Genomic DNA, 72,089 nt, shown 5'->3' on the forward strand with positions numbered 1-72,089 from the left:
GGAAGATGTCTGCATCAGGTAGGCCAAGGAGCCCTGAGGGCCTTCAGCGGGCATTTTGTGCTGCACATTTCTGTCCTCCAGCCGCTGAAGCCAATGCCTCAGCTGTGTAAGTGCTTCTGCACCAGCGCATCTTTCCGCTGCAATTCATTCTTTAGTTTTGAGACGTCTTCACTGATAACTTGCTCTGGTTTCTAGACAGACAACTGCATTTTTTTTTGTTAGAAAAAAAAATTGTCTTTCAATAATCAGAAACTTCTGGATACACTGACCAACAACAGTTCAAATTTCTTCCTGATCGGGGCCACTGACATAATCCTGACTCATAAGACTAGCAAAGCCTGGAATGACGATTCCAACTCGTCACCAAGGTGCTGCTAGAAGTTCTTGGCGCGCCAGGCGCTGCCAGAAGTAGTAAAATCTGACCCCAAGTCCTAGCTGTGGGGGTATGGGGATGGCATCCGAAGAACACACCATCCAGCAGAGCGTCCACATCTGGGATGTGGGGCCGCGGCCCATCCATCTTTGGCATCTTAGTGAGATCGTGTCTAAAAATAAATAAAAGGGCTGGGGATATAGCTTAATGGTAGAACCCCCTAGGTTCAATCCCTAGTACCAAAAAAATAAAAATAAAAAGCCAAGATCTGGATGCAGATACCTTCATTAATAATGAAATTCCATCATTCCCTCTCAGTAGATACAATTAAGATGTCTATCCATCTAATACAAAACCATGGAGTTCACTCTAGCTTTCACCTTATGTGTATTTTAACTTCCTTGTTAAGAAAGTGAAAGCCCTCTCCTATTTAACCATTCCCTCTCCCCTCATATGTAACCAATCTCTCATCTCCTGTGGGCTGTGTCAACCCACAATGGTTCATTCTTCTCCTTACTCATCTGACTCCAGTGCATCCAATCACAGACACCTAACTCATTCTAGGTGGGCTGAGCTAATCCACAAGGCTACTACTCCCCTTGGGGATGACTTGAGTGACCTGGCTCTACCAGGTTCCCTCTTCCATAAGTACACCCTCCTGTTGTTTGAGCCCTGAGAGACTATGTAAGGCTGCCCCCATGTGGGCAAGTCTTAGCTTAGACCCTAACACCATACTCTAGGCCAGTTTTCCTTATGGACTCCCACTTCACCCTTAAGAAATTGGTATTTCTTTCTTAAATGTTCGAAATAATTCACCTAATAATTTGTGTGAGAATTCCTTTAATAGAAGATTCTTCATTTTTTCCTTTTTCTTTTTTTGTATCAGGGATTGAACCCAGGAGCACTTAACTACAGAGCAACATTCCCAGCCCTTTTTATATTTTATTTAGAGACAGGGTCTTGCTAAGTGCTTAGGACCTTACTAAGTTGCTGAGGCTGGCTTTGAACTTGTAATCCTCTTGCTTCAGCCTTCCAAGCCATTGGGATTACAGGCCTGCACCCACTGCACCACATCTACATTTTTTTCTCTTTAGTTTTTGTAATTATTTTTTGCCCTAGGAATTTGTCCATTTCTTATAAATTTTCCAGTTTATTACTATAATTATTTGATAAACCCTCTTATCTTTTAAATTATGTAAAACTTTCATTAATTACTTTTTATTCCTTATACTGGTTAGTTTTACTTAAAGTTTGTCTTGTTAGGGGTTTAATTATCTTTTCTAAATACTAATTGTTGTCTATATTGAATCTGTTTAATATTCCACAAATTTCTTTTATCTTTGTAGTTGTATTCCTTCTATTTTTAAATTTTGTTGTTTTGTTACCTTATTGTGGCAGAACTTGTGGCAGAATTTGAGGGATCAGCAAAGTTTTTCAGTAAAGGATAAGATGTTGAATATTTTAGGCTTTGTGAGCCATGTAGTTTCTACTGCAACTATTTACTCTGCTGTTCGGAGTATCAAAGCAGCCACTGACAAAAATAAACAAATCAGTGTAGCTGTGTGCCCATAAACCTTTATTTATAAAAACAGGCGGTGGGCTGGATTTAGCCTATGGGTACATTGTTTGCTGACCCCTGACTCAGAACCTATTAGATTCCTTTTTAGTCTGTTTCCAATTCTTGTTTCTCTTGGCTTTTATCCATATCGTCTTCTAGTAAATTAGGTCATTTTCTAGTACCAGAATTGCACTTGAACAACTGTAGATAGTGTGGGACTTCTAAAAGGTACTCTTCCCCAGATAACTTTTGTTTAAGATAGGTAGGAGATTTACATTACTAATAGTTCCTCTTAATCCCTCTATTCCAAAGCAACATTGAGATAATGTAGAGCTGAGACTTTTGGGGTCTCAGATAAAAACCTGAGGTGTATACCTTCTCTCAGCAGCCCTCTCTACTTTTGTCCCTTCAGCCCTATGCATCACTGGCAGGGAGAGGGGGCTTCAAGAGCCAGATTCATGTCTCTTTTTTCCTTTCCTAGATCTGAATCCCACAATTCCTCTGGCATCACTTGCTTTCTGATGTTTTCAAAATGTTTTTAATGAGGCAAAGCCTAAACCATCTATTCTACCATTGCTGAAACAGAACTCTCATTGTGGCAACCATTTGGAGACACTATTTCCCAGCACATAATGTAGCTTTCAATATATATATATACATTGTTGTTTCTTTGGTATTCAGAAGATTTTGTTTGATATCCCATTTATCTATTTTTGTCCTTGTTACCTACGTTTTTGGTGTCATATTCAAGAAGTCATGACCAAATCCAATGTCCTAGAGACTTTTCCCAAATTTTCCTCAAGGAGTTTTGTAATTCTAGGTCTTATGGCTGGGTTTTAGCCAGGCACGGTGGTGCACACCTGTAATCCTAGAGAGGCTGGGGTTAGGAGAAACCCAAGTTTGTGGCTTGGGTTAATAAATAGGGCTGGAAATGCAGCTCAGTGATAGAAAGCTTACCTACCATGCATGAGGCTCTGAGTTCCATCCCTATACTAGGAAAAAAAATTATTGCCAAATTCAATGTCTTGAAGCTTTTTCCACGTATTTTCTTTGAAGAGTTTTATAATTGTAGGTCTTATGATTAGGTCTTGTTTTAGTTACCTTTCTATCACTATGACAAAATATCTGAGAAGACAACCTAAGAAAGATTTTTTTTTTTTTGGCTTATGCCTTCAGAAGTTTCAGTCCATGATAGTCTGGCTCCATTACAGTGGGCCAGTAAGGCAGAACATTAAGGTAGAAGGGTGTGGAAGAACAAGCTACTACCTTGTGGCTGTGGAGAGGCGGACAGGAAATGAGAGAAAGGGCCAAGGACAAGATATTGTTCCCAAGGACATATCCCCAAGAACCTACTCCCTTCAACTAGGTCCCATTTCCTGTTTTCAGAATCCCCCAATTGTCCACTCAGCTGTGATGGATTAATCCACTGATGAGGCTATCACCCTCATGATCCAATTACTTCCCAGAGCCCCACCTCTGAACATTACTGCATTGGGGATCAAGCCCTCAACCCATGAACCTTTGGGGGACATTCCAAATCCAAATCATAACAGGTCTTTAATCCATTTTGAATTTTTCTATGTAGTGTAAGGTAAGGGTACAACTTTATTCTTTTCCATGTATGTGGATATTCAGATTTCCCAACACCATTTATTAAAGACTGTTCTTTTCCCATTATGTGGTCTATGTACCCACCTTTGTTGAAGATCATTTGGTCATGTAAACAAGGGTTTGTTTCTGGCTCTTTTTGGTATTCTATTAGTCTGTGTGTCTTTATGCTAATATCACCGTTTTAATTACTATTGTTTTATCATATGACTTAAAATCAGGAAGTGTGAGGCCTTTGTCCTTTTTAAAGACTGTTTGGGTATTTGGGATCCTTTAAGATTCCATATGAATTTTAAGATTTTTTTTTCTGTTTCTGCAAAAAATGCATTGGGGCTTTTATGAAAATTACATTAAATCTCTAGATTGCTTTGAGTAGTGTTAAGAGTTTAACAATCTTTTGTTTGTTGAGCTGTGAGCATGGGATATCCTCCTTTTTATTTGTACATTTGATTTTTAAAAATTTTAATTTTTATTTTTGGTACTGGAAATTGAACTCAGGGGCACTTGCCACTGAGCCACATCCCCAGCCCTATTTTGTATTTTTAGAGACAGGGTCTCATTGAGTTGCTTAGCAGCTCAGTGTTGCTGAGGTTGGCTTTGAACCCGAGATCCTCCTGTCTCAGCCTCCCAAGCCACTGGGATTATAAGTGAGTGCCTGGCTCTTTTATTTTTTTAATGTAGGTTTATTTACTTAAAAAAATTTTAATAGTCAATGGACTTTTATTTATTTATATGAAGTAATGAGAATCCAACCCAGTGCCTCACACAGCTAAGCAAACACCCTACCACTGTACTACAATTCCAGCCTTGTACCTTTGATTTCCTTTAGCAATGTTTTATAGTGTTCAAGTTTTTCACCTCCTAAGTATTTTAACCTTTTTGATGCAAAGGTTAATGGCTGTTCTCATAATTTCCCTTTCTGATTAGGCATTGTTAGTGGAAAGAAACACAACTGAGCCAGGCAGGTGGTGCATACCTTAATTCAAGTAACTCATGAGTCTGAGGCAGGAGGATTATAAGTTCAAGACAAGCTTTGGTAAATTAGTAGGACCCTCAGCAACTTAGTGAGACCCTGCCTTAAAAAAAAAAAAAAAGGACTAGAGATAGTAAAGTGTCCCTATGTTTAATCCTAGTACCAAAAAAAATTAACTTTTGTGCATTGATGTAATATCCTTCGATTTTGTTAAAATTGCTTATTAGTTGTAATTTTTGTACAATCTTATAGTTTTCTAAATGTAAGATCATACTGTATACAAATAATTTTACTTCTTTTTCAATTTTGATGGCTTTTTTCTTTTTCTTGTCTAACTGCTCTAGCCAAAACTTCCCATGTTGATAGTGCTGAGAGTGTACATCCTTGTCTTATTCCTGATCTTAGAAGATTTCATTCTTGCAACATTAAATGTTAGGTTGTCATATATGACCTTTACTATGTTGAGGTAAATTCCTCATATGCCTAATTGTTGTAAATATATTCGTCAGTGATATTAGTCAATAGTTTTTTTCTACTGTTGTTTTTGGCTTTGATATGAGGGCAGTGCTGACCTTACAGAATGAATCTGGGTTTCCTCCTTTAAAATTCTTTAGAAGAGTCAAAGGAGGACGGTTGTAAATTCTTCAAATGTTACAATTCTCAGTGAAACTTCACGGTACTGGGCTTTTCTTTGTTGGAAGATTTTGATTACTACTTCAATCTCCTTACTTTTTGTCTATTCAGATTCTTCTCCATGATTGCCTTTATAGGTGGTTTGTTTCTAGGAATTTATCCATTTCTTTCAGATTATCCAATTTATTGGCATATCTGTTCACAGTAGTCTCACAACCCTCTTAATTCTGTGATTGATATCTCTTGTAATGTCTTCTCTTTTTTCCAGTTTTTGTTGTCTTTTTTCTTGGTCTAGCTAAGAGTTTATCAATTTTGTTATTAGAAAAAAAATTGGTTTCTCTTTTTTCTATTGTATTTCTATTTTGTTCATATCTCCTCTAATCTTGACTCCTTTTGTTGACTTTAGGTTTGTTCTTTTCTAGTGTGAGGTTAGGTTGTTGATTTCAAATCTCTTCTTTTTGAATGTAAGCATTTAACATGGTAACAATCCTCTTAGTATTACTTTCATTGCATTCTGTAAGTTTGGTAATGTTGTATATTTGTTTCCAGATATTTTCTAAATGCCCCCTGATATCTTTTTTGCCTCATTTGTGGGCATATCTAATGGTAATGACTTCTGTTTTTGTGCATCTGAGAAAGCCTTCATTTTTTATGACGTTTCGCTGGATATAGTGGTCTTGGTTGGCAGTTTTTTTCTTCCAGTTCTTTGACTATATTGTATCACTCCTGATCTGCAAGGTTTCTGATAATCTAATAGAAGTGTTCTTGTAAATAATGAGTTGCCTTTCTCTTGATACAAGATGCTCTCCTTCTGACTTTTTTTTAGTTTAATGATGATGTGTCTTGCTGTGGTCTCCTTAGATTTATCCTAGTTGTAGAGTTATTTGAACTATTTCTCTCAGATTTAAACCATTAGTTTTTCAAGATGTTCCTGTTTTTCCTTTTCCTTCTGGAACTCTCATATGTACATTGTTCTGCTTGATGGCATCCCATAAGCTCCTTTTTATCTTTTCTCTCTTCTGCCTTAATAGTTTCAAAAGTCCTGTCTTTTGAGTTCATTCACTGGTTCTTTCTTCTACCTTGTTGTGGTTTGGATGAATGTCCATATGTTAAAGCCTTGATATCAAGTGTGGTGCTATTGAGAGGTGGTAGAGTCTGTGAGAAATGGGGCCTTGGGGAGGTCCTTAGGCCACTGGGAGTGTATCCCTAAAGGGGATTATAGGATCCCAGTTGGTCTTCTCTGCTTCCTGGCTCATGATGTAAACAGTTTGCTTTGACAGGCACTCCCTGCTATTGCCATTCAGTACCCTCTACAGAGGAATAAAGCAAAAGTGAATTTTCAATTCAGGTATTGTATTCTTCAGTTACAGAATTTGTTTGGTTCTTTTTTACAGTTTCTTTTTTTTTTTTATTGCTAAGGCCCTTATTTATCGATATTCTTATTTATTTATCATTTTCCAGATTTTATTTAGTTGTCTGAGCTTTAAATCAGTAAGCATGATGTATGTTTGAATTCCTTGGCAAGTCACGGTTTCCATTTCTTTCAGGTTGGTTTCTAGAGATTTGTTTGTGCCATGTTTCCACTCTTTTGTATGACTTCTTAATTTTTTCTGGATTTCAGCATTGAAGAATGAGCCACCTCTTCCAGATATTGTGGTCTGGTTTTATACAGTGAAGACTTTCTTAACCCAGTCTGGCTAGAGACCTTGGAAACATCTCAGGCCTTTTCTGACAGCATTCTTTCTTGGCTTGGGTATATCATTCTAATTGAAGAGGTTTTCTGGTCAACTCAGAAGCTCCTGGTGTCTGTGATAAAGTGGCCCCTCTGGTGCTAGGGTAATCATGATACTTGATCTCCACCTAGCATCTATGTTTGGTACTTCAAATTTCCTTTGTTCTCAGAAACTCCAACCTCACTCATCAGTGATTGGATTCAGGCACAACAGAACCAATCCCTCTGACAGAAGAACATTTGACATATGTTCTATACCTTTCTCTCCCCCAAGGAAAAGACATGTTGAAGTTTTTCTAATTGTGCCATGCTGTGCAGGGAGAGGGGGTTGTGTTGGGATACTCTGGCAAGAGATACCACCCTTAAATTTCCTATCCTGGCCTCATTGAAGTTGATTTCAGCCTCACCTGTAGTACAAGAACCTTTAACTGGTTTCTGCATTTCTCCAGAGACATCTGGTTTGTACATCATTGTTAAATTCGTTTGTTTTGGGGAGGGCCTATGGTTTCCTGTTCTACAATCTTGCTGATGTCCTACAACAGTTTTTGAAAGACTATTTCTTCCTCCCCTCTCATTCCTTCTTAAATTCACTTGACTGATCTTTTTGTCCTTACCAGTCCACAGGTACTACTCGGCCATTAGTGAGTAGTACTAACCATCAAGCCAAAGCTTCATCTTAGTCAATCTCTCGGTTTCAGGTAACACTACATTGCTCCCTCTGAGGTGAAACCTGGCTTCTGTGACACTGTCTTCCTCTCTCTCTACCATCTCATCTTTCTTTCCAGCCCTCTTTTTCCCCCCTTTTCTTATCTCACAGGTTATCCCCTTTCAGTCAGTCTTTAATGAATCATTCTTAGTTTCTCTATTTAAATACAGGAGCATCCCATGATTCAGCCTTTCTTTGGTCCATCATCATTTTCTCAGTGATTTTATCTAGTCCCACTGCATAAATACCATATATACAACCATACTTCCCACAATTGGTCTCCAGGGCTGACACTGACTCTGAATTTCAGATATGTATATTCAGATGTCTAGATATTTCCATTTGATGGGTTAATAGTTTTCTCAAATTCAACATGAAACATTTTATTCCTACCCTCTCAAAAAAGGCCCTTCGTGGGCTGGGGTTGTGGATCACTGGTAGAACACTCACCTAGCACGTGTGAGGCCCTGGGTTCGATGCTCAGCACCACATATAAATAAATAAACACACTGTGACCAGCTACAACTAAAAAATAAATTTTAAAAAGTCCCCACCCCATTTCCCAGTCTTCTTGACCTCAGTTAAAGGCATTTCCATTTTTTTTTTTTTGGTCAGAAACATTGAAAATATTCTTGATTTATTTCTTTTACAGCTGCTTGACAACAAACGAAGTTGGCTTTATCTTTAAAATACTCAGCCAGATACAGTGGTGCACACCTGTAGTCCCAGCAACTTGGGAGGCTGAGGCAGGAGGATCAAAAGTTGGCCAACCTTGGTAACTTAAAAAAAAAAGACTCTGTCTCAAATTTAAAAAATAAAAAATAAAAGGGGCTGGGGATGTAGATCAGTGGCACAGCATCCTTGGGTTCAATTCCTAGTACTGATAACACACACACACACACATACAGAAAATCTTAACTGTGCTGTGACTCCACTGTAGTTACCATAATTTAAACCACTATAATGTTTTACCTATATTAATGCAAAATTATTCCCTGGAATGCCTATTTCAACCATCCCTTATGTTTCAAATAGCAACCGATAATAAAATGTTAGATTACATAACTTATTTGCACATACCTTTCCAAGTTTCCTTTTATACCATCATACCACACCACCATAAGGGCAGAAATTGTTTTGCACAGATGTTTTTACTATGGGGTACAAAGATATTAAGCATGGATACTGGTCCAAGATGGATAAAATTCCAAAGCAGTCTGATTCATGAGAGAAGATAATGGTTATTGCCTATTCAGATACATTACTTGTATCGATTTGTTATCCCATCTAAGACAATACAAGCACTTTGTGTAGCATTATGTGTAGTCAATGTTTAAGATTGTTTACCTTGTTACGGACCTATAAAAACTGCACTCTTCCCAACCTTCAGTCCAGTACCTGGGACACTGGTTGACCAGAAACTTCCTATACCCAGTGATGTGTGTAGACTAATAAGGTCACTTAAAATATATATATATATATATATTTTATTAGTTGTCGGTGGACCTTTATTTATTTATATGTAGTGCTAAGAAACAAACCCAGTGCCTCACACATGCTAGGCAAGCGCTCTACCATTGAGCCACAATCCCAGACCACTTCTAATAATTTCCTTATGCTTACCAAAAGAAAGGAATTTTAAGGTTTTTCAAGTCATACATGTCTCTTTTATGTTGTGATTCTCTAATACAGCAGATTATTGCCCAGGCTGGCCTTGAACTTATGATCTTCCTGCCTCAGCCTCCCAAGTAGCTACAATTATAGGCATGCACCTTTGTACCCATTTGAAATACTTTTAATGATCATTTTCTAGGTATGATAGTAACTTAAATGGTTTAGAATCCAGGTAGATTTCTAACTGTATCTACTATTTTTATTGTATCTATTGTAAAATACATCATACATGTGCATTAAAATGTATATTTACAGAGTAAAAACATATGGGCATCAACATTGTGGCCAACAGCTAAACTAGGGGACATAAGGAGCCCCCAATGGAATCTCAATTGTATTCTTCTGCTTCCAGAACAATGCTGAATTATGTTAATAATTTCCTTGTATTTTATTTTCTATTATTTTCCCAACATAGAAATCTCTAATGTACAAGTCTCAATTTTGCCTGTTGTAAAATTTTACATAAGTGGAATACCATATTAACTCTTCAGTGATTTGCTTTCTTCCAGTCAACATAATTTAAAAACTCATTGTTTTCAGGCTACATAGTATTTCACTTATGAATGTCCTACTAAAATCTACTGACATATACATAAGTATTTTGGGGAGTATGTGTGTGGGTACGGGAGATTAAATCTAGGGGCCTTATCAAACTACAACTCCCTTTTAAAGACAGGGTCTATATTGCCAAGAGCCTTGCTGAGTTGCTGAGGCTGGCCTCAAATTTGTGAACATCTCAGCCTTGTGAGTTACTAGGTTAACTAGCGTGTTCGATGCCTGGCTAGGGGTGCATCTATTTTTCTTTTTTTGCTATTAGAAGTAAATGATCCTATTCACAATCTTGTAAATGTCTCTTAAAGATCCAAGTTTCTGTAGGAAATACATGCATATTTACTCTACAAAGAAATACTAATTCGTGTTCCAAAGTGGTTGTACAAACTTACACTTCCTCCAGCAGTGCTAATGTACCATATACCAGCCAGTATTTAGAACAAGTCAAAAACTTTTTGCCAGTCTTGCAGGTGTAAAATAGCACCAGTGACTTTCATATGAATTTTCCAGATTACTAATAAACTTTCATTACTTATGGACGGTTTCTTCTGTGAAATGTTAGTTCTTATTGGTTGCTCACTTTTATACCAGTTCTCTTTTTCTTATAGATTTGTAATTTATCTATTATTGCTACTAGTTCTTTGTTGGTTATATGCATTTCAAGTATATTCTCAGTTTCGGACTTCTCTTTTTACTTTCAATGATTGTTAGTTCTTAATGTATTCAAACCTATCTTCATTTACATAGCTTCTATTGTCTCCTTATGTCCCCTGATCTGTCTATTCACACCCAAAATCTGTACTACCTTACTCATTACAAGTCATTGGTATCCATTAGGAAAGTTTTATCCCATCTCATTCTTATTTGCCTCTGAACCTCCATAAGATATAGAACCAGATTGCCACATCAATAACAAAAACACCATCTTTTGGATTTTAACTCTATTTGAGGTGATGCTATGGGTCAACTTGGAACTGTCATACGTACAATGCTAATTCTTTTTAAAAAATTTCATTTATTTATTTAATTTTTAAAAGAAAGAGAGAGAGGGAAAGAGTGGGAGAGAGAGAGAGAATTTTAATATTTATTTTTTAGTATTTGGCGGACCCAACATCTTAGTTTGTATGTGGTGCTGAGGATCGAACCCGGGCCGCACACATGCTAGGAAAACACGCTACCGCTTGAGCCACATCCCCAGCCCCCAATGCTAATTCTTCCTGTCAATTAATGTCCATTAATTTGGATCTATGTTAATATCTTTGATAAAGGTTCAAGATTTTCTACAATGAGAAATGTATTTATTTATTTTTGTGCCTGGGATTGAAGTTGGGTGCTTAACACTGGCCTACATTCCCAGCCCTTGCTTAAGGCCTAAGTTGTTGAGGCTGGCTTTGAAACAGCAATCCTCCTAGCTCAGCCTCCGGAGTTACTGGGACTACAGGTGTGTAACACCATGCCCAACAATTTTTTAAACTTAACACTAGAAATATCAAACTTCTAAATTGATTTAGCATTCACCGAGTTTGCTCAACTTTTCCACATGGTATCTTCACACATTTCTGCAGGATAACTACTAAGAAATTTAGTCCTGCTGTTACATTCTATAGATGGCTACTCTAACTCGATGGACCACTGCTTAACTACTATAACTTTGTTACCTTACTGGTATGATGAAGAACTCCAATGGGACTGTTTTGATGCTTATATAAAATTGCAAATGGGAAAGTGACCAATACTTTTTAATTCCTTTCTTTCAGACAGCCAATTGTTTTATGTGCTCAAGGTATTTTGCTTGATGCAATAATTTTGAGTATTTATTGGGTGGAAACCATTTTATGCCCTGGATCCCAGAAGACAGAAAGCATGTTGCTTGGCTTTGTATCCCTCTTCTGAATCCTACATGCACAGAATGGACACCTAAATACTATTCACTTAGCATTAAAACCAAAATCAGTGCTGGGTGTGGTGGCACACGGCTGTAATTCCAAAGACTTGGGAAGCTGAGGAAGGAGGACAAATGTGAGGTTCTAAGCAACTCAGTAAGACCCCATCTCAAGTACAAAACAGGGCTGGGTGGGGGTGGGGGTTTGGGGTTGTGGCTCAGTGGTACAGTGCCTGCCTAGCACGTGCAAGGCCCTGGGTTCAATCCTCAGCAGCACATAAAAATAAATAAAGGTATTGTGTCCAACTACAACTAAAAAAAAAAAGAGAGAGAGAGATGTGGCTCAATGATTGAGTACCCCTGAATTAAATCCTCAGTACTCCTCCCTGCCAAAATCAGCATCACAGAACTATGTACAACTAATTCCAGTCTAAAGCACCTACTATAAGACTACGATTTAGGGGGTTGGGGTTGTGGCTCAGCGGCAGGGCACTCACCTAGCACGTGCAAGGCCCTGGGTTCAATCCTCAGCACACATAAAAATAAATAAAATAAAGATATGTTTTTTTTTTTTAAATACAATTCAGCAAATCGGGACACTAAAAATTCCTTTTAAAAAACGTTAAACATGTTCTCTAAGCAATGACCTATGTATTTAAGTATAGACTCCTTTTAAATGACTCATTATATGCATCTTAACAAATTTAGAAATACTTTCAATATAAGGATGAATACAAAAAAGGATTGTGGGGCTGGGGATATAGCTCATTTGCTAGAGTGCTTGCCTCGAATGCACAAGGCCCTGGGTTCATTCCCTAGCACCAAACACACAAAAAAGGGACTGTGATTAGCTGATTTCACCACAGCAGACAGCATATTATCATACTCACCAGGATTTGAGTGTATTGCTTTTGCATAATGGGGATTCTGGATTAGAAAACAACCTTTCAGTTCTTGGTTCTTTCAATTTTTGAGTTACCTTTTATTGGTTGTATAACTTGGGTCCTGAATACATTCACTGAACTATTTCCTATTATAAAATGGAAATACCAAACTGAGTCTTACTTTCATTTTTTTAACACCAACTTACCACTAGATGACAGCATAGCACTAATATTTAAAAACTGGGGCAGGCATATTGCTCAGGCTTATTGCTCAGTGGTAAAGTAGTTGTCTCTCATGTGCAAGGACCTGGGTTCAATCCCCAGCAGCACAAACAAACCACTATAAAAAGCACAAAATATGTAAAACTAATATATCAGTTTTAATCTCCAAAACTGACATTTAAAAAAATTACTCTATTTAAGAAATGCAGAGAAATGGGTATTTTTACCTACAGCTATGGTAAAGGTAGGGCAATTCAATGTGTCACAAACCTCAAGTGTTCACATTTTGAATGAAGCAGTCCGTAAGAAATTAATTTTTGGAAAAAAGATGTGCACTAATATTTCTTAAAATTACATCCATTGCAGTACCCTTTATCCTACCAAAATTTTAGTGAAATAATTTGAATACCTAAAGACAAAAACTAGTTAAATTAGTCAAAATATTATGTTTTAGACAAAAGTCTTAAAACTCAACTGGCCAACCTTTCATGTGCATACAAATCACCTGGTCTTATTCAATTGCAAATTCTGATACCAGTTCCAAGGTCAGAACTGATACCTATGTTTCTGGTTTGTAGACCAAACTTTTAGTGCCAAGTTTTTTGGACCAGTTAATAAATGTTGCTATTTAAGTCCTCAAGTCCCCCACACAAGCTACCCATACATTCTCTCTATAAAATGGACATTCATGCAGCATTGGAATCCAACATAATCCTACCAATTGAGCTAAAATAAATAGAATAAAATAAATATTAAACAGAGTAGGCTGCATCTGTTTCTAAACTATGTCAATAGTATACCTGTGGTCTCATAAAGCAATATATATAATACATAAACCAACAGAACATGAATGCAAAGAGAATTGGTTCCATGAGAACAAAGTTAAATACTTTGGAAAGACTCAATTAAGATGAGTCACTGGGCTGGGGATGTGGCTCAAGCGGTAGCACGCTTGCGTGCGGCCCAGGTTCGATCCTCAGCACCACAAAGATATTATGTCCACTGAAAACTAAAAAATAAATATTAAAAAATTCTCTCTCAAAAAAAAAGTCACTGAAAACTACTGTTGACAATGAGATACCATTTCACACCAATTAAGACAGTTATTATAAAACAAAACAACAACAATAACAAAAAGGGAGGTGAGGATATTGGAGAAACAGACATCTTCATGCACTTCTGATCAAAATGTAAAATGGTACAACTGCTAGTTAAAAAAAGTTTCATAATTCCTTCAAGTTTCTTATAATTATATCCATTGCAGGACCCAGAAAACACAGACACACCATTATGATTCAGCAATTCCCCTCCTAAGTATATGCCCAGAAGTATCAAGAATGGACTTTAAAACGTAGTTATACATCCAGGTTGACACCAGCATTACTCACAACAGCTGGAAGATGGAATCAACCCAAATGCTTATTGATAAATGGATAAACAAAAGTGGTATATACAATAAGATATTATTCAGCCATAAAAGAGATTAAATTCTATATTTACATACTACAAGAACTTTGAAAACGCTATGCAAAGTCAAATAGGCCAGACATCAAAAGATAATTACTATATGGTTGCATTTGGAGAAGTATAATCTAGGTTGCCAGGGCTGGGGCTATAGTAGAAATGGGTAGTTACTTCTGGAAAATGGGGGGGGGGGTGATGGTTATACATCATTATGAATAAGCTTGGTACCATTGAATTGTACACTTAAAACAGTTAAAAACTTGCAAAGCATGGTAGTACATACCTATAATCCCAGCTACTTGAGAAGCTCAGGCAGGAAGATCAGAAATTAGAGGCCGCCCTGGGCAACTTAGTGAGACCTGAAGCTAAAATGTGATATATTTTTAAATTTTTATTAGCTGTTTGAAATTTTTATGTGGTGATGAGAATCAAACCCAGTGCCTCACACATGCTAGGCAAGCGCTCTACCACTGAGCCACAATCCCAGCACCAAATGTGATATTTTTTTACAATTTAAAATGAGGTGGCTAACTAAGGGTGTGGCTCTGTTGTACAGTGCTTGCCTAGCATGTGCCCTGGGTTTGATTTCCAGCAACACCAAACAAAACCCCAAACTAACAGCTGTTAAAACTGCAGTAAGTTTAAGCTAACAAAATATGGTACAACTAAAAGGGCATTCTTTTGAAATATTTGCTGAGTATTTATGTCACACACTGATAGACACTGTAATTTAACAAGATCCTTGCTTTCATGAGATTTATATTCAAACGGAAAAAACCCAAGATATGGTCAGAAAAGTGAATAAAGCAGAAAAAAGGGAAGACTAAGTAGGTTCTATATTTCAATAGAAAGGTGAAAATAAATCTCATTTAGATACTTATCACATGCAAATATCCACAACATTGCAGGTAGGTGAAATAATGTCTCCTTCAAAGGCTTTGAGGGAGGAGTATGCCTGGCTTGTTTAAAAAAAAAAAAAGTCACAGTGGCTGGGATGAACTGAGTACAGAAGAACTTGATAGGGATTTTACTCTGAAATGGGGAAAGCTGATTAAAGCAGATTAAAAAGTCTTGACAACTATTTTGAGAACAGATTGTATATGGTGGCAAAGGGAGAAAACAGTGGGGATAGTATTAAGTGATGGCATGTCCAAGACTTCTATGTGAGATGTGAGGAATCAAGAGCAACCTTCAGTTTTGAGCCTAAGCCACTGAAATAAAGGTACTGATGTTAGCTATAGGAGAAGGCATTGGGCTAAGGGGGTGAGAGGGTAAAAGATTTAAGAATTTAGGGGCTGGGGATGTGGCTCAAGCGGTAGCGGGCTTGCCTGGCATGAGTGGGGAGCTGGGCTTGATCCTCAACAACACATAATAAAGATGTTGTGTCCACTGAAATCTAAAAAATGAATATTAAAAAATTATCTCTTTAAAAAAAATTCAGCCTTGGCATTTAAAATGCTAGTTTGGAAGAAAGGTCTGAATTGGAAAATATATATGTGGAAACTGACATTAAGACTTAACTGAATAAGAACACCAAAGAATGCCCAAAATATTTAAAAAATATCAGGGAAAAGAAACAACAAAGCATATCAAAGGTGTAAGAAATGAATTTCAACTTGCACTTATGACTCCTTGCTTTAACTGTCCCCACTAACTGATGAAGCACCAGACTGGCTGAGTTTGATAAGAGGGCATATTCTCCGTCCTTCGTATGTAAACAGGGGAAATAACTCTTAGAAGCCAACTTTAGGTAATAAGAGGTTAGACCATTCATGCTCCTCTTCCTTTTAGTGTCCACTCATGTAATTAGATCATTTATTGAAAACAATGTAAAATGGGTCACTATGGAACTTTGTAGATAGGCAATCTCCTTGTGTGCAAATACATATATTCATAAATTATTTGAGCTCATTCACTTGGAGTAGAATGGCTGCCAGCATTCCTGGATCAATTTTAGAGTTGTATATAAATGATTTCAAAGATTGGTGTTCATAATGAATAAACTAAGATATGCTATTAATTCTGAAAATCTAGTCATAACTAGCTTTTTATTGTTCCAGTTTGTGCAAATTGCTTGCTAATTCTTAGGATGAAAGATGCTTTACTACAAGGCCCAAGTTTCTATACAATACTGGGATGATATTCAGCGTTTACATGTAGGGCCCAAAAATAAAATAAAAGTATGATGGTGCCTGGTGCCTGCCTATCAATCCTAGCAAACCAGGAGGCTGAGGCAGGGGAGTCCCAAGTTTGAGGCCAGCCTGGGCAACTTAGCAAGACCCTGTCTTGAAATGTAGATTACTTGGTAGAATGGCCCTGTGTGGAGGACAGGAATGTATATATCTTATCTAGCATTGACAACAGCTGATCAGAACTGATGTGCCATTTAAAAACCCAAGAACTCTGTTAAAGAAATATAAAAGGGAGACAAAGACCCAGGATAGCAATGGAAAACACTTACTATTAAGAATTCTTGTTTCATGTATTTGTTGAGAAACAAAACTAGGAGACTGGGGAAACTATCAATCCTCTATTTTAAAAAAATCTCCTTGTAAAACTTAAAAAGAATAATAATTTTTTAGTATCTCCTTGTTATACTGTATCAGGCCTTGACTGACTCCTGGAGTGTCGGGTGGCATTTGATCAAAATTGCTCTCAGCCATCTTTTATTGTGGTTAAATGTTCCCTGCCTCTGTAGGCTACAGACAAAATCTCAATTTAATCCAAGTGGGATTAATGAACACCGTCTTCTTCAATAACAACATAGAAAACAATCAGGGGGAGAATAAAGTAACAGAACCTAACAAAACCTGACCCACAACTTTAATGTAAGCACTGAAAGAGACTCCACTAATGGTAACTCCCTTTCTCAAATGATAATTTTGATTGCTCAGAACTAATCTTCAACATACTCTAAAGCCTGCAGGTGACTCATCTGGACCCTGATTCAACTCCCCCCTACCCCCACCCCGCACGTATTCTTTCTCTCATTGAAATAACAAATATGTCACTGTTTGAAAGCATTTTTAAGGGGCTGGGATTGTGGCTCAGTGGTAGAGCTCTCGCCTCACACGGGTGAGACCCGGGTTCGATCCTCAGCACCACATAAAAATAAAGATGTTGTGTCCACTGAAAACTAAAATAAATAATAAATATAAAAGCATATTTAGTCAATTTAATAATCCCCTAAAACTGGGCAAATCTGAATCTTTGATTTACAAATAAAACAGTTTACAGTCTTTCTGAATTCCTTCATCTTAATTCTAACCAGATACCATCTACTTGAAAGAGCATCAAAATGCCAGCAAAGAATTTAAAAAGTCTCCAAGAAGGCTGCCTTAAAGACAAAATGTAAAGTCCAATTATATTACCCTTCATATTACCCAATAGTACTCAAAACTACACACAATGATAGCTAGATATGGTGGTACACACCTGATTCCAGAGGCTGAAGCAGGAGAATCATAAGGTAGAGGATAGTCCAGTAACTTAGTGAGAAACCTTGTCTCAAAGTAAAAATAAGGGAGAAGGAATGGGGATGTAGCTTAGGGTTAACGCACCCCTGGGTTCCATCCCAGTACCGAAACCAAACCAAAACAAACAGAAATACTCCATACACAATGTTTAACAAATTATAAATCAAACAGGACAAACTGCAAGTATTATCAAAATTTTGTTTTATTTTCAATACAAGATAAATACCATGCTTGTTACTAGTGCAGTTTAAGGCCAACAATGGCCATATAGCAAACTGCTGAACAGTCACCTAAATGCTAAAGAAAAGAAAAGACAAAAATAAACATTAAACACAAAATTGCAATTACAAACATTTTAATAAAATGTGAAAAAGCTTTTTAATAGAAGCTAATATGGAAGTGTAGTTCTCATGGACATCAAAAAGATGTCTATTTGATCAAAAATCACCTTACCTTTTGCACAGAAATCTTATTGTGAAGTCACCATAGTCAATAGCTAAAATTTTAAGACTTTCTTTGGCCTTCTGATATTAGACAAATTATTTACAAACTGTGATTCAGTAATCCACGGATACTGGTAATATGATACATTTTTTTTTTTGTCTGTTTGTTTTTTAAGGACTTTCCATTAAAAATTGTAAAACAACTTTGTAAGGCTGTACCGGGCTGTAAACTACTTTGCTAATACACCATGGGATGCAGAGGAAGAAGGAATAATAGACCTTTTTTTAAGGCTAAAGTCATCAATATTATAGATGCATTCCTTAGAATACATTATGATTTACCTCAAAGGATCATTTCCCATTAAATACCACCTGAGTACTACATTTTCAAAGTAAAAAAATAAACAAACATGAATTTACCATTATATTTTGAAATAATTTAACTTACAGAATGCTGAGAAGTGTTACGCAGTAACAGTGTGACAAAAAACACACCTTCAAAATGAATTTTTTTTTAACTAAATGCAGGGTCTGTCCAATTATGAAATTAATGTAAAACATTTACACCCATGGTGGAGTTTTAGGATACTCCCACATGAAAAACTGGTAGTGTTCACTATCCACAAATATCATATCAAGATTTGTTATGACTTCAATTAAATTTTACCTAATATTTTTAAAGCCTCCCATACAATGTTAATTAATGCAGCAGGAAGTCTTTACACATTGAAATCTATCTGTAGGTAACCAAGTGTTTATTTATACATCCCATACAAAAATCATATACCTATATACTCAGATAGTGAATGCCAACAACCTGAAATTTTAAAGAAACATTGGTTAAGACAAATCTAAATCAATCTGACAATACAATTGCCTGAATATTTTGAATATTCATAAAAATTCATATTGCTTCTTTCTAATGCCAAGAAAGAAGATTATAAGAACTTCCTCCCAGAAGCCTAGACATTTTAACACATTTTCCATTTCAACTTAAGACGAAACTTTAATCCTGAATCTTGATTTCTCTAAATAAAACATCTCATATTATAATACAAAGAATGCCATATGTAAGGCCACATCTTAATAAATTTATAATTTTTGGTTGAATATATATTTAAAAACTAGTCTAAGGCTTCTAAGAGTCAAGTTGCTAAAAAATAAGTACAACAATGTTTAAACTGAAGGTTAATGTTAAAAAAACAAACAAACAAAAAAACAAACAAAAAACCACCACACACGCACACACACTTTAAGAACAGAAAAATAGAACGCTTTGCTACAAAAATCCCACTTATATATTACCACAAAAAATGACTAATATGTACAATGGATAAGCGTGCATTTAAGTACATACAACAGGGGAAAACATTTACAGACTATGGGATGCAAATGAACTTAATGAATAAAATTTAAAAAACAATTACCCATAAAACAGTGAGAATCTCAATACTATATTCTCAATAAAGAATTAGAACATAAACTTCCTCTTAAAATAAATTAAGCTGAAGCTTGAAACACAAAATCGGAGCCACCTTGTAAGATACAGAAAATGCAATGACCATTTAGAAAACCAAAATGTTGAGCACTCCAACAGAAAAGTTTTATAGTAGCATGTCATTATATAAAACAGTGTGTAGTTAGGTTATTGGCACATTTAAATACATTAAGGGAAAGATAAAGTCTTTACCCTTTCAACAATTTTCCCCTTCACTATAAAATATTATACAACATTCATTAAAACCTCCATGTTTATTTTTAGAATTGACCTTAAACTAGTAAAAAAGTAAAGCAACATTCTCCATAGGAGAATCAAATGAAAATAATACCTTAAGCTACAAGTAATTTGTGAACTTCAAATTGTATTTAACTGCTTAAGAATATTCTGGTAAAGGGGTCATTAAATTGGTTAACCTATGATCAACAGCCATGGCAAGTTATTTCAAATCTTAATAAAACAAAATAAAATACATGTAGATTCACATTGGAATATCCTTTCCACAACCTATTTCCTTTAACCAAAAGCAAACACATTCAATTCAAAGTGTTGCTTCAGAATCAACACCATTCAGGTGCTGTTATCACTCGTCCATAATTTTACCACTAGCTGAAAAGGAATGTGACTGCATAGCATAAACAAATGCTATGGCTCAAAATTCAACTCAAGTTTTGTTTTCATGTCCACTAGTTATTATAAATTAAGAAAAAAAAAGGTCTCTGAGACACTCACTTTTTTTTTTTGGCGTCTTTGTAAAGATTTCTCTCTTTGGATTGTTTTTAACATTAAAAAAAAGCTTTCAAATAACATCAATTCATAAACAACAGAAGGGGTATGACAAATAAAACAAGGTTTGCAATTTTTAGCTTTACTGCTATACATTCATATGTTACCAGGTGGAGAAAGACTTTGCAAAAAACTACTTGGTCAAACCAAAAGTCCTCCTGACAACACTTAAAACAATAGACTAGATAGAAGCAAACAAATCTAGTACACTCACACTGTCTGCAACAAAAGTCATGTAATGAAGTAAGCCAAGCAGGGAGAAGAATAATATAGAAGGAACAATTAAAAGGTTCCACTGATAAAAAAATGAAAAGGTAGATGAAGGATTAAATTAGTACAAAACTTCCAGTTTCACTTCAAGTAGAGATTTTTGTGATTTCATTTTAAAACTGTTCATAGAAAATTTTATTCTCATGGACATTTTACTTACCTTTTAATCTTACTATAAACTAATTTCCCTTGTAATATATGTAAGTCCAAACTTCTTCACATTAGGGCATTGTAATTAAAATATAAAAAAGCTTAAGAAATGACAAAAACTTACAACACCTATACATAAAACAAGAAAACATATTTTGATACAACTTTCAAATAATGTTAAAAAGGCAACTGCATTTTCAACAAGACAAAATATTTTAAAAATCATTTTTGAGAGCAAACAGTTCTGGTAAACACCAATGATCCCTTACACAAATACTCCACTCACAAAATATAAAACTAGTAATAATATAATTTGAAACAGCTAATTTTGTGAGTAGTTTGAAAGCAGACAAGACAAAACTGAAGAAAGGCAATGCAAATTTCTAGAGGGCTTGTATGGTTGCACATTAGGTAATAGCTATGGTACCAAAATATGTTTAAGCATTGTCCTAAAATTTGGCCATACTTTAAAAACCAATGTGTACTATCCAAAGGTCTCTCAAAGATTATCAGATCTTAAAAATATATTTTAAAAAAACAAATTAGCCTGTTTAAGAATTTTAACTCAAATTTCTGAAATAGTGATTCAGAATTATCTTTCCATAAAAATATCCAGTTGATGATCTGGTCTCTGCTAATTTTACAATTAAGAACACATGTAAGCCAGATGCTTTTCATGTAGGCCTTCATGTAAGGCAGGTTTTTTTTGAGGGGATGGGGAGAATCTTTGATTAACTCTAGCATGAAATCAACAGGCTGCACAAAAATATATAGAATTTCTCAACTGTAGAGACAGGTACATCTATAATCTCCCATTACACTGGAAAAAACAACCCTATGTTAATACAACTTCACATCCTTCAGAAACTGGTACCAACTGGAAAATAAAACCAAGGCTCTTCCTACATTTATCTGCCGCATGACTGTATTTACACTGCCTATGGCTTCAAAGTTAAACCATAAGCATCATCAATAAAAATCAGTAAATCACTATAGCATCAAATCAGAATTCAAAATCTCACTTCAATGCTAGCAGTTCACAATTAAGTGTTTCAGTACACCTGTGTTGTAATTAAACTGCACTACTGTAGCAAATATGTGTGAGACTTTTCTAAAATGTTAAAACCTCAACATTCTTTGACCCCTAGTGCATCGATGGGATTTGCTGTGTCTGTCAAATTTCAGTTTTTACAAGTTTACATACCATTCAGCAAAGTCACAAGCTAACTAGGTAAAAACAGCTAGAAAAGCAGAATATAGAAATATTAAATATCCATGTAATCACCTATTCTAATATCAAAATCAAGGGCAAGAGACACTTAATTAGTTATGTTTAATTCACTGAACGCAAGATTAGATTGATGCATATCCAAAACCGCTATTGCAATGCTTTTTTTTTTAAAGGACAGTAAAAATGTTGTCATAGTAACATTATCTTTAGATATTGCTGAACACAAGACTTTCCCTGAGGTGTAAACATCAAATAACTTGAACAGCTTTACACATCAGCCCCATTAAACAGTTTATTACAACACTACATCTATTGTAATCAAAGTGGTGCTGTTTACAGACATTATCATATGAACATTTTTAACAAGAACAAACTACTATAAAAACAAGCATATACTTGACTTTTTTTTTCCAATTGCTTGCACATTATAATGGCCAAATGTATATAACCAGTAATAAAGTTGCAAAAGCTATTAACTTTTTAAATCACACAGGTTTCCTTCAAATAAAACAGTTAAGCAACATAAAAAATAAAAGTAGAGCTACTGGTTACCATTTATGCAGATTTGCTTTATTCAGATCTATTCCTGTTCAGTTTATCCATGAATCCTTACAGGTTCAGTTCAATCACAAGAAGCAAACTGCTGGACAAGCGTCATTTTCCCCCATGAAGACTGTTTTGTCTTGGAAGTTGTTCCTCTTCCTTCAGCTGTAATGTGTCAAAATTTGTGATGTAGATTTTGCTATTCCCCATCATACACAGAAAAACGCTGGCTTAACTATACATACACAAGTCGTGCATCTACTTCACTGTTATGTATTCTAGCACAAAATAAGAATTAAATGAAACAGTAGCTGCCTGTGTGGTGGAGAAATGCTCCCAATTTATTTGATAATTAAAAAATGATACATTAATTACATTCTTCTTAGATAATTGCCTTTGAAATTTAATGACTAAGACAAATTAAAATATAGCAGCTACTGTTTCTATGATGATGGAAAACAGTCATAAGTCATTTTCTAAAATATGTATACTACAAAAATAAATGGAAAAATGTTTGGATGATTTTAATGTAGATTTCATTCACCCACATATCAATTCTATATTAATTAATTTAACAATGCTAAACTGAATATAAAATGCAATAAATTTTACAAATCAACTATTTGACAGCATACAGGAACTTCTGTAATTGTTATAAATCAAATGGTGTTCCATGTTACAAAATTTATAAATAGTTCAATATGGACATTAAATAAATATGACATCCACATACAAATCTTTTAGACATAATACAAACTTGACACATTTACTTTACTTTCACTCTATTCCACCTATTTCGAAATATCTAATATAGAAGCATAAACTAACCAAAAACAAGCTAAATAGGAATCGGAATCTACAATGATAAATTTCATTGTAAACCCACATAAAGAAAAAAAAAAAAAACCAATAAAATTGATAAACCAAAGTCTCAAGAATACATATGTAAGCAAACTGCATGTAGAGTTCACAAAAGAAACATTCATTTAATTTGGAAGTGTTCCCAGAAACAACGAAGTTTTAAGTGATTTAAGCATCCAAAGGGCACAATGTTCAGTACTAAGTAAAAGTAATTTTAAAATACTTTTGCTCTACAATTAATTTCTGTCACAACTATAAATTTATCTTTATGTCTTTATCTTTTATGTTCTTTTTCCCCCTAACTAGGAAGTATCTTAAGAACATCAACACACATATGTATGTATTCATACTGTCCAGCAATAATAACTAATTTTAAAACTAAAAGGAAAAACCAGATGTTATATAACTGTGGTCTTTTTCTCCTAAATAGTGTCTATATGCCTATATTTTTTTAGATACACGTAAGTAATTTCCAATGTTACCATTTTAATGTTCCTTCATCTTATGCTGATGAAGCTTATTTAGTGGAATTATTTCATAGAAAAAAATATAAAATGTCTACTATCAAAAGTTTTATTTTTATTACTTGTAAAGTATTGGGGGTGGGATGGGGTGGAGATTGAACCCAAGACCTCATGCATGCTAAGCATGCACCTTACCAATGAGCAATACCCCCAGGCCTGCAATGTATATGTATTAAAAAAAAAAAAAGTATTATTAGGAAATTCAAAAATCTTACTGCAAAAGTATACTATCTCCCTATTTTAATTTTTTTGTTAGTTGTCAATGGACCTTTATTTTATTTATTTATATGCAGTACTGAGAATTGAACCCAGTGCCTCACACAGGCTAAGCAAGTGCTTTGCCACTGAGCCACAAACCCAGCCACCGTATTTTTTAAAAAATTTTGCTGAAAAAGGTGAAGAAGAAAAACAACAATAAAACTAAGCCCACAGCAGGTCATTAAGAGGAAAAAATATTTTGAAATCACAGTGAGCAAAACAAAAATATTCAACCCTTCTATGACAGGTGTAGTATAAGGCCAGCCTGGGCAACTTGGTGAAACCCTATCTCAAGAGTGAAAAATAAAAAGGGAAGGGGATGTAGCTCAGTGGTAGAGTACCTCTAGATTCACTCCCAAGTACTCAGAAGTGGGAGGAGGCATGTACTGCAATTTTATATCAATCAGTATTACTCCAAATGGAAATTTTATTACTTTTAATATAGAGAATCCATTTAAGTTACAATACACATTTTTATCCAGAATTAATGCGCTCATCTTTTGCATGATTATACTTTATAGATTTAAGTCTTTACTATTAATAAATCTCTAATTTTCACCATACGCACATAAAATTTGGGGGATAATTTAAGTATTTGTTTCTATTCCTAAACACTTTTACATTTATCCACTTGGAAATACAAATTTTACAATCTCAAAAGAAGGCAAATTTGAAGGCAACGTAACCCATTTCCAATAATCCAATTTCATATTATAGTCTCAAATATCTAAGTAAACATCTACATAAACAAAGATATCAAAAAGAAGCTTCAAAGTGAAAAATACATCCAATGCCCATGTTTTCAGAATAGTATCTGGTCAAATCTGCATTGTCAAAGCCACACAATTACTTGCTTTAGCTAAAAGACAAATGAAATCTACCACTCTACAGACTAAAGTGACCACTAAGTAAAATCTTAATACACAGAGAAGTACCTGCATTTTTAGATAATATAAAATCAACCCATTATTAACAGCTCAAATTATGAGTGTTTCTGTTAGAAACTTAGATATCTAAGCAAATTTGTTAGCATTAGTATATTAAACCCACGGTAAATTCAACTGTTAAGTAAAATGCTCTAAGGTGTATTTGTTAGAGCACTTTTATAGGTTTCCATGTTAATATATTTAATTAAAAAGATCTGAGGTGGGCAAGAAAAGTGTTTAAAAACGTGTTAACAGATATTTAGTTTCTTCTTATAGTGACTAGAACATCATACAAAAACCATTCTGTTTATTGTAGATGTTTACAAAAAGTTCCTTGCTACCACATCTCCTATTTTTACCTTTCTACCTCTGGACATGGTACTTACCTCATTTCAACTATAACATATTTACTACTCTATAATTAAACACGTATACAATTGCTGCTCTAGGCAACTTACTGAATATTAGAAATAAACCCCATCACAAAGAAAAATCAACTTTGTTCCAAGGATTCACAAAATAGACATTTCCAAACAAGCTGCTTGTTATTTAGAATTCACTGTGAGTCAAAACATGCTACCACGGACGGCAAATTCATAAATTTGGATAGCATCAATGGCATCCTTACCCCAATTGGTTATCAGGTTTTCTTTAAAACAATGCTAACTAAATAGTCATTCAACACATTATTTATTCAAAACAATCTAATTTACAAACTAAAACAATGGTAGTAAATTTCACACTGAGATGAGGGTGAGAGCAAGGTGACTCACATTGGCATTGAATTTTTTTTTAACAAGTAACATTATTCATTTATAAACAAAAGTATATTCTTAAACCACAGTGAGCAAAACACACTATACATCCATTAAAGGGATCACTTCCTGGCCTCTCGTCACTTTTGAGTAAGATAGCTGTGTAGTCAGACAGGTTTTGCAAATAACACTAAAAGCAAGAGAAATTAGAACTAACGAAATTAGAACTAGCATATCCAAATGAAGCAGAGCAGTTAAGCTATTTGAGAAGGCACAAGGAAACACAGGGCTGGGAAATATTTAGGCAGATCTCAGATGATCTAAGAATTTCAGAAATAATTTTTACATCTTATTACAACCAGTTATCATTCATCAGGCAACCAAGAGAATAATTTTCACAAATGGCTCACTTTAACACTAATTTCTAAGCAGATTAAAACACCTTAACATAAGAACTTTTTATTCTTTAGGCTTTTTCTTTTTCCCCCAATTATCAACAAAACTATAATAAGCAGAATAAGCAATGCAAAGCACCCTACTTCCTGTGCAGTAATAAAACTAAAGACATGTTATTTGTGGTAGAAGTAATCTCATAGTCAAGGAAAAGTATAGTTACTAATCCAGACCTGATACACAAATGTTAAAAACTTTTATCAAGGAAATGGATAATTATTTGAGAATATATAAAACCTCATAACTTAAGAGAGCAGGAAAGTGAAATAAAGAAAATTTAAAAATACAATTTGCTTTCATTACTCTTCAGCATGCAAAAACTGAATTACAAACAGAAATTTGATGAGTAGGCCTGTTTCAAACAAGTAATAAGGAATAAAACCTAAAATAAAATAACTAATGAATGTAAAATTATTTTTGTAATAAGTGTACAATCTTAAATCACTTTTATTTTGCTCAGAGTGGTCTGAGAATAGAGGCAAAAATTACAGAATATGAAACACAATTTACATACTGAAATTTACAATATTGATATTTTCCTCATTGAAATATTATCTACTCAAACTTAATATTAAATGCTTTTAGAAAAACTAATACATTTTAAAAATGAGAATGTAATTAACATTACCCAACAGTTCAAACACAAAAAAACCAAGATGGGACAGACATTAACAGCTTGCCAACATCACTGTTTCCAGTTAAATTAAGAACTTGCCCGTTTAGCCATTCATCATCTCTTTAATAATAGATTACATTATTACTTATTTGTATACAGACTTACTACTGACATTCACTTTAGCTTTCAAGTCACTTTATTCATTTTATTCCATTTAAGATTTACATGAAAGCTCAAAAGGACTCATATTTAAAAACTTCTAAACAGGTCACAATAGACCTTATAATAGTAACGAAATTTGTAAATCTTTTTTAAAGAAGTTTTTCACTTGAATATAATCCCAGTCCCCATTCCCTTTATTCATGTCTACTTCCATAATAAATAATGTTTGGTATAGCAAAGGTATTACAATAATCCAGAATAACAGAATTATTTTTTGCAATGGAAATGCTTATGTAAAGTTTTGCTTGGATGAAGCAACTGAAGCATTACAATATTACAACTCAATTCTGATTAATGTACAAACAACATGGGAATTCTGGCATAGTACATCAGGGATTAAGAAAAATGTCAACAATAGTTTTCACGTTAGGAATTCATAGTTAATGTCTGAATGTTATGAAACTCAAATCATGATCTGTTTTGGTGCACTCATTACTAAAATATAAATCCAAAGTATTTAAAATCAATGGACTTTTTAGGAGGAATTTACTTGCTTGACTTCACTAGCTTTACTAAAACTGGTATGAAAACTATCCCTAATTAACTTTGGGTATAAACTGGTTTAGAGACCCCTTTGATGGGCACATCCAGTTTTGAAAATGTTCTCAAGTTTCATTATCATGCCTTTGGTAACCAGAAAACTGGTGGCAACTTATAAAGTCTTATGGAAAGAAAAAAAAAAAGATTCAAGTTGTAGAATTTAAACGTTTCTATAAATGAAAAGGATAATACAGTTAAACATTGCAAGTTATGCCCTGGCAACAATTCACTTTAATCACTGCTAGATAATAAGAATTTTTCATAGGACAGGATCAGAGGTATTCAACTTGTGTGTGTGTATGTGTGTGGGGGGGGGCCTACATCTTTAAAATTTACTGTTTAGACTTACAAGGCACAACATTCAATTTTCACATCCAAAACAAATATCAATTTCAATAAGCTTAGTTTTAAAATAAAAGATGTTTTGTTTCATATTAAAGGAATGCTTTGAGAATGGCATGTTAAATTTTGTAATACAATACATAGAACTATATAAAAAAATAAAATTTTGAAAAATATCCAAGCTGCATATTCAAAATGCAAGGAAAAAAAGTATTAAAATGGGCCTTCTCATTTTAAAAGTCCCTAAAATTGCAAACAGTGTAATAGCTTATCTGTGTTCCATAAAAATGTTTTAAATACTTATTTCCTATAAGTATTATTCAAAAATGATTGTTTGCTAATATATGTGTTATGGTTAAAGAAATTTCTCTGTTACAGAATTACATACACTTGATAAAATTTCTGATATATGCCTATTACAATTTAAATACTAACAATTACCATTGCTGAATTTTCAGTAAGTTTCCCATGAATTGCACTTATTTACTTAGGGGTTTGTTTTAAGCCTAATTTAATTTGTATATGCCACCAACATATGAAGAAAAAATATCTTGTTTACAGAATAACCTTCATGTCTTAAGCACAAGACTTATAGTGACCTCCCCACACTCTTCACATGGATAAAATGCTATTCACAAATATAAAAATAAAATTACATGTGAAAATGAAGCATAAACAGACAATTCTCACTTTATGAAAAATGTACAAGAAATAGTTTAAAATACAGAAAAAAAAGACAATGATTATGGTTTATGAATGAAACATCAAAGGAAATTATTATAAGATTATTCTAACCTGGGATGTATGGCATGACACAATTAAAAATTTTGGTGTATGTACCCTGAACCCCATTTTAATTAAATAACTTTTTCATCTTCTTTGCAAATTAAAGGATAATGTTTTTCTTTTAAAAACAAAAACCAGATGCCAGAAAAAGTGTCTTTAAAAAAAAAAAATTAAAGAAAAAAGCTCCTTCCATGACGAGAAAACATCCTTTTATAAATATAGTGTTAGACTTTCTTTAAAAGTTTTAGGGACAAATGAAGTTAGTTCAAGGAAATACAGAAATCTTATTTTTAAAAATCCAAGCACATAATATTTATATCTGAAATGACTCCCTGATAGATATTTTTAATACTTTAAATCACATGCAAACTATGTATGTGATTACAAAAATCCCGATTTTTAGATTTTAGAAGTACACAATGAGTCCTCTTGATTATTTTTCTTGCTTTAATACCATTAGTGATCTGAAATCTAAAAACAATTAATACAACATTCAAGGACAAAAGTCAAAAAGTTTTACCTGTGATCACTTACCTGTTTTCTCAGATGTTTCCAGAATTTTAAATTCAGAACAAGTACTTGGACCATTTATATGTAGATATATACTGTATAAACAATAGCCTTGGAGTTATAATGACTGTTAATAATGCACATGCTAAATATAATAGGAACAAGGAATACCCACCTTCTAACGATGACGATACTCTCGCTCTCGGTCACGTTCTCGGTCTCGGTCTCGATCACGATCCCGGTGTCTCTCTCGTTCTCTGCTTCTCTCTCTATAATAATCATCATGGCGATCTCTACTACGGGATTTATGACGCCGACTCTTTTCTCGTGATCTACTATGGTCCCTCTCTCTTGATCGTTCACGTCTTCTAAAAGAAATTACTGGATTAATGCTCTCCATAACTGAAAAATATAGTACAGTTGTCCTCCCCCAACCCTTATATGTGGTTCCACTTTCTGTGGTTTTAGTTACTCACATCAACCACAGTCAGGATTACAGTTTTAAACTGCACACCATTCTGAAGTATATGATGAAATCTTACATTGTCCTGATAAATCCTACCTGGGATGTGAATCATCCCCTTCTGCAGAACATGAAGACTGTACATACTTCCTGTCCATTTAGTAGCTATCTTAAGTTATCACACCAAGTGTCATGGTATTACAGCACTGAGTTAATTAAGCAACTTTTATTTAATAATAGCTCCAAGTGAAATTCAGATATGGTTAAGTGAAAAGGTGAAAGTTACTGACTTAATAAGGAAAGAAAAATCATGCTGAGATTGCTAAGCTCCACAGTAAGAGCCTGTGAAATTGTGAAGGTATTTGTGTTTTAGTATCACATCTCAAAATGCAAAAGTTACACACAGTGTTTGGTATGTGCTTAATTAAGACAGAAAAGAAACATGATGAAATATTACTCAGCAATAAGAGAGAATAAAATCATGGCATCTGCAGGTGAATGGAGTTAGAGAAGATAATGCTAAGTTAGCCAATTCCAAAAACCCAAATGCCGAATGTTTTATTTTTATTTTATTTTATTTTTTTTAGAAAGAGTGAGAGAGGAGAGAGAATTTTTAATATTTATTTTTCAGTTCTCGGTGGACATAACATCTTTGTTGGTATGTGGTGCTGAGAATCGAACCCGGGCCGCACGCATGCCAGGCGAGCGCCCTACCGCTTGAGCCACATCCCCAGCCCCTGAATGTTTTATCTGATATAAGGAGGCTGATTTATAGTGGGGTAGGGAGTGGGAACATGAGAGGAATACACAAAGTCTAGATAGGGAAGAGGGGTGGGAAGGGAAGGGAGGGGCTATGGTGTTAGAAATGATGGTGGAACACGATGGTCATCATTATCCAAAGTACATGTATGAAGATATGAATTGGTGTGAATATACTTTGTATACAACAAGATATGAAAAACTTGTGCTCTATATATGTGATTTGAATTGTAATGTATTCCACTGTCATACATAAATTAAAAAATTAATTAAAAAAGACAGAAAAGACATTATCATAGAGTTCAATAAAATCTGGAGTTTCAGTCATACACTAGGGTCTTGAAAAATATTCTTTGTGGGTAAGTGGGGAACTACTATATTTGGTGTTTAAAAAAAATTCTAAGGCAAAAAATTCTTTGTAAACATAGTTTAGACTTACTATACTGACCTCTCAATAATTTACTAACTCATGAATAAATATGAACCAAAATTTAATTTCCTAAAACTATTCACCAAAAAATTGTGAAGCCAAAATACAGAATATATCACACCTGTATTAGTAGCTTAAAACACATAGCAATTACGGAATAAGCAAACTGGTAAAGGACAGAAAATATCAAAGCACTTATGTTTCAAGCTAAAGAACATCTTGAATATAATTATTTAGATAAAAAATTTACAAAATGACTTAATATACAGTGGGGCTTAAAAACAAATACCACCTACGAACACATTCTTAAACCTATATAGTTGGTTTTCCATATCCAATAAAAAAATTGCAGCTGTATTGAACACAGACTTTTTCTTGTCACTATCCCCTAAACAATACAATATAACACAACTATTTACACAGGATTTACACCGTATTGTATATTGGAAGTAAAGTTAGGATGTTTTTTAAAGTACACAGGAGTAAACGGTAGGAGAGAGGGGAAAAAAGTACAAGAAAGGATGATGAGTGTGGGCCATACATAAATATTCTGTTTTATGTAAGGAATCCAAACAACTACAGATTCTGGTATTTTCAGGGGTCCTGACACAACCTCCCACAGATGCCAAGAGATCAATGTATATAAATATCAATTTTACATTTTTAGCTAGCCAAAATATGACTTAGCAGGAGTACTATACCTCATTAAGAAACTTTTTTTTTTTTGGTACCAGGGATTAAACTCAGGGGCACCTGACCACTGAGCCACATCCCCAGCCCTATTTTGTATTTTATTTATAGAGAAAGGGTCTCACTTAGGTTAGCACCTCGCTTTTTCTGAGGCTGGGTTTGAACTCACAATCCTCCTGCCTCAGCCTCCCAAACTGCTGGGATTACAGTGTGCGTGACCACGCCCAGCAAGAAACTTTCCTGTGTTTATCTGGAGGAGGAGGGAAGGCAGAGGAGAAGCTCACAATTAGGACTTGTAGAAAGAATTGGTATACTATTCACACTGTATATTATAAGTAGAAATATTTTCATGAGCTGCCTTTAAAAACAACAATGACAAAAAAAAAAGTCCACAAAAAAAACCAGACTTTTAACCAGAGTATAAAGCCTAAAAAGACCATTAGATCTTCAAAATTTAAAATAAGAAAATAATAATTGTTGGCTGAGCAGGTTGGTACATGCCTGTAATCCCAGCTAATTGGGAGACTGACACAGGGCGGTCTCAAGTGCAGGGCCAGCCTGGGCAACTTAGCGAAAAGCCCTATTGCAAAATAAATAAAAAAGGGTGAAGACATAGCTCAGTGGTAGAGCACCCTGGGTTCAACTCCCAATACTGCTAAAAAAAATAAATAACCACCATCTATTAGTTTGAATAAGAATACCTTTTATCATGCATTTCTGAACCAAACAGCTAGATTTAAACATTATTAGGTGCTAAGCCTTGATCAAAGTGCAAGTTCTTACTTTGTATTAAAACAAAAGAAAATGCATGATATGGCCTTTAGTTATGAAATTTCTGTTTGGATATAAAGATCCTTACACTGGGTCAGAAAGATAATAATAATACATTTGGAGACCATGCCAAAGACAAATTCCTTTCCTTCAACTTAACGAAGACTATCTCCAGATAAAGTCCACTTGTCAAAAATATACAGTATTTCAAGATTGCCTAATTCAAAAAGACTTCAAAAATCTTGTCTATTAAATCATAACTCCCTCATTCAAAAACATTTATTCCATACCAGGCAATGTTCAGACATGAGAAACACTATACTATAGTAAACAGAATAGCTAAAGCCCTTCTCTTCATTCATTATGAGTTGTATTCAGAAAAAAGGGGAAATAACAAACAAGAAAAGGTTACAGTAAGTACAATGAAAGAAACAGAATGATATGACGGACTAACCTGGGATAAAAGGCCTCCCCTTAGAAATCAAATTAAGTTGAGATGTGAAGGAATACGGATCCAAAGATATAGACAGGGAAAAGGGTTCCCAACAGAAGGAATATCAAATACACAATTAGAGAGATGGCCAAATATTTGATGTGTCCCAAAGAAGGGATTCCAATTTGGCTAGAGAATAGTGACTAAGGGGAGAGGTACAAAACAAGGCTAAAAAGAGACTACATCATATAGTGCCTCAATTTTTACAGGTAAGAGTGAACAGGAGGCATATAGTGCTTCAATGCTTACAAATTTATTTTAAATAAAAGCCTTCTAAAGGATTTTAAGCAAATACCTGATTTGATATAGTTTAAAAATTCACTCTGACGGAGTAAAAAGTAAGTAAAATCGAAGTCATCCTTTAAAGTCCCAAACACAGTAGTACTTTCTCCTTTTGCTAACTAGCAGCTTTAAAAAGACGTGGGACAGGAAAGTTTTACCTTGATCCAGAACCATATGACTTGGATTCAATTCCATGAAGGCAATCTTGCAAAGAGCTAATAAGAACTTTGCAACGATCATCTGCAGATACTTTGGATTGTTTAATTAAAGAAATTGCAGTTACCAATGTCTCAATAGCACTCCCATAATCACCTATAGGGGAAAGGAAAACAGATGATGTCAAACAAATTTTGTTTTCAAAATGCCATTAAAGCACTTGGGGATAAAAGTGATAAAGCATTTTACCAAATTATGTGCTTTTAAATGATAGTATCTTTTTCTGTGTGCTTCAAAATTTGCAACAGGCTTTTACGTTCATGAAATCAACAAAATTTATTGTTACAGCTCTGTGAAACAAGTTATTTTGCAAATATGAGAAAAAAATGAGTTGTCATAGGTCCCTAAAACATTAACAGTGAAGGTTAGAACTTATATCTAAACCTAATAAAATTAGGGGTCTTTCCACTATATTGTGACATACAGCTTCTTTCAATGCTTTAAAAATAGATAGCTAACGACATCAGAATATAAAAAGACTAAATTTTTAAGACTGCACTTAAGTTTTTAGATAATTCTTAATAACATAAATAAGAAATACTAATACTGGGAGAAATATACAAACCAGCACTGGCATCAGACACAGCTCTTGAAATAGCACTGCTTGAGATTGCCCTATTTCTATTCATGATTTCTTCAAACTCAGCTTCACTCAGTGGTGTTCTTGCAGTATCCATTTCCCTATAAAAGAAAAAAAAATCATAAATTGCTATTTAATAGATTTTAGTTAGTCAAAACAGTGTAAGCCAATTCATATTAGCAGTTTTTAACATGCGCATGAAAGATAATAGTTACTTGTCCATATGGAAGATGTTATTTTTCCTACACAAAGAACAAGTCTAAGCAAAATTATCTTATACTAGTGTCTTTCAGGTGAAATAAAGGACTTAGAATCCTCATCTCTTTGGAGGGCAGAAATGATATATTTACATTTTATACAATAGAATAGATTTCACAGAATCACTGTTCTTATCATTAATCAAATACTTTAACTGCTATATGCAAACTTACCTTCCAGGAGGGCCATAGTCACCCCTATCATATGGTGGAGGTCGGCCATATGGGTCTGTTGGTGGCGGACCTCTACTATCTGATGTAGGCATGCCACTGTTAGTTGGTGGAGGAAAGAAAGCCGGATTCACATGTGGAGCTGGCGGCGGGGCACCTGGAGGTGGTCCCGGAAGATGCGGAGGAGGAGCAAGTGTAAGGGGTGGCCCAAGTGGACCAGGTGGGCGAGGTGGAAAGGGGCCTGGAGGTGGAGGTGGTCCCTGTTGTGGAGGTGGTGGCCCAGGAGGGGGGCCATAACCTGGAACTGGAGGTGGAGGCCCAGGAGGAAGTGGACCCAATGGAGGCTGACCAAAAGGTTGTCCAGGAAAAAGAACTGGTGGTGGAGGGCGATCTCCTCGATTAGGAGGCCCAGCTAGAGGAGGAGGCAGAACCTGACCGGGAGGTGGAGGGCCAGGTGGGCCAGGTGGGCCTGGAGGACCTAAGGGTGGACGTGGTGGAGTCTGTCCAGCTATAGAATAAAGGAGAGAGAAAAAACCACTTCAATAATAAAGGCATTTTAACTTTTATATGACAAAATTTACTTTTAAAGTACAACTTATAAACCAAGATTCTTTCTTTTTAAATAAAACCCATATCGTAAACACTACACTAATAACTACAAAGATGAAGAATATTCTTACATTTATAACTAGCTTACTTTATGCTTAAGAAAAATTACTAAAACAAAAGATTACAGTGCTTAGAGTTATTTTCCATCTTTCAGTGCATATACACTTCTTACAGTGAAATCACCCACCTTATATTCTACTCTGATGCCAAGCTAGAAAGTGAAACAAGGAAAAATGGTCTTGAAAGGATTTTTTAAGAGGTAAGAAAATAAGACGGATGTAAATATTCTATATATAAGTCAAGCAAGTTTGGAGAAAAATAAAGACCTTTTAGGCCAAAAATGGGTATTTCCTCTATGCTGTGCCCCATATGCCATGGAATCCTAGTTTCCAGGAACAAAGGCCGAGTTCCTTTAACAAGATGCTTGATCAAATTTCCTGGATTCCAAAAATAGCATAACAAGGAGAGTAAGTCACATTAATAATGCATTACTTGAAAAAGAGAGAAAAGGAAAAGAGGTATTAAGGTAGATACGTTTTATCCATGGTAATTTAATAAAAGTTTTACCTGGAAAAGGTGGGGGTGGCCCTCCTGGTCCTGCTGGCCCAGGAAATCTGTCCCCACCGGGAACAGCCCCTGGAAAACGGCCCCGTCCTCTACCACCTTGTGGAAATGCTGCTCGTGAACTGCCTCCTGGAGGACCAGCTTTACCTTCCCCAGACATCTGTCCCGATTGTGTAGCTGCAAACATCCAAATACTCATAAATAGCACTTATACATTTCTCTGAAATGTAACCATTTACATTACAAACTATTCTATTTCAAAGTTCATTTATACTATACTAAATATTAACTTGCAGATGTCTTAGGCCTGTGCAAGTTACTTGAGAAGTATTGGTTAGGGAAACATTCACATCTATTTAAGTTCTTTTGAAGTCTTGAAATGTCCATATTTAAATGTTATTTTCACTGAGTAAGAGTTTCTTTCAAAATACCAGTACTCTGCAGCAGCCAAGACCGAAATTCTTCAACAGAAATCTTAATTTCAGTAGCACAGATTCATTTAAATTTGATAATGTATTCTTCAGATAAGTGCTAAAACATTAAAAGAGAAACAACCACTTGAATTTCTGTTAATTACATGTTCATCCGTGTTATCTATTTAAATGTTAACATTAGCTAAGTGTGTAAATGACAAATCTTTTCTATATTCACTTTGATGAAAAAAGGTCTTGGTGCCAAAAAGCAAACTTGATAAATACTTTCTGGTAATAAGTGGTCTCTCACCAATCATAACATAACATATAACCATAACATACATATATCTTTTCTTGAGTCTAAGGATTAGGATATAGTTTCTTCCTTTCTCTAACACGAGAATGACAGGACAAGCATGGCAGCTATAGAATTTACACACTAGGGCTGGGGTTGTGGCTCAGTGGTACAGCGCTTGCCTAGCATGCGTGAGGCACTAGGTTCAATCCCCAGCACCACATGGGACAAAAAAAAAAAAACTTCTTACACTATCATGTAGTATTGAGTCTGACAACTGGCGAAAAATGAATGGAAGTAGGGGTCCAGTATGTGGATACACAGTCAAAACCAGTAATTAAATCAATTCAAAGCATGAACTTTATAAAAACAAGTCTTCAAAGAACTAAATATTAAGACTAAGTATATAACACCTAACAAATGGTAGAAACAATGGTTAAAATACACATCTTTAAAAAAAGACCTAAGAGATCACTTACTTTTCCTGGACTGCATTTCAAATTGACTCAGGAACTGTTTATTGCAGGGAGTTACAACAGGATTCTGACCATGAAGTTCTCTCTTAGGCAACAGATCCATTAACTTTTTTGAAGATGCCTCAGATCCAACACCAACGAGGGCAAATCTAAAAGGTGTTTAAAAAGGGGTAGAGGTATAAAAGTAAGGAGGAATAAATAATGATAATGTTATTAAAAAGAAAGTGGTCTGAACTTACTTTTATGTAAAACCAAAACACAATCCTGAGAATATTTCTTAAAGTTTCACAAGTTTACACTTTCATACCTATTTAATACAGAACTCACTCACTTAAAATGTACATTTCAGAGGCTTTCAGTTTGAGTTTTACCACCATCATCATAGTTAATTGTGGACCATTTTCATTACCCTCCAAATGAAACTCCATACCCCATTAGCCATCACTCTCATTTCCTCCCATCCCTCAATCCTAGGAAACCACAATTCCACTTTCTGTATGTGTGAATTTACATAGTCTGAAATTTCATATAAATGATATTATACAATGTGTCTTCTTTTATGACCAGCTTCTTTTATTTAGCATTAATATTTTTTTTCAAAAATTGTTTTGTAGTTGTAGATGGTCAGAATGCCTTTATTTCCTTTTTTATGTGGCGCTAAGGATCCAACCCAGTTTCTTGCAAGTGCTAGGCAAGCACTGTCACAGAGCTACAGCCCCAGCCCCAACCTTAATATTTTCAAGGTTCATCTATGTTGTAGTATCAGCACTTCATTTTTTACGACTAATATATTATAGACATATAACTTTAAAAAAAAATCCACATCAGTTCATAGGCATTTATGTTATTTTCACTTTTTACTGCCATGAAATATGTTCAACAAATCAAACAATGATGAAATACCATTTCATACTCACTAATATGAATATAATTAAAGATGTTTAACAAATGCTAGTGAGAATATGAAGAAACTAGAATCCTTGTGCATTGATGATGGGCATATAAAATCATGCAACCACTTTGGCAAACAATCTAGTGGCTCCTCAAATCATTAAATATAGAGCTGCCATAACCCAATATTGCTACTCCTAGATATAAATCCAACAGAATGAAAAGATATGTTTACACAAAACTGGTAAACAAATATTCACAGGGATGTTTTCAGTAAGAACACAAAGTGGAAACAACCCAAATGTTCATCAAGGAGTTTTATTGTTGTTGTTTTTTTAAGTGCTATATTGCAGTGGTGCAAACCCATAATCCCAGAGACTTGGGAGGCTGAGGCTCTCAGCAACTTAGCAAGACCTGTCTCAAAAAAAAAAAAAAAAAAAAAAAGGGCTGGGGATGGAGCTCAAGGATAAAAGCACCCCTGGGTTCAATTTCCATTACCAATATATTAAAAACAAATTTAAAAAAAGTGCTACATCCACATAATGGGACATTATTCGTCCATAAAAAGAAAAGCTAATACCTGCAATGACATGGATAAATCTTCAAAACATCATTCTAAGTGAAAAAAAGCTAGATACACAAAACTGCATATGCTATGATTTAACTTACATAAAATAGCCAAGACAGGCAAATCCAGATATAGAAAGTACATTAGTGGTTGTAAGCAAAGAGGGGGAAAGAAATTAGGGAGTGACTAACAATAGGCATAGGGTTTCTGAAATTAGATAGTAGCCATGATTGCTCAATTTTGTAAATATGCTAAAAACAAAACAAAAACAAAAAGCCACTGAATTATACACCTTATAGGAATATATTTTATGTTGTGTAAATTATATTTCAACAATAAAAATTATTTTTAAAACCCTAAATGATTATCAATTTCAAATATAGAAATTCGAGATTACTGGGGGGTAAGGATTTTAGGAGCTTACAGCCCTAATTTTCAATATGGTTCTTATTCTTAACGAGATCCCTTATTCTAGCCAAAAAATTCTGTTGCTGATCTAATATTATCTTGGGTCACAACATTTAGAAACAACTTAATTGGGACTGAGGGTATAGTCCAGTAGCAGAGTATGGGCTTAACATGTGCCAGATCCTGGGTTCATTCCCCAGCATTAAAAATTAAAAACAAAAGCAAAATAATTCATTTAACAATTACACATTGAGCACCATTTTCTATATGCCAGCACCATTCTAGCTGGATACACAACAGTGAATAAAACAAAATTTCTGTTTTCATGGAGCTTACAATCTAGTAGGAAAAGACAAGTTTACAAACAAGTAAATAAAATGTTTTATAGTAGAGAAAAAATAAAGGAGATAGAGACAGGTTAAGAAAGTTACTATTTTGTACAGGGTGGCCAAGAAAGAGAATTCTTACTAAAAAGTCTGAGTCTAGAATGAAATAAAAGAGTGAGCCATGTGGTATTTGGGGGAAAACCCGGGTCAAGAAAAGTAAACAGGGCTGGGGATATATAGCTCACTTGGTAGAGTGATTGCCTTGTATGCCCAAGGCCCTGGGTTCAAACCCTAGCACCACAAAAAAGTGGGGGGACCAGTGGGGTGGGGTGAACAGCTAAGGGTCTTATGTAGAGAGTTATATAAAAAACAAGGAGCCTAATATGGCCAAGAAACACAAGACTGACATGTAGGAAAACAGCAATAGATCACAGAGCACTATAGATATAGCAAGGTAACAACTATGAGACAGGAAGCCGTCTGGATTCTGAGTAGAAAAGTACTGATGTCGGTCTAACATTATTTAAAGCTAAAAAACTTTTATCATGTGCAGTATAGGACATAGAGTGATAGCAGGGACACCAGTTTGGAAACAACTGCAAAAGTTCAAGAGAGAGATGATAGTGCCTTGGAACAGGAGATAAGGATGGTGATCAGACTGCAAATTTTGAAGATATTCTTAATTTATTATAAACTAGTACAACCTTTTTAGAGAACTAAACAACAATTAAAAACCCAGCATATTCTTTATCATTCTGTCTAAAAATTTATCCTTAAAAAAAAAAAATCCAAAGTAACTAGGAATAAGAATGTTAAGATGTGTATTTATTGCTAAATATTTGTTCTACTCTTTATATCAAACAAGTTATAAAATACGTGAATTTAGAAACTGTTGCTTTAAGAAAAAAACCTGAAAGTATATTCACTAAAATACGATTATCTGTATATGGTGAGATTGCAGTGTTTTCTTACTTTTGGATGCTTGGAGTTTCCAATATTCCTACAATGATCCTATATCATTTGTACAGTTTGGTATATTAATAGCTGGGCGCAATGGCGCATGCCCATAATCCCAGTGGCTTGGGAGGCTATGGCAGGAGGACTGCAAGTTCAAAGCCAGCCCTGGCAAAGACGAGGCACTATTACAATCATTGAGACCCTGTTTCTAAATAAAATACAAAACAGGGCTGGAGAGGTGTGGCTCAGTGGTCAAGTGCCCCTGAGTTCAATCCCCAGTACCTCCTCTGAAAAGAAAAGAAAGCAAAATATCCAGATTAGATCATTTTCCAGTTGTTCATTTTCACCTCATCTCTTTTAATATTTATCTTTTAGTTGTAGTTGGACACAACACCTTTATTTTATTTATTTATTTTTATATGGTGCTGAGGATTGAACCCAGGGCCCCGCACATGCTAGGTGAGCGCTCTATCGCTGAGCCACAATCCAGCCCTCTTTTTTTAGTAGTTTTGGGGAATGAATCCCAAGGGTGCTTTACTTCTTAGCTACTTCTTAGGACTGTGCTTGCCTTGCACACACGAGGCCCTGGGTTCAATCCTCAGCACCACATAAAAATAAATAAGTGAAATAAAGGTATTGTGACCAACTATAACTAAATTGCTGAGCTTGCCCTGGAATTTAACAATCCTCCTGTCTCTGCTTCCTGAGTCACAAAGATTATAAACATGTACCACTGCACCAGGCTTCCATCTCTTAATCCACAGGAAGAGCAATGCTTCTTAAAATTGTTATTTCAACCATAGATGAAGAAAACTCAGGAAAATTTGAAAGTAAGCCTTATCTTGCCCATTTTTTTAGTTTGCTAAATAACAAGGTATATGAAATGAGTATGAATCTTTATCAAAGATGCTCCTTCCAATGTAATCATGTGTCTTATGCACATGTAATTAGCATTAACCTTAAGGAAAACTAACACACATTGCAATCAAAAGCTAACTTAAATTATAAAAACAACACAAAATTCTTACCCCTTTGATTGGCCATTTGCTCGATTTTCAAAAAATTTTATCTCCAAAATATCATTTACTCCCAAAGAATGAACTGCTTCCGTTAAGTCTTCATCTGTTGTCCACTGCAAAATATTTTCCACTTATTAACTATTAAGACATACCCAGGATTTTTATTTCTTGAATTTAGGTTTTAAAGGTAAACTCAAGTTAAACAAGAGAAAATTCACGCTCAATAGAAATCTAATTACTAGATTTCAGCTCCACAAAAGAATCTGGAAACCTAACCTCTTTCAGCTTTAAACTACTCTGATTTTAAGTTTTCAATAAAACCAACTTCACTTGTCACTTCCTCCCTTAAAGGAAAATATTTTGTGAAATAAACTTCATCTTGTGTTTGAATATAAACTGGAGAAAAGTGGGCTGGAGTTGTGGCTCAGCGGTAGAGCGCTTGCCTTACACGCATGAGGCCCTGGGTTCAATCCTCAGCACCACATAAAAATAAATAAGTGAAATAAAGGTATTGTGACCAACTATAACTAAAAAATAAATATTAAAAAAAAATCTGGAAAAAATAAACTAATATGTATGAGTACCTTCTACATATCTATGTACCACCTATATGCCAGCACCATTCTAGGGCTGGATATGAAACAAAATTTCTGCTCTCATAGTGGTAACAATCTAGTGGGAAAAGATAATAAACAAATAAAATGTTTTATAGTAGAGAAAAAATAAAGGTAATAAAGACAGGTGGTTAACTCTTAAAACACAGGTAAATCCCATCATTTCCATTTTTTTACATTTGACGCAATAGAGAAGGTAAAAATCTTGCCCAAAGTCACAAAATCAAGAAGGTGGAACCAAGATTCGAATTTCTACTTAGCATCCACGCTTAACTATCCTATTATTTTCAACACTGCAAAGATTGCTCGGACTGGCAAACTAAGTGGTGCAAAATCAGTCACTTAGTTTGAAAAGACTGTTCAGTAAAAATTAAAGACATTCTTACTAAAAATAATTAATTTTATTAAAGAAGTAGTAAATATTAATAAAAACATATTTTTATTAAGGAAGTAGAAGAGTGACATGTTTCAATTTGACTTATAGTACATTATTTTTAAACTTTCAAATTTATATAATAGCTTAAGTGGAAAAATTCTACCTGAATTACTTTTATGGGTATTTCAGGTTTAACACCAATAAATAAACAAATAGAGACACTGGACATTCAGATTTCAAATCAACAGTCTGTAATATGAATTAGGAAATTAACAATATTTTAAAATCAGGAGTGGTAATATATGTCTCTTTGTACATTGATGAATCCTAGTTTGAGACCCTATGCAAACATTTTTCTTAATTGGAAAACCCTAAGTCAGGTAGGAGTAGTAACATATAAAGCATAATTAAAGACAAAAAAAATTTAACTATAATTAATTGGTATGTCCACCCAAGACAAAATGAAGGACTACAAAATTCAAAACTAGGAAAAATTAAATCAATGACTTTTTAAAGATAAGTGTTTTTACCCTTCTTATTGAATAAGCAAACATAAAGAAACAAAATGGGCTCAATGGTGCACGCCCGTAACCATACAACTCAGGAGGCTGAGGCAGGGAGATACAAGTTCAAAACCAGCCTCAGCAACTTAGTAGGACCTGTCTCAAAATTAAAAATAAAAATCCCTGGTACCAAAGCGGGAAAAAAAAAAATTCTGGGACAAAAACTAACTACTAGAGCAGTTTACAATTAATGACTAATAACTCAGTTCATATGTTAACTTTACTTACCCATGTTAGATTTCCAATATATAATGCAATTCTCTTTCCAGTATAAGTATAGACAACATTTGGTGCTGCTCCTTTGCCAACATCATCACCAACAGTTGGAGGGAGAGTATCCATGTAATCCCGGTCTTCTGGGGCATCTCCATTATTTGCAGATGGAGAGATGACATCATCATATAAATCTATCTGATCATGCCCACCATATTCCGCTTCCTGAGTATAGAAATAATGCTCCAGATTATACAATGGTCAGAATACTAAACAGACTTGAACACAAATTCATTCAACTCCTCTTTTTATTTTAAAAACATGATGGAAGCTAAAAAAAAGTCCCAAAGATCACCACAAGTCTTTTCTTACTTTATGCAACAGATGTATTCTTGAATGGTGACTATAACTAAAACCTTCCTTGGATGAAGTGTTTCTTAAATAACAATACACGAATATTAGTAGACAAGTTTTAAAAGAATATTTGGCATAAGACTATAACAAAACCCAAAACCATTTTAAGTTCTTAATATTTGAACACAGAAGAACATAACTAATTTTCTATAGCATTCAGACCTTGTTTCCCAACCCTGAGAAAGTTACTAGAGTTTTAGAAAAAGAACAGTCAGTTGAACTATAGGAAAAGGTCATAGAAAAAAATGTGGGTAGGTACATGATTTAAAATGCCATGATAAATTATCTAGAAAAACAATGAAATATAGGTCAAACAATTCAAATTAGTATCTTATTTTAAGTCAACAAAGAGCTAGTGCTTACCTGACTTTTTAAATATCTAGTCAAGTAAATTAGCAAAAGAAAAATATTTACTAGAATAAAGATTTAGTAAAACTCTGCCAATGATTGTCACCAGCAGAACTAAAGCAATGCTAGTGGGTGTCAATGATAAGCAAGGAAGAAGGAAGAGAAAACAAAAAAGAAATAGATATGCAACCCAGAGAAAAATGTAAGAAAATTAAGTAATTTGTAAATAAGCACACACAAAAAAAAATGTAGTGTAGGATTCCGCAGAACATGCGACACCATTTAATTGCCGTTAGTAATGATTACTGGGCCACAACCTTAACTAACTCTGTAGCAGAGAAAAATCTCCATTTTTATCTTCCTCCCTTTCCAAGACTACGTATTGAAAATCAGTATAAACTGTTTTATTCTTATGAGATAGAACATTTGAGGTAAAAAGAAAAGACAAATATAAGACAACTAAAAGTTCGGACATCATTCGTATAATCTATCCATTTATACAATTTATTAAGAAATTGTCATACAAATGGCACATAAGGAAGAACTAATAGTTTTAGGGACAACTACATGAATAAATGACCTAGAGAAAGCATTTGTTACATGATGGCAAACAGAATAATTAGATATTATTGTGGACCACAAGGGAACATGGCTATTGTTTTATTCTGAGTCAGAATAAGTTTTCTTTAAAAACAAAGCAAAACAAAAACAAAAACAAAAAACCCAGAAGGGTAAATACCATAACCCAAGGGACCTCAAATTTCTAATGTCATCTTCAGGTAATCTTCATAAATAATGAGCTATCCAGTTTACTAGAGAATCTTTTACATACCAATTTTATTTGTTATGAGCTAGAGTTTAAGACTTATTTAATAAGGGGTTCAAAATATTAAGTGACTAAAGCCATCTTTAGCAATGGGCAGAAACTAAGACCACAAATCACTAAATAATGCCATTACTTTATTACACAGCAATACCAAAATATCTCTAAGAAATTAGTTTTTGTTAATTTAACATATTCAAAGTGCAGTGACAGTTAAAACTAGAAAAAAAGGAGTGTTTTGTTATGAAGTTTCAGTGTTGCTGAAGCTTCATTCAGGTGGCATGGCTGCAGCAGTGGTTTAATACACTTAAAAATACTAAAAAGCTTCCCACAAGAGATAGTGGGCACTTTAAACTCTCTTGCAATCCAGTTCTGTACATCAAGTAGAGTTATTTTTATTATTCAAAGGGAGCTGTGTTTCCATCCTCCTCAGCAGAGACTAATCACAATATATGGTCTGAGGGTGAGTAAAAAAGAATGCAAGTGTTATTAATAATAAGACTAATATTTAAATTTATACTTCCACTTACACAAAGACATTGTATTTTTCATTAGTTGGAAATCTATGAAAATGTTTACACAAATAGACATTAATTTACAACATTGATTGTAGCTACACTAACCTGGTACATTATAATCACTTACTATTTTTTGCAAGTCCACGAATTCCTATGTTGACATCAACCAATTTTCCATATTGATATGATTCTACCAATATAGAATTAGCCACTTTGTCTGGTAGTTGGACTGCTTCCAAATGGTTGAAGTATGATTCTAAATGAGACCATGGTCCTGGGATTTAATCTCCATGTTGACTAGTTAGCTTCACTCTGTTCCAGGGCCACAGCCTGTACTCCTAACCCCAATGTTATACACTTCGACTTGGTGAAAAAAATATTAATGAATCTGAATACATTTGCCACCATCTCTAAAAATTCAATTCAAAGCAATATTCTTTTGTTGTATCAATAATCTTTGCAGCTTCATTATATCATACTTATCTTTTACATTATAAAATATATAGCACATCCACTTTATTACCAATTCAATCAAGTGAGAAAATATGCATATTCTGAAATTATGCAAAATATCACTGGTCATCTATAAAGAAAGCAAACTGAAATATACGGAACAAACTAAAAAACAAATGTTTCTAGGGCTGGGGATGTGGCTCAAGTGGTAGCGCGCTTGCCTGGCATGTGTGCGGCCCGGGTTCAATCCTCAGCACCACATACCAACAAAGATGTTGTGTCCGCCGAGAACTAAAAAATAAATATTAAAAATTCTCTCTCTCTCCTCTCTCACTCTCTTTAAAAAAAATGATATTTAAAAAAATGTTTCTACTTTGTCAAAGATAAGTACTCAACAGTGTCAAGTTCTATGTGAAGGGTCTTTTCAATTATTTTAATTTTAATGGCATTCAAATACGAGAAAATTTCAATATAATCCCACTAATTATTTTAAATACCCAAAGTTCCCCAATCTTATCCACTTTTCATGGGAGCGAGCAAATCACTAGTAAAGGGGTATTTAACTCCTAGTAAGCAACAGCACTTAGGGCTTGTTGAAAATTTTCACTAATTTTTTTCATTCTCTACCAATCTAAATGACTACAATCATTCTAAAGGCAAGGTATCCTCTCAAGATTTTGTCCTATATGATACAAAATTGCTGTTTCCACGTCAGAAAAAACAAATATATGGTAGATAGAAGAATGACCAAATCCTATTAATTTCCATAAAATAATCTTTCACAATCCTCTTTTCATTAGCCCCATTCTCCCTCCCTTCAAACAGCTGTATTTTGGCAGTTTTTCCCTATAAAATTTTAATATCACATACATACTATATTCCATTATTGGGATTACCTTGGGCTATTCAAAGTATTCTTCATTTTCCCTAATGGGTTTTAACAATGGTTTTAGGGGTCCTAAAATCATGGTTAATATCTTTTGCGAATTACAGGACACTAATCAGTAACACACAGCAAGGGCCACTTGTTTTAAAGTCCTTCTATGAAACAAAAAAAGTAATTTCCATTTAGGAAACTATAAAAGGAGGAGAGTTACAAAATGTATTCTACACCATGGAAGAAAACTACTTGCACAAAAAAATCCAGTAGTAAATAACAGTCATGCCCATTATCAGCAGGTGATTGTTTCCAACGTACCACCCCAACCCTGCAACCAACCCACCTGGAAATACCATACTTTGCAGAAGCTCAAGTCCCATGTATATATGGGGTTTTTTGCATATAAATTATACACATGCTTTCACATTTTAAATCTTCTCTAGGTTTACTTCTGATATCTAATAAAATGTAAACACTATGTAAATAGTTGACATACTATTCAGGGAATAATGTCAAGAAAAATGTCTGTACATATTCAGTACAGATGCAAATTTTACCCAAAATATTTTAGATCTGTGGTTGGTTGAATCCATGGATGTGGAACCCACTAGAGGGCTATATTTTTTAAAAAATTATCACTTTTGGATTATGTTCTAATATTAAAATTAGTTTGTAACCCCTGTGAAAAGCTCAACTAATACTAAGGAAGCCAACTTGATACTAAAAATATGCCATATAACCCAAAAAGTGTGCAATTCACAGACAGTTGAATTAACCATGATCATAGTAAAACCAAAGTAGAGTTCTAACTCCCCTAAACATTTCTATTCATGTTTCTGAATCAATCTCTAATATACCTCATTCTGGACATTATAGACTTATCTTAAAACCATTTTCTATTAAGCATAAGCAAATTTATCAGAAATGTTTCACTGATATTTGCCCAATAAAAGTATTTCCCATTACTGGCTAGGGTAAAAACATAACTAAATACAAAGCAAAATCACTCATGAACTAAAAGTGGCTTGTGAGGGTGTCTAGGTTCTTAAAGCCTAAAGAATATGTGAGTGTGTGTGTGTGTATTTTTAAACAACCACCAAGTCTGTATACTTTTATCTTAAAGTTGGGAGGTCAGATTACTAAATTAGTATTGATATCAGTGACCCACAGCCTGACAGATGAGAAATTATATTCTACATTAAGATCTTTTGACGTCCTAAACAAGAAAATAACATACTACACCAAGGCACAAAGTTGAATATCCCTAATCCCCAAATTTAAAACGTTTTGAGCACCAACACATGCCTCAAGAAGTTTTAGATTTTGGAGCATTTCCAATTTCAGATTAATGATGCTCAACTATTAAACCTGAAAAACTCCAAACTGAAATGCTTCTTTAGCATTTAGGTAGGGGACATACAACTTGTCTTAATTTTCCTCAAAGTTCATAGACTTTTTCTTGATTCCTCCTCATAGCTGAAAATTCTACAGGTATATACATAAAAAAGGGGTAACTACAATATAGGACCTCTATTGTAATTATGTAATTATCTTACTCCACCCACTGGGACTATCTAAACTTTGTAACCTTTGTTGGCACATATAATAGGGCTGAGGCAGGAGGTTCCCGAGTTCAAAGACAGCTTCAGCAAAAGCTAGGCACTAAGCAACTCAGGGAGACCCTGTCTCTCAAAAAAAAAAAAAAAAAAAAAAGAAAAGAAAGAAAGAAAAAAAAATAGGGCTGAGGATGTGGCTCAGTGGTCAAGTGCCCATGAGTTTAATCCCAGGTACCCAAAAGAAACAAAGAAAGAAATGTTATTCTGAACAACTGAAAATTTAGAATTATTATTTAGCTTTAGCAAAAAAACACCTGAAATTACTAAATATTAGACTAGTTATTACACTGTAATACAAATCCCAGTTCAAAGTAAACAGAGTGTAGAACAAAACTTTTTTCTGCTCAATTCTAAATTCAAGTAATGTAGATAGAGTCAGAAGTGATTCAAATTCTTCTTCCATTAATGCAACTATTCCCAATTTGATGGCATCCAAAACCTTTCAATTTAAGAACTAAAGGGCACCCATGAATAATAGTCAGTTCCTGTGTCTTGTCCCCTTGATTCTCCATTCTTAAATTAATTTAAGAAAGGAATTCTACTGTATAGTTTCACTGACTTTTTCTCACTCCATCTCCAAATTAGTTTCTTCTAAAGACTGTTGAATGTCTTTTTGAAATGAGTGAAATACCAAAACAAAAAACAAAAACATGACCCCTTAAAATAGTGGAAAATGGAAAATACATGACCTCACAGAATTTCCAAGTATACAAATCCAACTAAAACTGCAGCTCACACTGGAAACCAAAGATTAAAAAAAAAAAAAATTTAAAGCAGCTTAGAAGCCAAAATAAGTAAAGACTGGCTAATGGTACTATAAAAGATTTTACTCAGCTCAAATACAAGTCACAGGTTACTACAGCAGCTAGGAGAAAAAAGGTGATCAGCTAATAAGAGTACAGACTAAATAAAATAATTTTGTGGTTGCCTCTGATTCTGATAGGACTTCAAAAAATGATAGTAATCTTGAAAAAGACCAGCAATCAATCCTCTTGTAGACATTTTTGGTTCAGGAATTAGTGGAGCAAGCAGATTACTTAAGTCAATTATATGCAAAATAACAACATACTTCTATTTAATCTCCCCATTAATCTATTCAAACACATAAAGATTTCACTAGTCAAGTTATAACTGTTAGTTATAATGCTATAGGTACATATCAATGAAAAATTACATTTTAAAAAGCCTACATAGTAGTTCTTCATTGGGTCCACAAATTTTCATCTTTTTTAACCTCTTGTCTAGCACTAGTTACTGCACAGGGATAAGAGAGTATCATTCTTCAAGTTTTATCTGAATGGGAAATATCCCTCCCAAATTAAGTATGCAAAAGCCTAAAAATATTCCATGAAGAGGTACTAAACAAGGCTCAACTACTAAAATTGGGTGCATTGAAAGGTGAAGCACTGTACTCTTGTAAGAAAGGCTAATGCAGACAGTCCTGAACACTTAATTGTTCCTTTCCTTGAAGTTAAGGTCATCTTTAGGATGTAATGTTAATACTCACAAATAAAGGAAATTTCCTAGAGGTCTGTGATCTTAAAAGCATTAAAATCTGTGTAGCAGTCAAGGAAACTTTCCAATTTTGACACAATATTGGGTATTCAAAATACAAGCACAGAAACAGATTTTCAAGCTTAACATTTTATTACAATGGATTACATTTAAACATATCCAGTCTTTAACCGAGTAGTAGTAAATATTTAAAACTTATGGTAATTGCTTTTTTAATATTTAAACCAGAGGCACAAAGTCACTCCTAAAAAATACAACAGTAAGGATTTCTGAGTTTTCATATTTTAAAAAATCTTGAACCCCTAATTACAAATAGAACTTAATTGGGGGCGGGGGAGAGGCACATAAACCAACGGAATTGTATTAAGCTTCTCACACGGACCTGGAAAATAAAATAAAATAAAATAAAATAAAAGCTTTTAAGTGCACTGCGGTTAAGCACGATTTGATTTTCTAAAATGTTACTACATAAAATGCGGAAAAGATGTTAACAGCAGGTAAAAGGGCTTAAACGTCACCACTCCAGTAACAAACGAGAGAGCTTTTGCAAGGATGCTCATTCTCAGACATCTCAGCTCCACAGCTAATTCTAGGCAAACCGTGGCTTGAGACAACGGGAAAACCTTGCATTTCTCACTTTCTCCAGACTTTCAAAAACGTTAAGCTGAACCCTTGGGGGTGAAACACTTTGCTTTCAAATACAGGGTCATACCCACAACTCTATTTTTCAAATACACGGTAAGAATTTCGGATGGACGTTCTTTCTTCGTTTTAATCACTCTGATCTGTTGATGAGCTACCATCTTTTTGTTCTATCCAACCACCGCGCTTCCGAGTCTTCCTTTTGGCTCAAGCCAGTTATCTTCACAGGTATTTTCATGTCAAAAGCAAAGAACGACAGGGCCTTCAAGGCACTGCAAAGCTTTCGACTGACAAGCCAGGCCCGCATACTGACTTTTAAATACCATCTCTGCGCCCTAAATCAGACGACTTGTTGCAGAAGTGCCCACCTCAAAGGCCGCCTTCACACAGGGAGAGGTGAAGAGGAGGAAGGCGCCACGCCGAAACCTGTCGCAAACGCGAGCAGGAGCCCCGGGGACTGGGCGCGCGGGATACAAAGGGCTGTGAACGCGGCCTTCCATGAGGCGACCGTGCGCGGACAGGCAGACAAAATGGAGCGACGGGAGAAATCGGAGCCCGGGCGGCAGGGCTAGGCTAGAGGGGGCAGCGGGCGCGCGCCCCGCCGGGGTTTCTTCACAAGCCGCGGCGGGGGAGGGGGCGCGGCGGCCCGTTCTCCCCGCCCCGCACACGCGGCCTAGCGCGGCGGGAAGCGCTCGCCGGCCGCCACCAACAATGGGGAGTGAGGCGGCGGCGAGGGAGGGGCCGGCGGCGGCTGCTGCACCGCGGCCCGCATCCGCGCTCCAGGCCCCGCAGCCCGCGAAACGACGCGGTAGAACGGAGGGTGAGGGGCGCCGTGCCGGGGTCGAGCGGCGCGGCCCAGAAGCGGCAAGGGCGCACGGTCTGCAGCCGCACCGGCTCGCGGTCCGCGGCGGGCCCCAGCCGGCGTCCAGGCCGCAGTGCCGCCCGCGGCGGCGGCGGGGACCCAGGGCCTCACGTACCTGGTTGAATTCTTCGCCCACATCCGCGTAAATGTCTATGTGGTCCACACCGTCCGCCATCTTCCCCTCGGCCTCGGCCGCCGCCGCTGCCGCCGCCTCCTGCAGGTCCGCCCGCCGCGGCAGCAGCAGCGGATCTAGCGGCGGGGGCGGGGCGCTCTGCGTCACTTCCGAGGCCCGAGGGACGGGGGCGGGGGCGGGAGCCCGGGCAGCCGGGGCTCTGCAGCCCTGCCGCTCCGAGGCTGATGGGGAGGGCTGCGCCTCCGAGCTCAGAGCCAGTTTCTTTTGTGTCTGGTCTAAGTCCGTGGGCGGAGCAGCGGGGGGACAATTTCCTTGTCCTACTAGCGCATCCAGCTTACCAGTGGGTCCCGTTTGTTTCTAGAGATTGTCGACGTTGCCTCTGGCACGTAAACATTTACAAAAATATTTTCGTTTTCACATTTTCTTACGTTTCTCACAACCAAGGGTTCTAGAGATGAGGGTTATATGTCCCCGGTTAAATAGAAAGAGCAATCCACGGCATTCTGTGAGAGCCTCGAGACCAAGAACAATGCCTTATTCCTGCATCTTCAGAACAGCAGTTTTATTTGCATCATAAGCGCTAGATACCCGTTGGTGGTTATTTTGAGTTATTTGCATACTTTTTATGTTTCCTTCTCTTACCGTCTGTCATAGTCATCAACTTCTTCCATCTCTTCTCCCCCACTCCCACCCCCAGTTACCTTCATTTTTTTTCCTCCTTAGATCTGCAGTAGGTCTTCTCTGGCATAGTTCAGATGCTTCTAACTTCGTTTTAGAGCCTACACAAAGTAGAGGTTATCTTGAGGCCAAGGGCTTTTTTTCTTAGACTCATGGAATATCCAAGTCAAAGGAGAACCTTTAGGTCCAAAATTCCCGTTTTATGGATGCGAGAACTGAGGCCTAAAGGAACCTAACTGATTTGACCAGGGTCACAGAAGAAATAAAGAGTTTGTTGTTGTTGTTTTGCTTTGTTTTGTTTGTGGTGCTGGGGATTGAACCTAGGACCTCGTACATGCAAGGCCAGCACTCTACCAACTTAGCTATATCCCTATCCCTTTAAAAAAGAAAAAATAAATAAAAATTATATATATACTATATATATATAGTATCCATCTACTATATATAGTAGATGGATACAATACCTTTTATTTATTCATTTATTTTATGTGGTACTTAGGATCAAACCCAGAGTCTCACACCTGCTAGGCAAGCACTCTACCACAGAGTCATGATCCCAGCCCAGGGTAAGAGCTTTTTGCCACCAATATTTTATTCAAAGATCTCTCTCCAGTTTGAACCTCCACCTACCATCCCAAACATTTTTTCTTTATTATTCAATCGTTTAAAACCCGACACATGGGGGTGGATGGTAGCTCTAGTGCTAAATGCCAGGGAGGTTGAGACAAGAGGATTACAAATTGAAGGCCAGTCTCAGCAATTTAGCGAGGCCCAAAGCAACTTAGTGAGATCCTGTCTCAAAATAAAAAAATAAAAAGGGCTGGGAATTTGACTCAATGGTAAAGTGCCCCTGGGTTCAATTCCTGGTACCAAATCAGCACCCCACACATTTGAGTGTTTCCTCAGAGACAGACTGATCAGAAATTCTACAATAAGCCAAGCAACATCTGTATTTGGTATAGTGGGAAAAGCTTGGTTGCTGCCATGGAAACCAATCTGGTAATCAGAGTACAAATTTCTAATCAGACATTTAACCAGCTAGATGACCTCAAGCAAATTGAAGCCAGATTTAAAGTTAGGTAGTCAGTGTAGTTAGGTAAATCGGGTCTAATATCGAGTAAGATCTAAAATGGAGGCTATGCTGACAATGATTCCGGGGAAACGAGGGACAACTCATGGAATGTTAATGAAGTCCTGAAAAGGCCCTAGGCCAAAGTCCACCCCCCAAAAATGTTAATGGAACCCAGGAAACAGCCCTCAACAGATTTGGAGATAGCCCATCCCAAGAAGTGATAATGAAGTCCTGCCTGCCCAGATTACTTGTTTGGCCCACCTGTGTCCCACCCCTTGGGCCTTCCAACCTACATTCAATCACCAAAACTATAAAAAGGGGAGACAACCGCACTTCCACGGATTCCACCTCTTGGGTCCCCTTCTTCCTCCGGGAGAAGTCTTTTCTGCTGTCCTGTAATAAACTTCTAATTTCTACTCTGACCTTGCCTCCGAGTGCTCTCTGGTGTTATTCTTCAACATTGGGGAAGCAAGGACTTGCTTGGAAGTTAAGGCCAACAGCGGTAACAAAATTACTTTTATCTTCTATATCAGAATCTTTAATATTGGGTAATGTCTACCTCATTGAAGTCTAAGGTTGATGGTAGATTAAATGAGATACTATGCAAAGTATCCCTCCTCTGCTTCTTGGAAATACTAATTTGCTTTCCTCCATGGAGCATTAGAGAAGAAAAGAGTCACTGAATGACAGCAATTTTTTAGATTGGTATGTTGTAGGCAGAATAATGGCCCACCGTAGATGTTCATGTCCTGATCCCTGGAACCTGTGTACATGTTACCTTACAAGGCAAAAGAGACTTTACAGATATGATTAAGTTAAGGATTCTGAGACAGAGAGATTATCCTTGATTGCCTGGTGAGAACAAAGTGATCATAGGAGTCCTTTATTAGTGAAAGAGGAAAACAATAGAATAAGAGGAAATGTGGCAATAGAAGCAGTTTCTGTTCCTTCAGTACACAAAAATCATTCCAAGTTTCTGGCTTCCATTGTTGCCTATGAAAGGTCAGCTGTCAGTGGGTCTACTGTTCTTGGAAGGCAGTTAGTCCTTTTTTTCTGGATGCTTTTAAGATTTTTTTTCTCTTAGACTTCGGTTTTCTACTCTTTCACTATTGTGTTTGAAAGTTAATTGTGTTATTTATGATGCTTTGGATTCACCAAAGATTTTGAATATAAGGATTGACATAATTCAAGAGTTCTGGAAAAATCTTGGCCATCTTTTCTAATTTTATCCTCTTAAAATAAAGGAATCAGGGGCTGGGGTTGTGACTTACTGGTAAAGCATTCACATGTGCGAGGCCCTAGGTTCCATCCTCAGCACCACACAAAAATAAATAAGTGAAATAAAGGTATTGTGTCCAACTACAACTTAAAAATAAATATTAAAAAAAAAATAAAGGAATCACTTTAGTTTCCAGAAGAAAAACCTGTAATGTTAATTTCATGTTAACTAGAATTAGAGGTTATGGAACCACTGAAGAAATTTCCCTTTCATGTCATGGAACAAAAGAGTATGAGAGTAACTGTATTCTGGAAAACAAATACATACATAATATGTATATGATGCTGTGTAAAACAAAAAAAAAAGAAAAAGAAAAAAAATTCTCAGTTATTACCTCTTCAAATATTGTTTCTGCCCTCCATTTCTATAAATCTAATTAAATATTGTTTTCTTTTTCCTATTTCTCTAATCCTTTTTTTTTTCTTTTTTTGTGGGGATGGGGAGGACAGAGCCTGGATATGTTGCCCTTGTTGGTCAAATGTTTCTCCCACTCAGCCTCCTGAGTACTAGGACCATAAACACTAGTTATTATGATTGGCTATCTTCTAACCTGCCCCATTCCTTTGTCTCCCTATGCTTCTTTTTGGTAGCCTGTTTTTTGATATGTTTGCTAGATTACCGGTTCTCTCTTCTGTGATGTTAATATTTTACCTATTGAGATATTAATGTTGAAATTATTTTTGTAATTTTAGGTTCTAGAATTTCTGTTTTTTTTTTTTAATTGTGGCTCAGTGATAGAGCGCTTGCCTAGCATGTGTGAGGCACTGAGTTCGAGCCTCAGTACCGTAAAATAAAATAATAAACAAATAAAATAAAGGAATTGTGTCCATCTATGACTAAAAATGTTTTTTTTTCAAAAAAACAATATTAAGGTTTATTTCTATAGTATCTAATTCATTGGCAACTTTGTCAGCCTTGGCTTTTATTTTGACTTATTTTGGTTTGCCTTTACTTCCAAGCACTAGCCTAAAAACATGGTTTACCAGGGTCACCACTGTTGGAAGGTTTTAGACCCCATCCATATTTTGTCAAAAATGCAGCTAGCTGTCTCAAGCTATCTTTTGGTGTTTGATAATGCCCTAAGGCAGAATTACTCTTAATGTGTTATGTCCTATTTTCCTTTGCTTCTTGGCCAGGTGATTCATTCACTCATTGTCCTTTTAGCTTTTTGATAATTTTTAACATGTGACTACAGTGTACCTCCTTAGTTGGCAATTTTCAAAAGAATGAAATATTCATGTAAATTACAAAGGAAAATGTGTAATAACAACAACAACAAAAAAAAAACCTCTAGCTCTTACTGAGTGCCTTCTACAAACTAGCCTCTTTGTTGGACATTTTATGGTTACTATTGAACATGGGTGAAAGGTTGGAGAGTTGGGATCTTATCCTGACTCAACAACTGACTATCCAAGTAACGTTTGACAAGTCTTTTATCTCAATTTCTTCATAAGGTCCCTCAACTCTGAAGTTCTCTCAGTCAAATCTACACAGAACTGAAAGTTAAATATTCCTTAAGGAGGGCTATGGCTGTGGCTCAGTGGTAGAGACTTGTCTAGCATGTGTGAGGCACCAGGTTTGATCCTCAGTACCACATAAATAAACGAAACAAAGGTATTGTATTCAGCTATAACAAAAATAATTTTTAAAAATGTCCTTAAGAAAAATTTGGACAATGGTAAGTTAAATGTTGCAGAGGAACTGCCTTTTAGCTCACCTGTATTAGTTTCTTATTGCTGCTATAACAAATTACTACAAATTTAGTGGCTTAAAACAACACATTTATTATCTTTTAGTTCTAGAGATCATAAGTCCAAAATAGGTCTTACCAGGCCTATCAAAGTGTCAGCAAGGCTGCATTCCTTCTGTATGCTCTAAGAGAGAATGTATTATCTTCTCTTTAATAGCTTCCTACTCTCCCTAGCTGTGGCCCCATTCCTGTACTTGCATTACTCTAGCAATATAAACAATATAAAATCAAAATATTTTAAAAGACTAGAAAAGAAACTGGAAAGGAGATAATGTTAAAGTTCTCTACAGTCTGTTATTTCTCTGTACAAAAGAGCTTTCCTTTTTTTTATGCACATGATTTTGCAACACTGGAAACCTCAGTTTCAGGGTTCAAACAGCTGCCAAGAAAATGGGCACTGTCTTAGGTCAATGACAAAAATCTATGGAGAAAGCAACTGATTAGTTCGATTTTTTGTAGGAGTCTACTCCGGGCCAATCAAAATTTTCTGGGGGCAGAGTCAGAGTAAAAATATAGCTGGAAGTGTAGCTCCATGGTGTAGCTCCATGGTAGAATACTTTCCTAGCATGTTCAAGGTCTTAGCTTGATCCCCAGCACTGGTAAACAAAACCAATGAAATGAAAAACATGGTAGACAAATCCTATCTTGTGAATTAGGAAATACTGAATTCTCAATGAAAGACGGTTACTTTGAGCTAAGCAGACACTCCAAAGGATGTCTAACACATTCCACCCAGTGGATAAAAACATATAAACTGAGGAATGATGGTTAGTGAAGTCAAATGTAAATCCATAAACATTTAACACTTACTCTCATTCTAGCTACTTCAAAAGAGCTAATGCCATCATTTCTTTCTCCCCCTCCCTTTTCTCTATCTCTCCCTCCCTCCCCCCACCCTCGTGTGTGTGTGTGTGTGTGTGTGTGTGTGTGTGTGTGTGTGTGTGTGTGTGTTTGGGGGGGTATTTGTTTGTTTGTTTTTTTGGTACTGGGTATTGAACCCAGGCATGCTTTATCATCAAGCCACACCCCCAGCCCTTTTTATTTTTTTTTTAATTTTGAGACAGGTTTTATTAAGTTACAGAAGCTGACCTGGAATTTGGGATCCTCCTGCTTCAACCTCTTAAGTGCAGGGGTTACTAGTATACAGGCAAAGGCTATAATCTCTGTAGGAATATGATTTAGATTCCAATAACTATGGGCCATAGTTTAGCTTTATTAGTATAACTCACCCCTATTCATATAACATTTTAAAATGTGAAGCATAATCTATGTAAACTTAGGTATTATTTTATTAGGGCATTTTATGTTACCTTTTTTATACCATGAACTCAATCCAATATAAAATTTTAAAGAATAAATTAAATAAGATTTTTAAATGTTTAACCAATCATAATATCTTCATATTATCATTATTAGATATAAACCCACATTTCAAATAGTCTCCTTGAAATTTTTGAAGTTTTGGGGGCCAACTCTTGTCGAATCTGATTACATCATCATTTTAATTTCATTATATAGTGGACAAAAATTCATTTGTAGAAGTATCAGAAATATACACTCTGTCATCTTCTCATCTTTTGTACTTTTATTATAAGTATTAGCTATAAAACATGGTTTCTTAGGAATATTTTAAAGACACTTGTGCATTTTTTGATGGTTAACTTATTTAAAACTAGAAAACATAATTCATAAGGCTGTGTATCTGGGCTCACATAAACTGTCATGTGTCATAGTACACTGCAGGTGAAGTGTTTCCTGTACCTATAGAAAGGTATTACCTTAGAATACTCTGAATTGTGGAACTTCCTTCATTTTCCCTCAGAATTGCCTACATACCAGATGAGGAATTTCTAGGTAGCTAAACCTTCCATTTTCATGAATATCTTTCACAATTTGTTTTAGACCACTGTTTCTGTTCCATTTCCCCCTCTATCACGCCCCCACAACCACCACGCAGGGTGGGGTTGAAGTGACAGCAGGCATCTTTCTGGATCTAAGTGGAATTTGAATGAAGGATACATTTAGTTTGGGTTTAGTGGAAGATATTTATGTGTAAATTATTTTTAGGTATCTTAGTATAGAAATGGTTTCCAGAAATATTTTTGCTTCTACTATGCTAACTCTGACAACTTCTGTGATACAGAGATCCAAGGCCAGAAGTCATCTTGTGATCTGAATGTGTTCAACTGTGCTACGTACCAGAAGGTTGTACACAGTGGAACAGAAACAGTTTAAAATGTTTGGAGCCAGGTACTGCTCTGTAGAACATTAGTTTAGTTGTGAAACATGCAAAATTTTAAGTGGAAGATTTGATTCTCATTCCTGCCTAATCAAAATGGAAGTCTCTACTGGAAGGAATACACTAATAATTGGGCATATAAAATTACCAAGTCACTATACATTTTCTTCCTTCTTGTGAGAAAATCACATGAAACTGAAATTCCTGTTTCTTTTCTTCTTCTGAATAACTATATACAGATATGCATCACTTAACAATGGAATATGTTCCTCAGAGATGCATTGTAAAGTGATTTTTGACATTATGCAAAAAATGACAGTGTACTTCTACAAATGTAGATGTTATAGCTAGGCTCTATTGTGCAGCCTATCATCCCTAGGCTACAAACTTATAGTGCATGTTACTGCACTGACTACTATTGGAAATCGTAACACAATGGTATTTGTGTATCTAAGCATAGAAAGATACACAAAAATGGTAGGCAATAGAAATTTTTCAGCTCCATTACAGTCCTATAAGAACATTATTGCATGTGATCTGTTGTTGACCAAACCATTGTTATGCAGCACATTGCTATACTTTTATGCTTTGTTACTCATATTTTAAAATTCTTTTTCTTAAAGAAAGCCTCCAAAATATAACCTCACTAAACCTAGATTCATTTTTGTCTCATACCTTGGAGATATGAAACCATGTGACAGGGGAACTGATTCATGTGTTAAGTATTAGTGAAGCTTAATTTTTCAATTATTAAAATAAAAAAATATAAAAGTATACAATCAAATACCTTTATATCCCAATGAATAGATTTGCTTATTCCACTTTAGGAATGATTGGTTAAACCAACTATGGTTAATTTAGACTTATTCCAAACCCAGAGAAGTGGTACATCATCATACCTGCTATTGACTTTCCTTGAATCAGTCAGTCCCACATTTCAAACACTGCACTTCCTATTGCCAGATTCTGTTAAGTTAAACTATATGAAATTGCAGTTTTTATAAGTAAAAAATATCTATCATTGGTAAATACAGAGATTCACCTTAAAACACCATTTAAGATGCATTCAGCTGCACGTAAATGAAACAAGACTCAAATTAACATAAACAATAAAGAAATTTGTTGTGAGGCTATCGGGAACTCACAAAATTGACAAAACATCTTGAGAACCTGACGATTAGAAAATAAGTAGAAACTAAAGGAGACAAAATGGACTCAAGAGCATGTCACAGAGATCAGCTGCTTAGGGAGCCACCTCTAGCATCATTGCCACTGGGCATTTGAGGTCACCCCACTGTACACTACCACTGGTGGTCACTCAGTGCTAGACTGTTGCATGTTTGAGCCCTGAAGCCATCCCGTGCAAACTGAGTTTGTTCATTCCCTCAAGATTCAGTCAAGGTTGGAACATAAAGTCTGCTTCACATGTTCATGTACACACTCCTAGTGTGATCAGATAATGGTCAACTTAAGTAAATAAATAAATTAAATAATGAGTAAAATATATTCAAATTTATTAGTGTTTTGGTGCAGTGTGATTACGGGTACTTAATTTTTAAATTCATTTACACATTTCTGTATTTTCAATATTATTATAAGATTTATTGAGTTAATAATCCAGGAAAAACTTAAACTTTAGTTTTAAAAATAGAAAAACAGGGACTTGGGATTTTATTATGCATTAAAGCCATTCATTTGGACACAAGATGGAGCTTGGCATTTAGAAACCCGCAAGTATAGCGAGTCACATACCTGATTTAAAAAGTAAAAACTTCTAAGGACTACCCTGTAGCTTACCATGAAACACTTTTGAACATTTGTATGAAAATGTGTTTGAAAAATACAAAATGTATTTGAAGCAGACTTCACCATGACCTTAAAGTGTTTTGTTGATTACAAATGGTTTTAATTTGTATTTGGTAAAATGTGTTTTTGTCTTTAATGATTTATTTCTGGAAATCACTAAAGGTAAAATTGAAATGTAAAGTCCAAGTGAAGGGCTGGACATCAGCAAAATACAGTAATATAAGTAGAAGTGGAAGTACTTTTCAATATCAACAACCACTTTTTATAAGCTAATGGACTCAAAATTAGTAATCACACTGTATATTTTTCTTTCAACATCTATAGCAACTAAGTAAATATATAAGCAATGACAATTTATTCATTCCATTATTCAACAAACTTTTTTTTTTTTTTTTTTTTTGGTAATGGGGATTGAATTTAGGGGCACTCAACCGCTGAGCCACATCCCCAGCCCTATTTTATATTTTGTTTAGAGACAGGGTCTCACTGAGTTGCTTAGTGCCTCGCTTTTTGCTGAAGCTGGCTTTCAACCGGCAATTCTCCTGTCTCAGCCTCCTGAGCCCCTGAGATTAGAGGTGTGCACCACTGTGCCCCACCCTCCTCAACAAGTTTTTAATGCAGCTACTCTGTAGGGGCCACTGTAGAAGGCAGTGCTGAGGAATACAAATGTAAATACGGCTTCATCATGATGTAGTGGGAAGTGGTGTGGTAAGGTGCAATGTGATATATCTTGGTTTGACACTCAAATTTGTCAGTTCCTTTCTGTGCCATTTTGAGGTTTTATAGTTTGTGGTGGTTGTTTGTTTGTTTTGCTTTCGTCTTTTTCTAAGGGCTTTGGCTCTGTTGCTCAGACTGTACTTGAACTCCTGAGCTCAAGTAATTCAGCCTCCCTGCTCCCTGGTAGCTGGGATTACAGGCATGCTTGACTGTGCCATTTGGGGCAAAAGTTACTTACATTAGTGGAACCAGTTGGGAAGAAATATAAGAATATTGTTTTAGTCATCTTTTTCACTTCTGTGACTAGATCTGACCACAACGATTTTAGGGGAAGAAAGGTTTATTTGAGGGTTCATGGTTTCAGAGGTCTCAATACATAGACAATCGGCTTTATTCTTCAGGTCTCCAGGTGAGGCAGTACAACATGGCAGAAGAATGTGACAGAGGGAAGCATCTCACTTGATGATAAGAAAGCAGAGAGAGGGAGAGAGACTCCACTCTCCAGATACAAAATATAAACATATCCGGTAGCCACATCCCCAATGAACGACTTCCTCCAGCCACACCCCACCTGCCTCTAGTTCCCACTCAGTTAATCCCATCAGAGATTCTTCACTGATTGTGTTAAGGCTATAGCACAATCATTTCTCCTCCAAACCTTCTTGCATTGTTTCACACATGAGCTTTTGGGGGACACCACATCTAAAATGTAACACATAATAAATAGGGGTAATAATACCTCAAGTGGAGTATTAGGTTGGGGATAAGAGGAATGGGAAAGAGCCAACAATTGTTGAGTACATAGTAATATGTGCTGGCCACTGATTTAAATGCTTCACAAGCAATAACTCAAATTATAAACTATATGCATATGTGGGAGATGGGGTGGGGGCTGGTAATACTGCCAGGAGTACAGAGATTACTTTGAAAATTCCTTGGAAGATATGTCAGCCAGAACCTGGCAGGCAGAAGATGACACATTCACTGCGGAAAATGGGGGGAATATTTAATGGAGTAACCACTTTTAAGGGTGTGGACAGGGTTGAAAGAAAAACTACTAGGGGATGGTGAAGCTCTGTAAGTCAAGGAACGGTGGGGAGCCAAAAGGGACAAAAGGAGCCATCAGTAGCTGAGATCCAAAGAAAGATCTGTAATAGCAGGAGAGGGTCAACTGATGGTTAATCCTGATATTACTGGTATTTTAGATCTCCTGATAGGGCCTCCCATGGCTTAAACACAACTGGAAGTTAGAGGAAAAGAGGAACCATTTACATAGTCCACCAAGGTCACCTTGGGACAAGAGAAGGGTACACAAAGAGGAAATAAATGAGAATATGTGGCACAGGAAATGTAGAAATGAGAAAATGTTACATCCCCTGTGTGTTCATTTATGGGATCAGAGAGCTTTTAATTCACTATTTTGGAGCTTATAACCTTCAGAGAATGGATCATTCAAGACTAGGCTTTACTTTAGCATCTGCCCTGTTCTAAATTGTGGCTCAGAAGTAAAGAGATTAAAGTGTTTTGTTCAACTCTGGTAAAACCTTCAACATGACCTATTTAGTGATTAAATCATTCAATAGCGAGCATTTATACCAGTTCTTTAAAAAATGTGTCCTCACTCACAGTCAATAAATCCCAATAGCTAGATAAGCCATTACAGAACATGATTTCTGATGAACAAGCCATTGCATCCCCTAATCATTCTTTTTCATGGACCCTAGCAAAATAAAGCTAATCTTGCTGCTTGTTCCTTTTTCTGTAGGATGTCTCTCTTCAAAGAAACTCTTTACCCCACTTACATGGAACCAGGAATGGAAATATTTAGGAGAAGTTACAAGTTATCTCCACACTTGGCTCTAATAATGTTATGATTGGCCTTAGAAACAAGCAGTCCTGAAGGAAAGAACTTAGGTGATAAAATAGTGATGATGATGATGATGATGATGATGATGATGATAATGATGATATTGATAATTAAAAAACTTTTATAGTATACTTATAATATTATAAACTCCTTAAGGTCAGGGAACACATTTTATTCATCTTTATATTACCAGAGAGTCTAGAAAAATGCGTTAGTATGAAGTATTTAGTGAAAGTTAGCTGAATTGAATTGTTAAAAATAATCAACAAATTTCAGGGCTAAAAAGGACCTGTGAATCCAATTCTCTTCTTTTCACAGAAAAGAAAATTGAATCCTAAACAGGTTGGTGGTAGAGCAGTGCTAGTCTCATCATGTTACCCACAGTATCCTGGACCCTCTCCTAAGACTGAGACACCCCAGAAGGGACAGCTTCTCTTTGGTGTCAATTGTCAACTACCTGGCACTGATAGGGAGATGTCATTTAGTCTACAGACGGAATTACAATTGGGTTTGGGGTCTATGAGAGGTCTCTTAGTCAGCCATCTTGGATCTAGCTGATTTCCACTATTCTGCAAGCAGAGGATTCTCACCCTGGGAAACACCCTTTCAAAAGAGAGATAGGGGTTGAGCAAGAGTTCAGCCAGGCTGTAGAGGTTTTTTTTTTTTTTTTTTTTTAACTGGGTAACAAGCACACAGATCTTTGAATAAAAAATTAAAAGCAATTAGAACTAAGATGTGTGTATTTACTAGATAGCATAAAAAAATTGAAAGGAAAAATGCAATTTGTTAAAAAGACTGGGGTCATTGAGTCTCAAACCTGTTGAATTTTTCTTTAAATATTTCTCAGATATTTTCTATTCTGCTATTATTCAGCCCCCCATCACCATGTATTACCAACAAAGATAATCGAATAAATGTGCTAATGGTGGAATAGATAAACATAGCCTGTGCTAAGGTTCTGTTCTGGAGTATGAAAGAACTGTTGAATAATTTCAGGCACTGTTAGAAAAATAATATACCTTGTCGAATGATACTGGCCAAACTATGTTGTGATATTGTGTGTATGTATAAATATGGAACAATGAATATTACCATATGTACAACAATAATGCAGCAATATAAAACATGAAAAAAATAAATTACAGAACTAAAGAACAGAAAAATAATATAGCTAAATATATTATTCAAAATAGCAAGTACAGTGGCACAAGCTTGTAATCCCAGTAACTCAGGAGACTGAAGCAGGATGTTCGAAAGACCGTGCCTCAAAATAAAAAATAAAAAGGGCTGGGGATGTAGCTCAGTGGCAAAATATTCCTGAGTTAAGTCTCTAGTACACTACAAAAAAAAAAGGTTAAGGTAAAACAAATCATTATGTATAGACTATTAGTGTTAACATGTTGGGTATTTTTGAGTATTATCAATTAATATCTAGATAACTATAAATCCATTTATTTATACAATTAATATATTAATATTTAATCAATTAGCATAATTGCCCTGGGTAAATCAAATTTATGATTTAATAATGTTGAATACAATTGCTAATTATATATATATATATATATATACTTTTTTTTTGTACCCAGGAGCACTCAATCACTGAGCCATATCCTTAGCCCTTTTTTGTATTTTATTTAGAGACAGGGTCTCATTGAGTTGCTTAGTGCCTTGCTTTTTGCTGAGGCTGGCTTGAACTCATGATCCTCTCAGCCTCCCGAGCCACTGGGATTACAGGTGTGCACCACCACACCTGGCTATATTCTTCATAATATAGTTGGTCTTCTTTTTTTAAAAAAATTTTTTTGTAGTTATAGATTAACAGCATGCCTTTATTTATTTGTTTATTTTTTTAAGGATTGGACCCAGTGCCTCACAGTGCTAGGCAAGCATTCTGCCACTGAGTTGGAGCCCCAGTTGGTCTTCTTAAGAAGGTTATGCAAACAAGACATTCATTTGTTTTATAAAGCTTGAACAGCTTCTTATACTTCTTACTTGTTATACTGCACAGTTATTCTTTGATTTTTTGATATTTCATGGGTCAAATGTGTGATGTATTAGATGGCAAGTCCTTGGTAGTTCATTCCGCTAATCACAACATCTTTTTTTCCCTGAATTTCTTCTTCTAGTTAATCACAGGACCCAGGCAGGTGGAGGGAGTACTATGGTGCCACAGCTGCAGAGAGGTCTGTTAGGTGAAGCTGTAAATCTCAAGAGATTTACAGCAGAGTTAGGTGCAAGACTGAGCCATAGGAGCTGGTGGAGGGAATCCTGGATCTTCAGACTGAATGATGAGGGACAGAGAGGTTATTAGGAAGTCACTGAGCTGTACCAGGAAACAAAAGACAGATTTGCTGTGTCCCTAGCCTGGGCCTGTGCACATACCTGTTTGGAAGTTGCTATTGCTGCTTTACTGTGCTTACCTTCATACCATACAAGAAGATGCATTCAAATGTTGGGAGCAGAGCTCTCATCAACTCATTTTTCCTCATCTCTCCAACTTTCCTGCTTCTTTGGGTTCAGAGGTATGACAGCTTCCCTATATTAACAAATAGGCTCTATATCAGTTTGCTATTACTGCTATATTACCACAAACCTTGTTGCTTGAAACAATACAAATTTATTGTCTGATATTTCTGGAGGTCAGAAGTCTGGAATGGGTGGCAATGGCCTGAAGTCAAGGTGTTAGTGGTTTTGTGTTCCCCTTAGGAGGCTGTAGGGAAGATCTGTTTTCATACCTTTTCCATAAAAGATCAGCCTCTAGACTTAAAAGAATGCCTGGAGGAATCTTTCGGTTGTGTGATTACTCATACAAATGCCTCCAAGACTGTACCACAGAAGTTTCTTTTGAAAACTAAGCTGCCCAAGTAGGGCACTTTTTACAAAGCCTACTTCATATGTGGCCATAGAGTAGAATGAGCAGGAAGAACTTCTGATAAGATAAATCCTGGGGCTCTGGAGAGAAAGGACAATGACTCAGGAGAGACTCTGTTTCCTTCTCTCTAGGGAGCAGGGATAGGAACTCTGGGTAGAATAAGCTAGGAACTTAGGTTACTTCCAGGGCAAGAAGTCTTTGCAATTATTGTTTTGCAGGATTTGATGATTGCTATGAACCAGAGGCTGCAATGTGTTTCCCATCTTTTTTTTTTTTCCCAAATGTAAATTTAAAAAAGAGAACAGTGGCCAGGCATAATAGCATGTGCCTATAGTCCCAGCACTCAGGAGGCTGAAGAGTTTGAGATCAGCCTAAGCAGCATAGTAAGACCCTGTTTTTTTTTTTTTTGTTTTTTTTAAAAAGGCTTTGACTTTCCCATTTCTACCTTACAATTTATAGAATGAAGACTAAAGGTAGATAACTTATCTTTTAGAGTATAAGCTACTAGACCATGAGGAATCTTAGGTAGGCATTGTAAAGAAGACTAAGAATTAACCAGAGAATGTGAACTTTGATCTGGGATGCAGAAATTGCATGGGACTTTGGTGTTCTATGACCCCAGAGGAGAAATACATGTGTGGGAAGAAAGGGACACATTGATAGTTGGGTGACTAGAAGAGCAGAACAAGCTAGAAACTATCAGTTGCCCCTCAATATCTCCTTTTCTTTTTTAAAAAAAATTTTTTTGTAGTTATAGATGGACAGAATGCCTTTATTTTACGTGTTTATTTTTATGTGGTACTAAGGATCAAACCCATGCCTCACGCATGCTAGGAAAGTGCTCTACCACTGAGCTACAGCCCCAGCCCCTCCACTTCTTTCTTAGCATTAAACATCTTTAGATTGTCACATGACTATCTAGAAAGATAATATATTCCCCAGCCTTGCTTGCAGCTAGATTATTCATATGATGAAGTCCTGAGCAGTGGGATCTGAGTGGAAGGGGTGTTTATGATTTCTGGGTTGTATTCTTAGAGTAGTACACCTCCTTCCTCTTTTCCTTCTTTCTGATCAAAATGTGATGTATTGGTATCAGGAGGCTGAGGCAGGAGCACTGCAAGTTTGAGGCCAGCCTGGATAAGTTAGGGAGACCCTGTCTCAAAATAAAATAAAATAGACTGGGGATATAGCTCAGTGGTAGAGTGCTTGCCTAGCAGATGGGATGTTGTGAGTTCAATCTCCCGTACCATAAAACAAACAAAACATTTTTCTTATGAAAAGTGTCGAACATACACAAAAGTATAAAGGTTAGTATAATAACCTCATGTGTGCCTGCCTTCAGCTTTACCTAATTTTAATTATATCTATACTATACACCACTCCCCCTCCCTCCACTGGAGTATTCTGAAGCAAATCCCAGATATTTTACTATTTCTTCTATAAATATTTCAGCATATGTATCTCTAAGATATAAGGATTTTTTAAAGAGAGAGAGAGAGAGAGAGAGAGAGAGAGAGAGAGAATTTTAATATTTATTTATTTTTTTTTTAGTTTTTGGCGGACCCAACATGTTTGTTTGGATTCCTGTGGAATCCCAGTGTCAGTCACTTCAGTTTTAGCATTGACAGGTGGTATCTCTGCATAAAAGAAATAAATTACACGATGTCCCCTACTTAAATGTATTTCCTTGGTGCTCATGGGAACCTGGGCCTCACGCATGCCAGGCAAGCGCGCTAATGCTTGAGCTACATCCCCAATCCAATATAAGGATTTTTTTAAAACAAAACAAAACAAAAAAAAATATTTGAGACATTGCTGAGAAAAACAAATTTAGATATCTATTAGACATTGAGCATATCTCTTTAACATTCTGGCCTGAAGATGCTATTTTGAGAAGCATTCTTACACAGATGGTATTTAAGGCCATGGTAGTAGAAAAGAACCCAGGAAAAGTGGTTTTCTTTATTGAAAATAGGAAATTTGCATGGCTTTAGATAGGCAATGGTTTCTTAGGGAATTTCTTAGACAGAATAAATGCATATATGTAGGAAGATTTAATGGATGTTGTTCCCACTGTCCCAAATCTATTCCTCATCTTGATTTTCATTGTGGCTGCCCACTCTTAGCTCCCTAGGTACCAAATATTGCTCAGGGTTGGTCATGTGTCGTCTCAATCATAGCTGAGACTGGGCTTCCAGGAAAACTTCCCAGTTCTTCAGGTACTTCTTGTATCTGCCTGGATGATGTGTTATGATAGAATGTGCTGGAACTGCAACAGTCATCTTGTTATTGTGGGAGAATTCTAGAACCACCCAAGAGTCTTGGTGTGGAGACTGAAAATGAACCAGCATTGAATAGAGACATGGTAAGAAACCTGTTCCTCAGGGACATGACAGGGTTTGCACTGTAGCTCCAAGACTGTCTTAAAGCCAAATCTCACTCTGGACCTTGGAGTTATGTGAATCCTGAAGTCACAATTTGCCTTTGTTTAAATCATTTTAAGAAGGATTGTCTGTCACTTGCAATACAGAGTTGTCTTAATTGAGTGGGCTATGAAGTCAGTATTTTTCAAGATCCTGTGGAATCCCAGTGTCAGTCACTTCAGTTTTAGCATTGACAGGTGGTATCTCTGCATAAAAGAAATAAATTACACGATGTCCCCTACTTAAATGTATTTCCTTGGTGCTCATTAACAACAAGCACATGCTTTTTGACAGCTTTCCTGCAGGCTTTCACTAATGGTTTATGGTACTGGCCAGTTGCTGGGGTAATGTGCTACTTAAAGAAATGAGAAAACAGCAGATGTGGAAACTGTCTGAAAGAGTAATCTGGATAGAGAAATGCGTTGAGTCGTGTATAAAATATGCTTTGGTTATGGAATAGACCTAATTGTTCTCTGGAGAAGTACAGCATTGAGGTATTGCCTTAATATTTACTTAATGCACCAACAAGGTTGACAAGAGGATGCAAAATTACCTTTTTGAAACATATTCTTCAGAACACCAGGAAACTGGTGTAGAAAGTTCTTAGAGATGGATATTTCTTTTATAAAATGTTGGGGGAAGGGAGTGTGGGTGGTATTATTGGAGGGCTGGGGCAGATGAAATATACTGTATTGATGTGGGATGACTTTTAAATTTGAGGGTTTTGTTGAAGTCATGGAGCCATCGTCACCTGAATGTGGTTTCAGTTTTCAGCACTGACTCTTGAAACAATCAGGATGGTGATGTGGATCTGTCAAAAGATAATTACTAACATTTACCTGAATGTTTTCCCCATATATGGAAAGGGGAATTTCTTTCTCCTTTTAGAAAAAAATCTTCTTCCATTTAGAAAAAGAGGTGTCTTGAGGACTATTTGCCAGGAAGAGTGCTCATGCTTTTCAACAAGTGATTTGGGAAGTTTCTTGAGGTGACTTATTTGGTAAATGGAAGACAACATATAATTATTTTTTAAGAAAATAATACCTATGTACATTTATCTTACAGTACTGCAGTTTGCTAAAACTCCATAGACGAAAACTTGCAGAAGGGCAGGTTTATTTACATTTTTAAAATAAGTATCTCCGGGTTGGTGTTATGGCTCAGTGGTAGAGCGCTCATCTAGCACGTGTAAGGCTCTGGGTTCCATCCTCAGCACCACATAAAAATAAATAAAATAAAGGTATTGTGTCCAACTATCACTAAAAAATAAATTTTAAAAAAAGTATCTGGGACCCCGACTTTAGAGAAGCTAAAAGGATTTATTATTACAATGTATTTCTGAACATGTGCATTAGCAATTCAAGCATCTTCTTTGGAATCTAGATCCTAAGGTAATGGAATCAGTAACCACATTTGCCAGGAATGCTGGGGTATGGAAAGGTAACTCTTGGGAAAAGAGACGAAGAACATCCTAAGTGGTAGGAGGAACTCCTACTACTTGGTGGCAAGGGTACAGAGCCCCCTGCTGGCAACGACTAGCAAAGAAGGATGGTAGAAAACTCAGAAACTCTGTCAGGAAAAAATGTGGGTCAGAACTGGAAGTGTTACTGAACCCAGGTTCAGAAGCTCATGCCAAAGTATCAGAGATAAATGTTGGGGATAAAGAAAGGCTTCATTTAGAGGTGAAAGAATGAAGAGAGATCTTTGTTCACAAAGCAGTTTCTCAACTCCAGGGGACTGGGATGTTACAGATACAGGACAGGAATGATGAAAGAGACATATAAGCTAGTAAAGGAGAATATTAATCATGTCTTTTCTGGGAATAGGCAGAGAACTTTCAGGAACTCAGGTACTACCTCTTTTCACATTTCACAGTCTGGTGTTTCTGGTCATGGTAGCTGGTAGGTGTTTTTAATCTTGAAAAGGGAGAAGGGGAATGATTAGGCAAGTCTAGGTCAACTTAACCCTCTATTATAGTTTTGAACACAACATTTCTCAAATGAGCAACGTGTCTATGCATACTGAGTGGAATCTGACCCAAAGGTTAAGGCAACAAAAGAGGCAGACGCAATATAAAGACAAAGATTCCAAGTATTTTCATCCTCTTTTGGTCACCCACTGGACATCTGTAGGCTCAAATGAAAAATCAGTGTTTTCAGCAAAAGGAGTAGCTTTCAGGTCCCTGAATGGTAACCTAGGCAACCATTATCATCATAACCCACACATCAGAGATGTTGTCTACAGCAAATGGGAGGCTAATAATGTTTTGTCCAGCTGTGTGACCTCCAAAATTAGTGATTTATAAGTCAACTAACAGTAAGGGAAAATAGAGAGTTTATTTAGGTTTTTCCCTGGTAATAGAAGTTTTAAGGTTGACAATGTAGATGACTTCTATTCTTATCCTTGACAGATGGAGAAATACAGTTTGTAGAATTGGAGGACCTTGGCATGCCCTGAAAGACAGGTGTCAAAGTTTATCCAACTGTACAAATAAAGACTGCAGGTGACATAAGGAAAAGGAGGCAAAGAATTAGTTCCGAAGTAAAATTAGCCCAAATCACAAACCAGAGTTATAAGTGTTGGCCTGGTAGAGGATAAATGAATTGGTCAGCATGGAAATGGAAATCCAGGTTGTTAGGTCCATTGCGTGTGAAAGAACCACCAATTAGGCGCTGACAGAATCGCTTGTCAATCAGCAGGGTCTCCTGACCCATCCTGGATTTTAGCCAACTCCTCTAACTCCCCCCCCCTTCCTGTCCCAAGCCTTCCCTTCCTGCCCTAAGCCCAATAAAAATTCCAGTCTGGTCCAGCCCTTCGCGCTTCTCCCAGACCCATCCTGTTGGTCTGGAGGGTCTTGCCCAGAGCAAAATCTCAATAAATCCTTGTTCAGCAACCTTTTTAATCTGCGTCCTTTTGGGCACCACTGCCTGACCTTACACAGGTCTGAGGGCAGGTTTTGACAACAATATCTCCAGAACTGAGATGGTATGAATCCTGTGTAAGTCCCTGGCCAGGAATCTAAAGAGCATATTCACCTAAAATCTGCCTATATTAGTTAGAGTTCTCTAGAGGAATAGAATCAACAGGAAGTAAAATTATAAAAGGTGGAATTATTAGGTTGGGTTATGCAACCAGAAGCTGGAGAGTCTATAGTGGCCATCTGCAGGCTGGAGAGCTGGAAGAACCAGTTGCTGTGCAGTCCAAGAGGCTGAAGCTCCAGAACAAGAGGGATCAATGGTTCTACCCTAGTATGAAACCAAAGGCTTCTGAAGAATCACTGGCAGAATCTGCTTTGGAAGAGTGAAGATCCTCAGACCTTCACAGGAGCCATCAAGAAAGAACACATTCAAGAAGAATCCAGCATGCATCTGCTGTTGTTCTTCCAAATTTTATTCCATCCAAGCCATCATCCTATTGGATGGTGCTGCTCATGCTTAGGGAGGATCTCCATTTCAGTTAGCTATGCCACATGCCAATCATTCCTAGACACACCCTCATTGACACACCAAGCCTCTTAATCCTTGCCAACTCTTAATGCAATCAAGTTGACAATTTGAATTGATCATTATACTGTCCTCTATATCTGACTTATTTATGAGAAGCATCAAGAGATCTGGCTTTGTGATAATTACAGAAACTCAAAGATGTCATATTTGAAATTACTACCTATTGCTACTGGTTCCCAACTTTTGGATCACCCTCAGGCATTCAGTTTCCCCATGGGCAAGGACTATGAGTTTTTAAAAAACTTTTCAGTTCCGATCCTCCCTAATACAATGCCTAACTCATAGTAGATGCTTAATTCATATTTGGAAGTAAATGAATGAGTTCTTAAACCAGGCTAGCATCGAGGCCTATACTTTGGTGGGGTTTCAGAGGGTAATTTACTTGTATATTCACCTCCCTCTTTCTTTATAATTATTGTTATGTCCTCTTCCACAAGATTTTTGCAAAAGTTAATGGCAATATGTAAAATCAAATAGAAAATATAAATAATAAATAAAGTCACCATCATGAGAAACATAACATTAGGCAAAAAACAAGTTAGTGAAGTGGAATGACATAAGCAAGCAATAGGTATGCACCTAATTATCTAAGCTGATCTATAGATTCAAGTTGAGTTTTCTACTGAAAGAAATGAAGGTCAGTCATGATTCTCTCGACTACAAAGGCAAGAGATTCTTTAGTTTCTGAAGCTCTTATTGGTAACTAAAATTTCTGATGTGGGGCTTTATATCTGGGACATTGAGAGTATGATAGTGTCCTCAATAATATTCTTTTTTTGGGCGGGGTGGGTATCAGAGATTGAACTCAGGGGCACTCA

The 72,089-nt window shown here is 35.9% G+C and overlaps 1 protein-coding gene across 5 annotated transcripts; it reads right to left on the reverse strand.

The window, feature by feature from the left end:
* Positions 1 to 17,921: 17,921 nt before the first annotated feature.
* Positions 17,922 to 51,201, reverse strand: Cpsf6 (cleavage and polyadenylation specific factor 6). Of its 5 annotated transcripts, none has more exons than XM_078053167.1 (11): positions 51,042 to 51,201; positions 42,871 to 43,080; positions 41,099 to 41,202; positions 36,924 to 37,069; positions 35,740 to 35,913; positions 35,499 to 35,609; positions 34,567 to 35,071; positions 34,121 to 34,236; positions 33,498 to 33,651; positions 29,627 to 29,816; positions 17,922 to 22,823 (listed from the first exon to the last, which is right to left on the reverse strand). In XM_078053167.1, exons 1-10 carry the CDS (start codon positions 51,099 to 51,101, stop codon positions 29,630 to 29,632), a joined length of 1,767 nt encoding a protein of 588 aa, XP_077909293.1. In that variant the 5' UTR covers positions 51,102 to 51,201; the 3' UTR covers positions 17,922 to 22,823; positions 29,627 to 29,629. The 5 variants fall into 5 exon arrangements, with proteins under 5 accessions (XP_077909293.1, XP_077909291.1, XP_077909292.1 ...); XM_078053165.1 differs by having other exon boundaries at positions 29,627 to 29,819; XM_078053166.1 differs by having other exon boundaries at positions 17,922 to 29,546; positions 29,627 to 29,819.
* Between the last annotated feature and the right edge of the window lie 20,888 nt (positions 51,202 to 72,089).

The sequence above is a fragment of the Ictidomys tridecemlineatus genome, chromosome 6 (genome assembly GCF_052094955.1).
Source record: "Ictidomys tridecemlineatus isolate mIctTri1 chromosome 6, mIctTri1.hap1, whole genome shotgun sequence".
Classification (NCBI taxonomy): Eukaryota; Metazoa; Chordata; class Mammalia; order Rodentia; family Sciuridae; genus Ictidomys; species Ictidomys tridecemlineatus.

Excerpts from the sequence above, each read along its gene's own strand:
- Cpsf6 (XM_078053165.1), bottom strand. The coding sequence starts at position 51,101 with ATGGCGGACGGTGTGGACCACATAGACATTTACGCGGATGTGGGCGAA. Across the intron at positions 35,610-35,739 it reads GCCACCCCCACCTTTTCCAG|GAAATTTGATCAAGCATCTT; the intron begins GTAAAACTTTTA and ends TTTGGAATCCAG. Across the intron at positions 33,652-34,120 it reads TGTGTCTGATGCCAGTGCTG|GTGATTATGGGAGTGCTATT; the intron begins GTTTGTATATTT and ends TTTCCCCTATAG.